This window comes from Salvelinus sp. IW2-2015, linkage group LG15 (assembly GCF_002910315.2).
Source record: "Salvelinus sp. IW2-2015 linkage group LG15, ASM291031v2, whole genome shotgun sequence".
NCBI lineage: Eukaryota > Metazoa > Chordata > Actinopteri > Salmoniformes > Salmonidae > Salvelinus > Salvelinus sp. IW2-2015.
The window spans coordinates 59,571,704-59,634,993 of NC_036855.1; the positions used below are offsets into that span (position 1 = coordinate 59,571,704).

The 63,290-nt window shown below is 41.9% G+C and overlaps 2 protein-coding genes and 1 pseudogene across 2 annotated transcripts in view; all 3 read left to right on the forward strand.

Moving 5' to 3' along the window:
* The first annotated feature begins 21,103 nt into the window (after positions 1-21,103).
* On the forward strand, positions 21,104-24,823 carry LOC111974430 (QRFP-like peptide receptor; annotated as a pseudogene).
* A 19,341-nt stretch (positions 24,824-44,164) lies between these two features.
* LOC111974491 (cytochrome b5) lies at positions 44,165-46,849 on the forward strand. The gene is made up of 5 exons (XM_024002199.2): positions 44,165-44,590; positions 45,891-46,019; positions 46,180-46,206; positions 46,322-46,356; positions 46,488-46,849. The coding sequence occupies exons 1-5, from the start codon at positions 44,387-44,389 to the stop codon at positions 46,576-46,578; spliced, it is 486 nt and encodes a 161-aa protein (XP_023857967.1). The 5' UTR covers positions 44,165-44,386; the 3' UTR covers positions 46,579-46,849.
* Positions 46,850-55,854: 9,005 nt separating this feature from the next.
* LOC111974431 (pre-mRNA-splicing factor ATP-dependent RNA helicase PRP16) overlaps positions 55,855-63,290 on the forward strand; it is a 24,785-nt gene continuing 17,349 nt past the window's right edge. Inside the window, exons 1-10 of the mRNA XM_070447387.1 lie at positions 55,855-56,140; positions 56,673-57,017; positions 57,157-57,359; positions 57,474-57,638; positions 57,752-57,920; positions 58,055-58,173; positions 58,283-58,356; positions 58,461-58,616; positions 58,755-58,916; positions 63,105-63,241. Coding sequence (XP_070303488.1) covers positions 56,689-57,017; positions 57,157-57,359; positions 57,474-57,638; positions 57,752-57,920; positions 58,055-58,173; positions 58,283-58,356; positions 58,461-58,616; positions 58,755-58,916; positions 63,105-63,241 — 1,514 coding nt within the window. The 5' untranslated portion in view covers positions 55,855-56,140; positions 56,673-56,688. The remainder of the gene's footprint in view (positions 56,141-56,672; positions 57,018-57,156; positions 57,360-57,473; positions 57,639-57,751; positions 57,921-58,054; positions 58,174-58,282; positions 58,357-58,460; positions 58,617-58,754; positions 58,917-63,104; positions 63,242-63,290) is intronic.

Consider the following 63,290-nt stretch of genomic DNA (forward strand, 5'->3'; position numbering starts at 1 on the left):
TGCTTACGAGCCTGCTGGTGCCCACCATCGCTCAGTCAGACTGCTCTATCAAATCATAGACTTAATTATAACATAATAACACACAGAAATACGAGCCTTAGGTCATTAATATGGTCGAATCCGGAAACTATCATCTCGAAAACAAAACATTTATTCTTTCAGTGAAATACGGAACCGTTCAGTATTTTATCTAACGAGTGGCATGCATCAGTCTAAATATTCCTGTTACATTGCACAACCTTCAATGTTACGTCATAATTACGTAAAATTCTGGCAAATTAGTTCGCAATGAGCCAGGCAGCCCAAACTGTTGCATATAACCTGACTCTGCGTGCAATGAACGCAAGAGAAGTGACACAATTTCACCTGGTTAATATTGCCTGCTAACCTGGATTTCTTTTAGCTAAATATGCAGGTTTAAAAATATATACTTCTGTGTATTGATTTTAAGAAAGGCATTGATGTTTATGGTTAGGTACACGTTGGAGCAACGACAGTCCTTTTTCACGAATGCGCACTGCATCGATTATATGCAACGCAGGACACGCTAGATAAACTTGTAATATCATCAACCATGTGTAGTTATAACTAGTGATTATTATCACTATTATAACTAGTGATTGATTGATTGTTTTTTATAAGATAAGTTTAATGCTAGCTAGCAACTTACCTTGGCTTCTTACTGCATTCGCGTAACAGGCGGGCTCCTCGTGAGGCAGGTGGTTAGAGCGTTGGACTAGTTAACCGTAAGGTTGCAAGATTGAATCCCTGACCTGACAAGGTAAGAATCAGATTTGAAACAGTAAGTGAATTGTAATGGTAGTACAGAGGCCAAACTCTGTTTCATATTAGTTAGTAAATGCAATTTCTTTGTAACATGGTACCAGTACAACTCAATGTAAAGTGGGTCTAGTTATTGGGTAACTTTTTTATGCAGCGTATGGTTTTAACAACGGCAATGGGAGTTATTGTAATTCACCAGCAGTTATTCATAAAATATAGTTAGAAAAGTCTGTAGACTAGACAGTGATGAAAGTTTTACTTTCGTCTTTATCTATTTCAATCACAAAGCAGACAGCTCCTTTTCAACATTCAAAGCATGATGATATCCAACCATTTGGTTTCCTCTATCTCTTCCTGAAATCCCTTCTGTTTGCCGCAGAGACCTTCATTATTTTTCAATAAGTTTTGCTCTCCACAGACAAATTGGTGAGGGAGGCTGTTTCAACATTTCCCAATAAAATTACATTAATGAGGTGCAAATGAGCTCTGTCATTATCCCATCACTGAAAATATAATAACTTCCATAAAGGGACTATATATACTGGAATAAATATTCAAGAGGCTGCTTTATATGCATTTTAAATGGCCTGACACTGCCGCAGTTAGTTCTGACAACCACAGGGGATGACATCAGGTAAATAAAATATCAGATGCTCAAGTTGTTTACTACTCTTTTGGTTGGGTTCAGTTGGGTTCAGTTGGGAGATGAATCGTTTTGAGTTTGTTTGGTTGCATTTTAACCTGTTGATTTGCAAAGAGATTTCATCAGTGGTTGTTGAAATCTAACTTCCTGTAAGCAGTGAGGACACAGCTTAATAGTACCTCATTATCGCCCTTGGCAGCATTCCCGAGCCCGGAGATTAAAAGTTGTGGCGTTGCGCATTATAGTGATTCTGTTTTTGATCTTTCCTAAGAACATGGGATAAACCACACTGTAACTGTGCCTCACTTTCAACTCTAAGCCCAGAGCTGACAGGGGACTGTAATGTTCAATCAGCCATCAACGGACACGTGTGTGTGTGTATTCAAAATGGGAATACATTCATTTAAGAATCCATCATAAAAATAACATTTCAAAGTCTCAAACATTTGCCTCAACAAATGTCAGATACAATATTGTCATGACGTTGCCCTCTTTGGGTACAGCGAGCACCATCCCCCTCTCTCTGTCTCCTACAACCAGGCTGCTGTGGTCTGAGAGGTCGTAAATTCCTGGAGGAGATTATCTCCTCATGGCCACAGTATAGAGAGAGAGTGAGTTTTCATAGAGAGAACAAAGGAATTTATTTCACCTCACAGAACTTGAGGTCCGAACAACATGTATGTTCTGGAGAATCTAATTGTTGTATAAGATGAATGAGTGAGGATGATACTGTTTGTGAAATTGTGTAATGTGATTTTGGACTGTTTAATGAAGGAAACTCCAATTCCCTTTGGAGTTTAACTAAATCAGAGGACCGCCATTGAGCACAGTTATGGTCTGGCGTCCTGGGACAGGCCCTTTTCTGCTCTTCCGAATAAAACCCCCACCCGGGTTTTCTATCGCCAGACCAGCTTACCTCGATAACGAGAGGGCCAAGGTTTGAGAGAAGACCGAGCTTACCTCAATTACGAGATGGCTAAAGGTTGCAGACCAGCTTACCACGAGTGGGCCAMGGTTTGAGTAGAGACCATAAACCTGAGTATAAGCTAAGGTTTGAGTAGATGGCTGAATCTTTTAACCATACCACGTGGTTAAACTCTTAGACTATCGATACCGACAGAATAAGAACAAGTCTTTGATATTAATTACTAGTCTGCAGCTAGGAATTCAGTATCAGTGAACGCGAAGACCGACAACCGCCGAAACATCTATCCTATAACGACATGAATGAATGTCACTCTGAACTATCCATTCTAACCACAACAGAGAGAGAGAGCGGACAAACTCTCCAACAGAAACAAACTTTTCAACAGAGATCCCGACGACACACTGAGCGTAAATATATATATTGATTGCAATTGTTCCCGAATGAGTAAGCGTTAATGTGCAAAGAATTAGCATTTCAATTGTTATAATTATCAACTCTGTAGTGACTTCTCAGCTGACCCCCACTCCCCTTTTGTCTAACAAGCCGCCATGCCGGTTTAGCCCACTAGGGCACATCTCCTATCATTTCCTTGTAACCATATCTACTGTTTGTTATGCATTTCTGTGAATTACTTAGTTAATAAATCAATGATTTTAAGACAATTGATGTATGACAATTCACTCATAGTGAAGACTGGGTTCGTGCAGATAACCAACAATTTACGTCGTTTGGAATGAGACTAACGTGAGGTAAATAATAATTCATTAATTCGAAGACTAATTATCTGAAAGTTATATTAGGAAAATTATAACTTTGTAATCTGAATATTTTCCTTGGTGCCCCGACTTCCAAGTTAATTACAATTACATGATTAATCAGTTTAATCGTGTAATAATAATTACAGAGAGTTATTTGATAAATAAGTCTTCAGTTTGAATAATGTCAAAGACACAACATATTTGGTGCCCCCTGTGAGGAAACAGACTGCTTTCTATACAAATTGGTTGTGTGTGTATTCCCATTGGAACAAGCTATTACGGAGCGCCTCCGGTCGTGTGTCGTTAGCGTCAGAGCAATGAGTGAAACATTCCAGATTTAGTCCGTTAGGCCAAACGGTACTATTTCTGTTGGTCAATATTAACTTCTAGAGCAAGGGCATAGAGCCAGTAAGGTTAGAAATTAGAAGATATCTGTTCGGTGACCGAGCCAAAGTATTCTGTCCGCCTACATACCTAAGCAAGTGTGGGCAGACCACAGGCATATCTGTATTTATGTACCGTGTCGCTCCGGTCAACATAACGCTATGCCGAATGGGTTAATGTGAGACGTCACTAGTAAACCCACCCTTTCCATGGTGAGAGGACCCTATTTTGTGCTTGGAAGTGATATTTCTGAACAACGTAGGATTAGCTTGCACGGGATGCTAAGCTAACAAAATGGAAACATTATTTCCTGTGTCCCGTTTAAATTTCTCCGCCTTGCGCGACGGATGTCCCGCCCTTTGTACTTCCGTTTGATTTCAGCATTCTGCATCACTGGTGGTGAAGAATCGCAAGTACATCTCTTAAAAGAAGTATGGGAAATCCAAACGTGGATCACGTTAAGATATCAAGCCAATCGCAATTGACTGGATATCGATGTCTCATTCAATTTAACTAACAAGTGAAATGGCCAGATTTACCTTTTAAATAATATCCAAATTGATTGGGCTTCTACAATCTAATGAGACAAGATGAACTTTTTCCACATTAACTTAGATGAAGCAAAGCTCTCAGGTTAATTTAAAGTTTAATTCCCAGATAGCCTATACAGGTTTGATTATTCATTAAATTTGATCAATCAGTAAAATCTGCTTTTGCAAAGCACAATCAATCAGTCCCGCCTCCAGCGGGAATCCCATATGGCTGTGGCCTGAGGGGAAAGTGTACCATAGTGGTGAATGTACCTAACATTACTTTATGATAATCCAGCAATCTCAATTGCTTGGGTATCATCGTCTCATTCAATTTATTTATTTAAATTGTCGAACATACCTTTCTAGGTTCTTCCAATTAAATGAGACACCTTAAACTTTGCAATAATAACCTAGATGAACCAACTTCCCAGGTTAATTTAAAGTTTAATTCCCAGATAGCCTATCCAGGTATGATTAATCATTATCATTGATTAATTCCATTTGCTTTTACAAATTCATTCACGTCCAACTTCCACAGTACTGATTGTTCATTAACGTCTATAAATAGATTAAAATTGTCTTTGCAGCTCCCAACATATTCCAAAACCAAACTTTGGAAAATTAGGAAAAACATTTTTTCCTTTCAAATGTTTTAATAATGTGCAAGCTATCAGAGGGGGTAGTCCCCACTCGCCCGCTAATTAGTGAACCTCCACCCATAAATTGATTGATCTCTGACCTCAGCAGCGATACCAACCCTAATTATGCCTTTAGCGGAAAAACAGTAGACAACAACGCTTTCCAAAATCAACCGTCGGGCGCAGGCCTCGTAAAGGTTCTCTCCAGTCTAGCCCTGATGTCTTGCCACCCGAGATTAGCATCCGTCCAATACCTTAGTGCACAGCTGAAGCACGAGCAGGTAACGTAGACATAAAGGGACAGGTGGAGAGAACCGGGAAACCAATGACAAATGCAGAAAAGGAAAAAATTCTGCTAGCTATGGAACTGCGCTTGAAAACTGAACAATTAAATGTAATTGCAAAAACCTATGACGATGAACAAGCACAAGCTCTTCAACAAAATCGTCTTCTACAGGAACAAAATCATATGCTACAGGAACAACTCGATTTAGCCAAAACTAAATACGATGATGTCCACGCCAAACTAAATAAATCTGAAGAGTTATCTACAAAAAGGATAACTGATAACATGCATGCTGTTTTGTTGAATGTTACTCCCAGTAACACGGTTCTCCTCAAAACGCTGCAGACCAAAGACGATCAGTTAATGTACACAATGACAAAGTTGGATGACAAATCAGCAGAACTCGCTGACCAAACGAATGATGAGAGAACTCAGGTGATGAGGATGGAAATATTAATTTCTAAGCAAGCGGAGGAAATCTCATCACTGAATCTCTCGCTCCGTACTCAAGATCTCTATCTGCAAACCATGACAGATAAGTTTGAGACCGAAAGGAGCAAGTGCGACACTCACGTGTCCAAAATCAGTACTCTAAGCGCTCAAGTGGACTCCGCAATGCAGCAGAATACCACCCTTAGGTACCATCTGGAGGAAATCCAGAATGGTCACGCTCTACAGCGCGACTACCCATCCAAGCAACCGGAGCCCTGTACTCACAGGAGTAAAGACGATAGGTTTCAGACCTTGCCTCCCTCATGTGTCCCTCAGTCTTCTCCTCTTGGCCATTCGGCACTGAGCAATATGGCGCCTCTTGGCCAACAACAACAAGGCTTGGCTTCTCGTCTTGGCCTTTTGGCCCCAATCTCTCCACAGGATGAAGCCAACCCTCTCTGCTCGCTTGGCGCGGAATACCTTGACAAACTCGTCAAGAATTTCCCCACCTTTGACCCCGTTCCAGGTCAGCCAAACGATATTGAGACGTTCCTAGCTGACATAGAGGACGCGTTGGATGGCTACCCGAACGTTACGGCTTCTGACAGGGTTTACCTGTTGAAGCGAACGTCGAATAGACACGTGACAAGGTTCATTCGTCTACAACAGCAACAAGTGCTAAATGACTACGCTAAACTTGCCGCAGCTTTGAAATTAGAATTCAGTGGTTCTGCGACTCGCAAACACGATAGCTCACTGGCTAACACCGTCAAACAACATCGGAACGAACACCCACAAGCTTACTATCATAAGCTTTGTTCAGCTTACTTTGGCCTACTCACTGAAACAGGAATGGAAGACCTGTTACCATTTAAACAAATGTTCCTGTCAAACATGTATCCCACCTTCATTACCTACTTGGGCCCTGCCGCCCACGTTGGCTTGCCTATCTTACAACTCAGAGAGCTTGCAAGCACAGCTTTTGAGGCATCAAAAGTTCACAACGCTAAGAGCCCTGACCACTCGGTTTTGAAGTTTGACCAAGAGCACTCACTCCAGTTAGAGGGTGCATTATCAGGTATTGGAGCGTTGAGAGATGACGCACAACAACAGTTTCTACCACGAAACCATTATTCCAATAACCTCCGCGGTCGAAATAACTGTAAAGTACGTCGCCATCAACATGACTACCGCTACAATCGACCTGTTCGCTACGTTCCTGCACCCAACCCACAAAAAGTGTCAGAGCACAAGGGTAACAAAGAGTTGAAGGACGATCAAAACGTAGACCAATGTTCTCCAGAAGTTCCACTACGGGAAGATCTAAAGCGAGAACAATTTGAGAAAAGTTAAAGCCAAGCCAACTCAAAATCGGAAAAGTCAATCTGCTTCCACCTTGAACAGAAATGGCACATCACGTCGTTGCGAACAACCACTCCACTTTGTGGGGAATATGTCCATTAAACACAAATCTGAACGGCCATACCTGRAAACAGTCCTGGAGGACTGCTTAACTTGTCATGCGCTAATTGATTCGGGTGCGACTATCACTCATCTCTCAAACATTGTTTGATGATCTCAAAAGGGCTTTGGTTAAAAGTGGAACGATGTGACACTACACTTCGAGGGATCACTCAGACTACCTCACCTCTCACATTGAGAGTCATGCTGAAACTACACTTCAAGGACGTATCGCTCGTTCACCCTGTGTATGTTACCAGCCTCGAAACGGTACCCCTGCTACTTGGAGCAGACTTGATGGATCGGTTACTCCCATTGATGGATTGGAAACCCAACCAGGTATGTTCACAGGCTACAGTGCCTTCTCCACTGACCACACTGTCTTCCGGTCATCCGGTCATCCCTGTAGACTGCCCAAAACTAGTGCCTTACAGCTGTAGACTTATCATATAGTTATCAACTTAGGATAGTGCCTAAGCAACACACCAAGTAGGAAAACCCTAGATATGGCATTAGAGACAATGCCATGATAGTCATTTTGACAGAACATTGGACGTATATAGAATACAGTCCAATTAGATGATTTTTGTGTGAGAACTATATTTTGTATATATTTTGTTTATGCTATCATTCCTACTCCATACAACCATCACTTAGTGCCACAACGCCGCTCATTGGGGAATAAATGTAATTATATATATTTCATGAGTGTGTGTGCATTATTAACATCTGCCTAAGTTACTACCCAGATCTTCCAGTCTGGACGACGACCAGACGACGGGTCCGGAACGGTGATCCCAAATCCGGACACCCACGGCCCATCCTTGTGGCGGCATGCTCCTCAGGTATAATGAATCTGGCAGGTACTGTATATTTCGTAGCTAGGACCGCCATCTTGTTAAAGCCACAAAATAGGACCATACCAATAAGAATTTGAGGGGCATGGATTTGAGGTGCTGCGCATTTGCAGGTTTCCCCTGGCCCATACCATACTGTGTGGTCCGATGAGAGACTCTTATCCACTCCCATATGTCCAATATTACCATTTGGGAGTTTAACCCTCATTCCTTATTAATGGTAATGACTAACACATATTTAAATACATTTTCCTCACCTAATTGTTCCCTGTTCAAATACTCCCATTAATCTACTTTGGGAAATGTAGGTTTAATTGACACTGCTGACCATGAGTAAAGCAAATAGCATCAGTTTGGACAGAGCCTRTCAAGGCCTCGTTCTTCACATCAGCACAGGGGTTTAAGGATCTGCTTTCAGAACTAACACACTCACGGAACCTTCACTTAACATTTCGTAACTAACTTGAAACATTTACTTTCAAACCATTTCAATAGAATCACAATAGCAATGCAGACACGACTAAATTGGTTGCGATCAGTGAACACAGATGATTTCGTTGCTTTCTGTGTTGACTGGAGTAGGTCCGTCCTCATCTCGGCTTTATCTTTGCTGAGATGGAATCATGGTGTTTATCGAATGTGTCAAGGTGGTAACAGGGAAAGGCAAACGACTGTCCAATTAAACTGAAGGAAAGGGCTGGGATATACACTACCATTCAAAAGTTTGGGGTTACTTAATAATGTCCTTGTTAACCATGAAAACATACATGAAATGAGTTGCAAAATGAATAGGAAATATAGTCAAGATGTTGACAAGGTTATAAATAATGATTTTTAATTGAAATAATAATTGTGTCCTTCAAACTTTGCTTTCGTCAGAGAATCCTCCATTTGCAGCAATTACAGCCTTGCAGACGTTCCTGAAGCACCTCCCACAAGTTGGATTGGCTTGATGGGCACTTCTTACGTATCATACGGTCAAGCTGCTCCCACAACAGCTCAATGGGGTTGAGATCCGGTGACTGTGCTGGCCACTCCATTATAGACAGAATACCAGCAGACTGCGCTTCCGTAATTAGTTATTGCATAGTTTGAAGCTGTGCTTTGGGTCATTGTCCTGTTGTAGGACGAAATTGTCTCCAATTAAGCACCGTCCACAGGGTATAGCATGGCGTTGCAAAATGGAGTGATAGCTTTCCTTCTTCAAGATCACCCTTACCCTGTACAAATCTCCCCCTTTACCACCACCAAAGCACCCCCAGAACTTCACATTGCCTCCACCATGCTTGACAGATGGCGTCAAGCAGTCCTCCAGCATCTTTCAATTTTTTCTGCGTCTCATGAATGTTCTTCTTTGTGACCCGAACACCTCAAACTTAGATTTGTCTGTCCATAACACTTTTTCCCAATCTTCCTCTATCTAGTGTCTTAACAGACCCATATGTCTCTTATATTGCATTTTGATGATGTTGCCCGTTTTTTCACCTAATGTAGCTGCATTTTTTGTGTGTTATGTATCATTAACTCAGTATCTGTTTTTTTCCCATACTGTCTGGAAATACAAATTACAGCTTCAACAATGTATGCAGCTGCAAGCACCTCTCCCTGAATCTATGTTCTCATTGTAATATAGCAGTCCCATTTGAGAGGACAAGACAAATACCACAGAGAAGGAAACAAGAAACAGCCCAGTGGCCCTTAAATTCAATTTTCCAGCTCTCAGTTTTGATCATCCTGTAGAAATACAACTTTTTGAGAGATTACTAGCTATGCTTTAAAAAGGAACATGACGTTTTTATCATTTCATTTTCTGTATGACGTGATAATTGTGTGGAGTCATAACTATGACAGKCTTTTAAAATTGCATTACACTGTAAAAAATTCAAGGTTTTGAACACCCTTTTGGAATTGTTTTGCATGTATTTAAGTCCAATCGAAACTATAGCATCAATTGCTAAGCTTGGGGTTGTATCACTCTAATGGTAAAGATTATATCCCCGGCCATAGTCCTCTCTTTGATCCTATAGTTTACAGCAGTGTTTCACTAAGGWGAGGCTTTTTTTGCCTAGACTTGAAACAACTTAAAGTTATTATACTGTCTGTGTGGTGTGCTGGATGTCTTTATGGCTCCTGTCTCCAGAGGAAAACAGGGTTAAGTAGACTCTGCAACGCACCTCCATGCTCCGTCAGTCATGCAGACTGCTAATGAATTAGTAGCCCTCGGGGAGAAGACATGCATTGCAAATTACACAGGAAAAGAAGTTACAGTATGAGGTCTCGGGTTGGATTACCTACCCTTGAAAACTCTCCATGATAGATTTCCTCCACACCATGTCAAAGGGGATACGGCGGAGCAGGCACCTCCATCTGTTAAAGAAAAAAAAAGAGTCTCTGTCCCTGTCGCTCTGTCATCACCACTGGTGGACAGGTCTGCTCTCCCTGATAGAAATAACAAGTGTCTGAAAGACCAATCAACAAACAAGTCTTGGGAGCTGCTCAGTAAGCTAGGCCACCAGAGGGATGTGCTGTTTTGATTGCTAAGTAAATACCTTGTCCATGAAGTAAGACCAGGCTTAGCCCTACAGTAGAGTAAGTTAGAGGTGAAGTTCATTGAGCAGTTCCACCTGCCGAATATTTCTGAGCCACATCATCTTCACATTTCATGATGAATGAATACATTTATACAAAACTTAGTTCCCTCGTGAAAAGGGGGTTGATCTGGTAAAGATGTGGGCTGGTTCTCTACCTCCTTGCCTGCATTTTAATGATTGGTTATGAAACTTTAATAAAGGGAACCTGCAGGCTCTCCAAGAGGCTGAGTACCATTGCCACACTTTCATTTATTCATTCATTCTTTATGCTTTATTTATTTATTCATAGCAAAGAGAGATCATGCTCTCGAAGGCAAGGTGCCAATAGACTGGAGATGCGGACGGTATCTACCACCGCATCTTCCTACTTTGTAGACAAACTGTGGAAGGCAGTGTTCTGGAAACCTGCCCGGGCCCTCTCCCCTCCGTTTCCTCCCCACACCGAGAGCTCAGTCTGTGGGGAGAGCAGAAAACAAGGCAGCCTAAACATTATGCAGTGCACAGCTTCCCTGCATCTAGCAACCAGCCTCTACACTCCCAAGAGCAGAGAGGAAAGGTTAAGGGTTAAAAATTAATGTTGTGGCACAGAAAAACAGCAGAAGAGGGAAGACATTTAATGAATGTCAATAGCTTATGCCATAGCAGAGCTCTTTTCAAGTGAGAGAGGAGGAGTGATTATGTAATGCTGAAATGCTCTAGCCTCAGGATTGGCATTCCTGTGTGAGGGTGGGAGGCAGAAACACAGTGACATAAGTATTGCATAACTCTGTCAATATATGAACCAGTGCAGCAGGCTTACCCAGGAGGAAAAACAGTTAATGGTCATCATTCATACCCACCACACAGATAATTGAAAAGGACCTTTTACCTGTATTTAAAAAATATACAGTATATATTTAACCTTTATTTAACTAGTCAAGTCAGTTAAGAACAAATTCTTATTTACAATGACGGCCTACCAAAAGGCAAAAGGCCTCCTGCGGGGACGGGCCTGGGATTAAAAATAAAAATGTATTAAATAAAAATATAGGACAAAACACACAWCACGTCAACAGAGACAGCACAACACTACATAAAGAGAGACCTAAGACAACAACATAGCATGGCAGCAACACATGACAACCCAGCATGGCAGCAGCACAACATGGCAGCAGAATAAAACAGGATACAAACATTATTGGGCACAGACAACAGCACAAAGGGCAAGAAGGTAGAGACAACAATACATCACGCAAGGCAGCCACAACTGTCAGTAAGGGTGTCCATGATTGAGTCTTTGAATGTAGAGATTGAGATAAAGCATTATTGTTTGGTCAAAATGTTGCAACAAAGAAAGTCCTTGCCTATGTATATTCCAATACCTATAAAGCTCTAACAGTATGTGTGTGTTGTTTTGTCCCGTGTAAATATTCWTTTTTTTTGGTATATATTTCATCTCTTTTTTCCATGTTCTAATTAAACATACCTTCTTTCTTTTTTTAGATCTTATAACTGGAACCTCCATCAGAAGCTAGCCAGCAAATTAGCTACTAGCTATTTAGTAATTGTTAGCCACTGCTAGCGGTCTTTACCTTTAGCTCAGACACCAGCCGCTTTAGCCCGGATAATACAGTGGGGAGAACAAGTATTTGATACACTGCCGATTTTGCAGGTTTTCCTACTTACAAAGCATGTAGAGGTCTGTAATTTTTATCATAGGTACACTTCAACTATTGGAGCGGAATCTAAAACAAAAATCCAGAAAATCACATTGTATGATTTAATTGTAATTTGCATTTTATTGCATGACATAAGTATTTGTTATCATAAAGCAGAACTTATATTTGGTAGAGAACCTTTGTTTGCAATTACAGAGATCATACGTTCCTGTAGTTCTTGACTAGGTTTGCACACACACTGCAGCAGGGATTTTGGCCCACTCCTCCCTACGAGTCATCTCCAGACCTTCAGGTTTCGGGGCTGTCGCTGGGCAATACGACTTTCAGCTCCTCCAAAGATTTTCTATTGGGTCATGGTCTAGGGCTAGGCCACTCCAGGACCTTGAGATGCTTCTTACGGAGCCACTCCTTAGTTGCCCTGGCTGTGGTGTTTTGGGTCGTTGTCATGCTGGAAGGCCAGCCATGACCCATCTTCAATGCTCTTACTGAGGGAAGGAGGTTGTTGGCCAAGATCTCGCGATCATGACCCATCCATCCTCTCTCAATACAGTGCAGTCGTGCCTGTCCCCTTTGCAGGAGCATCCCAAAGAATGATGTTTCCACTCCATGCTTCACGGGTTGGATGGTGTTCTTGGGGTTGTACTCTTTTCTTCTTCCTCCAAACACGTGGTGGTGGGTTTAGACCAAAAAGCTCTATTTTTGTCTCATCAGACCACTGACCTTCTCCCATTCCTCCTCTGGATCATCCAGATGGTCATTGGCAAACTTCAGACGGGCTGGACATGCGCTTGCTTGAGCAGGGGCTTGCGTGCGCTGCAGGATTTGTATCCATGACGGCGTAATGTGTTACTAATGGTTTTCTTTGAGACTGTGGCCAGCTCTTCTTCAGGTCATTGGCAGGTCTGCCGTGTAGTTCTGGGCTGATCCTCCCTTCTCATGATCATTGATGCCCCACGAGTGAGATCTTGCATGGAGCCCCAGAGCCGAGGGTGATTGACCGTCATCTTGAATTCTCCATTTTCTAATATTGCGCCAACAGTTGTTGCCTTCCACCAAGCTGTTGCCTATTGTCCTGTAGCCCATCCCAGCCTTGTGCAGTCTACAATTCTATCCCTGATGTCCTTACAGCTCTGTGGTCTGGCCATTTGAGAGGTTGGAGTCTGTTTGATTTAGTGTGTGAGCAGGTGCTTTTATACTGGTAACGAGTTCAACAGGTGCAGTTAATACAGGTAATGAGTGGAGAACAGGAGGGCTTCTTAAAGAAAACTAACAGGTCTGTGAGAGCCGGAATCTTACTGGTTGGTAGGTGATCCAATATTACGTCATGCATAAAATGCAAATGATTACTTTAAAAATCATCAATGTAATTTTCTGATGTTTTGTTTTAGATTCTCTCTACAGTTGAAGTGTACCTATTGATAAGAATTACAGACCTCTACATGCTTTGTAGTAGGAAACCTGCAAAATCGGCAGTGTATCAATACTTTTCCCCCACTGTACCTGCAGTCTGCATAGCGCGATATCAGCCCTGAGCATATCGACTGCTTTATTCCACTACATCACGATTCCTGCATGAAGTCTGGAACATTACCCGGATATCTCAGCCAGCTAGCTGCTACGAGTTGGCTATTGTGGCAAACCCTTGTCCAGAAGCAAGCGCTGTTAGCCTCGAGCTAGCATCGAGCTAGGCTCATTCCTGGCTCAGCCGATGCGAAGACCAACTACAATACCTCTCTTGCCAATTGGCCTGGACCCTTTGTCGACACAGAGCCCCGCCGATCCATCACGACTGGTCCGCTGACGTAATTCGGGCCGATGTGCTCTCAACCTGCCTCTGCGTCATGGATGTCGGTGAAGACCCATCTGCTATCCCCGGCCCGCTAGCTTTCTGAACGCCGTGTCTCCCACTCACCTAGCGTAGTAATGACTAGCGAATGGCTCCCTGTTTCATCTATTGCTGCTCATTGAACCCTATGATCACTCGGCTACACAGCTGATACCTGCTGGACTGTTCCTAAACTGGGATATGCTTAACACCCCGGCCGTTCTACAATCTAAGCTAGATGCCCTCAATCTCCCACAAATTATCAAGGAACCTACCAGGTACAACCCTAAATCTGTAAACATGGGCACCCTCATAGATATCATCCTGACCAACTTGCCCTCTAAATACACCTCTGATGTTTTTAACCAGGATCTCAGCGATCACTGCCTGCGTCCGCTATGGGTCCGCAGTCAAACAATCACCCYTCATCACTGTCAAAYGCTCCCTAAAACACTTCTGCGAGCAGGCCTTTCTAATCGACCTGGCCCGGGTATCCTGGAAGGATATTGACCTCGTCCCGTCAGTAGTGCTTTAAAAGTGATTTCCTCACCATCTTAAATAAGCATGCCCCTTTCAAAAAATGTAAAACTAACAACAGATATAGCCCTTGGTTCACTCCAGACTTGACTGCCCTTGACCAGCACAAAAACATCCTGTGACGTACTGCACTAATATTAAATAGTCCCCGCGATATGCAACTTTTCAGTTAAGTCAGGAACCAATATATACTCAGTCAGTTAGGAAAGCAAAGGCTAGCTTTTTCAAACAGAAATTTGCATCCTGCAGCACTAATTCCAAAAAGTTTTTGGACACTGTAAAGTCCATGGAGAATAAGAGCACCTCCTCCCAGCTGCCCACTGCACTGAGGATAGGAAACACTGTCACCACCGATAAATCCACGATAATCGAGAATTTCAATAAGCATTTCTCTACGGCTGGCCATGCTTTCCACCTGGCTACCCCAACCCCAGGTAACAGCTCTGCACCCCCCGCAGCAACTGGCCCAAGCCACCCCCGCTTCTCCTTCACCCAAATCCAGACAGCTGATGTTCTGAAAGATCTGCAAAATCTGGATCCCTACAAATCAGCTGGGCTAGACAACCTGGACCCTCTCTTCCTAAAATTATCTGCCGCCATTGTTGCAACTCCTATTACTAGTCTGTTCAACCTCTCTTTCGTATCGTCTGATATTCCTAAAGATTGGAAAGTGGCTGTGGTCATCCCCCTCTTCAAAGGGGGACACTCTAGACCCGAACTTTTACAGACCTATATCCATCCTGCCCTGCCTTTCTAAAGTCTTCGAAAGCCAAGTTAACAAACAGATTACCGACCGTTTAGAATCCTACCGTACTTTTTCCGCTATGCAATCCGGTTTCCGAGCTGGTCATGGGTGCACCTCAGCCACGCTCAAGGTCCTAAACGATATCATAACCGCCATCGATAAAAGACAGTACTGTGCAGCCGTCTTCATCGACCTGGCCAAGGCTTTCGACTCTGTCAATCACCATATTCTTATCGGCAGACTCAACAGTCTTGGTTTCTCTAATGACTGCCTCGCCTGGTTCACTAACTATTTCTCAGATAGAGTTCAGTGTGCCAAATCAGAGGGCCTGTTGTCCGGACCTCTGGCAGTCTCTATTGGGGTGCCACAGGGTTCAATTCTCGGGCCAACTCTTTTCTCTGTATATATCAACGATGTCACTCTTGCTGCGGGTGATTATTTGATCCACCTCTATGCAGACGACACCATTCTGTATACTTCTGACCCTTCTTTGGACACTGTGTTAACAAACCTCCAAACGAGCTTCAATGCCATACAACACTCCTTCCGTGGCCTCCAACTGCTCTTAAATGCTAGTAAAACTAAATGCATGCTCTTCAACCGATTGCTGCCCGCACCCGCCCGACTAGCATCACTACTCTGGACGGTTCTGACTTAGGTATTTATAGTTGTCCACATATTCTAGGTGTCTGGCTAGACTGTAAACTCTCCTTCCAGACTCACATTAAGCATCTCCAATCCAAAATTAAATCTAGAATCGGCTTCCTATTTCGCAACAAAGCCTCCTTCACTCATGCTGCCAAACATACCCTCGTAAAATTGGCTATCCTACCGATCCTTGACTTTGGCGATGTCATTAACAAAATAGCCTCCAACACTCTACTCAGCAAATTGGATGCAGTCTATCACAGTGCCATCTGTTTTGTCACCAAAGCCCCATATACTACCCACCACTGAGACCTGTATTCTCTCGTTGGCTGGTCCTCGCTACATATTCGTCACCAAACCCACTGGCTCCAGGTCATCTTTGCTAGGTAAAGCTCCGCCTTATCTCAGCTCACTGGTCACCCACCCGTAGCATACGCTCCAGCAGGTATATTTCACTGGTCATCCCCAAAGCCAACACCTACTTTGCCATCTTTCCTTCCAGTTCTCTGCTGCCAATGACTGGAACGAATTGCAAAAATCACTGAAGTTGGAGACTTATAACTCCCTCACTAACTTTAAGCATCAGCTGTCAGAGCAGCTTACCGATCGCTGCAGCTGTACACAGCCCATCTGTAAATAGCCCAACCAACCAACTACCTACCTACCTCATCCCCATATTTGTTTTTGTTTTCTGCTCTTTCGCACACCAGTCTTTCTCCTTGCACATCCTCATCTGCACATCTATCACTCCAGTGTTAATTGCTAAATTGTAATTACTTCGCCACTATGGCCTATTTATTGTCTTACCTCCTTACTTCATTTGCACACACTGTATACAGATTTTTATATTGTGTTAGTGACTGTACGTTTGTTTATCCCATGTGTAACTCTGTGTTGTTGTTTTTGTCGCACTGCTTTGCTTTATCTTGGCCAGGTCGCAGTTGTACATGAGAACTTGTTCTCAACTGGCCTACCTAGTTAAATAAAGGGGAAATCAAAAAATCAAAATATAAAATCTATAGGGCTCTAACACTCAAACTCTATCAGGCTACTATCTATAGGGCTCTAACACTCAAGCCCTATCAGGCTACTATCTATAGGGCTCTAACACTCAAGCCCTATCAGGCTACTATCTATAGGGCTCTAACCCTCAAGCCCTATCAGGCTACTATCTATAGGGCTCTAACACTCAAGCCCTATCAGGCTACTATGCATGATTCTGTGCTGTGGATTTCACAATGATAGTCTCTGGATGGTCAGATAACCGGACATCTATTAAATTACTGACTTTATGCCCTTATTGTTGCCTTGGTAGAGTAAAACGCTGCCTGTGCTTACTAATGGACTCACTTGTGCCTTGATCATTTTAAATCTCGATGAGATGTCAGATTGCTGTGGGGATTGTGCACATGGCTCACTATGGTGTCCTTTAATGTTCTAATGAATCATTATGACAAGGCAAAAGGGCAAATCTTCAAATAATGGAGTGTTGCATAGACCACTTCCCGTCAGTGTCAGTGAGAAACCTTTTCCCGATTTGGATCGTGTCTTGAAAGACAACCAGAATCATCTGCATAAGATTTAACTGCTCTAATGACAATGTCCAAGTAAAGAAAAATGAGAAAGGAAGTGAATTTCTCTGGGTGAATATAAGTGCCCTTGGGCCTTGATTTGGGATTTGGACTGATAAGAGCCAATGTAATTCTGTGAATAGCTTTCCTCAATTATAATATTCACATAAGAGAGGGGACACGTTATCAAGTGAGAGGTTGACATTATTCCTCTGGATACATTCTCACTGGGCACAGACATCAGTTCCATTGTCCAGTATTTATTGATAATTGATAGCTACCATTGTCAACTAATGTGAATTATATGAAATAAGCATTTAGGCATGTCATAGAAATTTGGTTTAAATTTGAACGATAACAACTGTTAAATTGTCAATATAAGTATACATATTKGGAATGCTTTCTTTCTTTATAAAGGGTACATATTTGAATATTGTACATGTAAATAACAATATATGGCATCTAATTTACATGAGAAAAAAATGGTTCTTATATCTTAATGAATCCTCTCCTACGAACGGCCATTTTTTTTTGTGTCTAATTTTAAAGAAACTATGCCCTCTTCAAATCACATGATAGCTTTAGAGTGCCTGTAAACTCATATTTATGCACTTAGTCCTATTACTAATCTATTATTTTAGCAAGCTTATCTGCATCATAAAGTAAAGGAAACTTCATGCATTATTCCTCCATTGTCACTACCTAGCACAAATCATACATTATGCTGTGTGGTTGGGGGAAATTCCCAAAATCGAATTTCAATTGAAAGCATATTGCTCAAGTACAAGTGAGCTGAGAGCAGTTGCGAATGACTAATTTCTGTTGTGGTTATGTTACTGCTATCATGCTGCACATTGTACCATTTACCACTTGACAGTGATGCAGCCCACGCAAAACAATCGAAGTCCACCCACTCACACAAAAAACACAACACATCTTTCCCTATCTTGCAGGTGCCAGATAGACATCCACAGAACAGAAACCTACATGTGTACACACACACACACACACACACACACACACACAGAAACCTACATGTGTACACGGACACACACACTTCTATCTTTCCCTGACAGCTACTCATTTAAAGTATTCACACCATCCATATTTGAGCTGTACATATAAAGACTCCCATAAAACAATGGGACATTCTATTTGTCAAATCCCTATTTCTTAATGGGAATTCAAAATATTATTGAAAAGAGACAGAAAATTAACCAAACTATAGCACATAAGAGATTAGGGAAAATTTAGAGAGGGGTTTAAGAAGATAACCCTTTTTGTTTTTCTTCGATGCCAGAACCCTTTGACCTTCTGCAGGGATGAGCCACCCTCTTTTCTGTGAACTTCCTGAAGATTCTAATCCTGTTAGTCCTGCTGTTCTGAGGAGGCACATGAGGTAATTCAGAGGTTCAGTTGTCCAATATGGGATGATTGCTGCCGTGCAACACATTACCTCTGCCTGGATCACACTATTACAATGTACATTAAAGTCAGATTTATCAAAGCATCCAATCATATGTCCCTGCACTATTTAAAAAAAAATCACATTTGAGATAATATTCTGACTAATTAGACTAATTATGTTTCCTGTGTCATTTTTGATTATATTAAAGAAAGGGTGCTTGAATTCTGATTGAATGTGTCACAAAAACCTAAAGCATCATTATCCTGCCCCATGTATTACTGACTCAACGTACAGTAGGCTAATGATCTCCTACCTGACTTGAACCCTGGTTTATGAGATATTMATCTTCACTGGGGTAGAAGTTTAGTTGTTGCAATGTAAAACCCACAGAGCAGCCTCTCTAACAGAGAGAAACGGTCATAAATCAGCACAGACAATCTAAAAAAGAATGAGGACACTTATCACCATGCTTCAGGTAACCAATGGCAACCCGAGATGTGCATCAGCCCCACTCTCCTGTGGCTCAAAATAGAAAATTAATGAATTGAGTGATTACAGAAAGGCCCAAATTGGCCCCATACTTTTAACTTCAGACTTGTACAATGCCCAGTCTCTGAAGCATAGCAGTGCCTATCTACATCACAACACATGCATTTCCTTTTCATCCTTTAATTTGCATAAAACATTTATGTAGCATGAGATCATGATGGTGCTTTTCAATGGCCAATATGTATTTGCATTGCTTTTAAAATCTCACGGCAGCTTGTGTCTTCATTTGTTCTTGATGATTCATGCTTATTCACTTCAACAGCATGATTCATTTTGCAGACATTAGAAAATAATGTAATATTATTTGGATTCCAACAAAACTTGTTACATCTTTTTCATACAATGTGAAGTGTATTCTGTAAAATCAAATGAAATAACCTTGTATTGGGGTGAGAAGTAATTAAAATATTATTGATCTCCGACTGATATTTCTCATGAAGGCCCTTGGATTGATAAAATATAATTTCTGCCTGAGCCACTAATGAGAATGTGAGCTATCTGTACAGTATCAATGTTTGAATAGTGAGGTCCAGCTGCTATGGAGGACCATCAGAGGGGCTGCTTCCCCAGCAGGTAGGCTAGTAGTGTCAGCTAGCCATGAACATGTCCCTCTGTGGAAGGAGGATGGCCTGGAATACGCCTTTGATATATGCGCTTGTCACTGTCCTAATGACGAATCCATCTGTGCGGAGTCCAGCGCAGGGATTGGAGGAGGAGATGGGCTCATATTTCAACTATTTAGGTTCATGTCCTCGCTCTCTTCCTCCCCCCCATGTAGCTCATCTCTGCCTGTGCTTATGTAACCGATGTGAAATGGCTAGCTAGTTAGCGGTGGTGCTCGCTAATAGCGTTTCAATCGGTGACGTCACTCGCTCTGAGACCTTGAAGTAGTTGTTCCCCTTGCTCAGCAAGGGCCGCAGCTTTTGTGTCGCAATGGGTAAYGATGCTTCGAGGGTGGCTGTTGACGAATGTGTGCAGAGGGTCCCTGGTTTGAGCCCAGGTAGGGGCGAGGAGAGGGACGGAAGCTATACTGCTACATTGGTGCCGAACCGGATCACTGGTTGCTGCGATGGAGCCATTGCTCATACAACTAGGCCAMAACAGAATAATCCTAGTGTAAATGAGTGTCTCAATACAATGTTGACTACATTATACAACAAAACAATGGCATAAATGGACACCAACTCCAAAATGTGATGAAAAGTCCTTTGAATGTCTATTTATCCTTATGGCCAAGGAAGAATAATGTGCCTCTTGGTTGATATATTTACCTGCTGTAACGACAGTCATATTCGTTCTCCTCCTCAGACGAGGAGGAGCATGGGTCGGACCAACACGCAGCGAGGTATGTAGACATAAATGATTTATTTAATGAAGACGAACACGAAAAAACACTTGCATAAACTACAAAACAACAAACGACGTTAAACAGACCTGAACTTGTGAACATAAAAAACAATGAACGCACGAACAGGAAGGAAAGAACGAAATGAATGAATGAATGAATGAATGAATGAATGAATGAATGAATGAATGAATGAATGAATAAATGAACAAACTAGACGAGACAGTACCGTGTGGTGCAATAAACACAGACACAGCGACAATCACCCACAAACAAACAGTGAGAACAGCCTACCTTAAATATGGTTCTCAATCAGAGGAACGTCAAACACCTGCCTCTAATTGAGAACCATATCAGGCACATTAAACCCAACATAGAAACACATAACATAGAAATGCCCACCCACACTCACGCCCTGACCGACTAACACATACAAAACAACAGAAAACAGGTCAGGAACGTGACACCTGCATTATATCCACGTATTTGATTGGGGCACGTGACTACCACCTACAGTGCCACGGGTGGTATTTATTGTTGTGCATACCACGGCTTGGTAAATCGACTTTATCATGTAAATTCACCTGAAAGAATTTTGAAGTGCTTGCCGTTGGGAGTTTTTTGGGGGGGGGTTACAGAGGATGTGACAAACTAATGCCAGAGTTGAGGACAATGTTTCCAACACTCAATTTGTCCGAGGACACCAATCTAACCAGCACAGATACGCAAATGCAAAATTGGCATAATGTCAGTTTTAGCAGCGATGATAACGTTGGGGAATATTGCAGTTATTATGGTGATTTCTTCATCGGTGTCCGGCTGGTCAAGGAACTCTCGATACTTTTTATTCTCACTCACCGGTGCTGATTCGGCGTTTGGACTGATCATCACGCCCTTGAATCTGTGCGTCAGTCTTGCGAAAGACTACAGTGAAGGCCCAGACTCCCTCTGTCACATTGTGGCTTTCTTCAACGCRACGATCTATTCAATTTGCATGTACACACTGAATACAATAAGTCTAGAAAGATACATTGCAGTGTTTTACCCGCTGAAATGCTAATCACTAATGACAAGGAGAAGAATTCTGCTTCTGATCGCCTTTGCATGGTGTTTTCCTCCATTTTTACTTACGTGCCCATATATTTTCCTAACGGGACAATTGAGGTCCACTTTTCTACAGCGTCACTGGTTTGCAATCCATCGTACATTAACGTTGACATGCCTCCTCTTCTTTCCTTGTTCAATCATCATGACTTGCGCAAACCTGCGCCTTTGGTTTGCTGCAATGAGACAGCGAGTAAAGATGCGCCCACAACACCTTCACAACACCTGGGTCGTCACAACAGACCCGTAGCATCCAGGGTACTTGTCCCTGTGATGACTGTGTACTACACATGTTGGACGCCGTGCATAGCGGTAATTATCTATAATGGTGAGTAGGCCTATAGAAATAACCAGTTGGTTTACAACTTGTTGATGGAACATCTCAAATTAAGACAGGTTGCATGTTTTTCCCAAAGTCATTCACCACCCTTCTAAACGAGCTCAGGAAAACGCCCGTAACAAATGTTGGCTACAAGGCTGTAAAGTTGAAATGTCAATGTGCTGGGTGTAAGATGACTGGGGTAGGCTACTGAATCAGACTGATACCGGCAGCTTCTGGTATACAGCCTGAAACTAAGCAGTGTAAAAAGCAATAATCTTGAATAAAATTACATTTACTATACTGGTTGTCAGTATAGTTGGTCATTCAGTGGGTGAACTTCTGAGACAAATTATACACAGGAAAGTGTTATTTACCGGACTTTTTAGACCTCTGCTGAAATATATATCACCTGGCACATGCGGAAAACCATGTAAACACGTGCAAGACGGGTTAGTATGCATGCATCGACGTGCATATCCTTATGCACGTGACTTGGGTCAGGAGCAAACACATCTTGATTGTCCCACAGTTTGAAGTCTGTAATAATACTTGTCTGTGGATAGTTTCGATAGTTCACATTTTATTCAACGTTCGTGATAGACAATGGATGTTTGGTTCTTTGTAAATGTGTTTGCCTAAAGGCCCCGCATCCTAGGTTCTGTTTGCTAACACTAACTCGGCTAGGAGATCTTAGTCGTGCAATTTCACATATAACTATGTTTGGTGCAGTATTTCTCAAGTGAATAAATGTGCATGAAAACTAATCGTCTCTCGTTGAATGACAACAAACTCTTGATTGAAGAATCCYGTCCATAGTTCCCACTCCTGCTACAAGTAGTACTGTTGACAATCACTGAAGGGGCGTATACTTCGACTGACTATGCTTGTGCAAAGTCGGTTTTATTTCATAGCCTATGCTGTCCCTTTCTATGTATTTTTCTCTGTTCTCTCTCCCACCAGCCATCTCGGGCAACATAGTTACGGAGTGGATTGAGTTTGTGGTGGTGTGGCTGCCAACCGTTTCCTCAACTGCATTTTCTACTTCTGGATCACCCACAGCTTCCATAGAAAKTTCTGCCTGCTCTYCCAGTGGCTGTGTCTGTGTGCCCAGATTTGGCCAAGGCCCTGGGCTGCACAGCCAGCTCACAGACTGTAGTCTGGGACAATAACAACACCCTCCAGGAGCGCTGCTCCAGTGTGTTGTCAACCTGCACCCTGGCCAGTGACACCCCCTTCTGARGGATTAGGCTTCTCATAGACATGGTACTCACTCACATTATTCAATGATACATCTGGTAAGTTTCAACGCCAAACACCTGAAGGACATTTAAGAGAGCTGCTTGTATTGAGATTGTGGTATCAGGTTATATTTAAAAACAAAGTGTGGCAAGGAGACATGGGAGTGCTGTCAGGCCATAGTTTGGTGTTTGACAGGGCTTTGAAACATCAATCTTCCTCACCATCACTATGCATTTCAAGTTATTTTGAATCTTATTTTTTGTTGAACTCAAACATAATTCTTTTAAATTTTATTCATCCCCAATTGACAGTATTTGGTCCTGTTTTTTTTTGTTTTGAGATTTATTTTTTGTTTTACATTTTACTGTCACACCGTGTTGTCAGAATTTCATGTACCACATTTTTAGTTTAGTTATTTTTTTAGTTGGTAAATCCACCAGAATGTAGCCCTCGTCCAGCCATGTCTCCTGCCACCTTGTTTGTATTTGCATTATTAGTATTTTACATGGTGCTACAATTTGATCTGCAGGTTGTCTACAGACCGTCAATATATTGCACTTAAATGTCCCCAAAAATTTTTTTGATTGAAATTGATATTTAGCCATCAAACAATAAAATGTGTTAGGTGAACTTCACAAGGAAATATTTACATTACAAGTGCTTTKATGGTCTTCAGGCCATCTACTCTGTACACCTATATCTTGTATATCAAAGGCCCGGTGTACAGTATACGTAGCAGCCTTGCAAGGTAAACCTTTAAGTCATTGAATTTCATCTCCTGAGAAAGGTAATTAAACGGCTCCAGTGTATAAAGGTCACCACCACACTCATGTCTGTCGGCGTTACCCTTTCCCTCTCTTTGACTTAGCTTCTCATATCACCAGGGTCACCTCCCAATTCATGGTCCCTTTAAAAAAAAAAAAAGTGGTTAAGACTATGCAAAACCATCACTGTCCTACTGTAATCTCTTGAGATTCGTGATGTGGAATGTATGGTGTTTGGCCAAAATCTGAAAATATAGTCCATATTTATTATGAAACTTGCTAAACTCTATTGGTGCTTTCAAATGTGAAAATAAGTACTTGRTCTTTGACTAATGATATGTTTAATTTGTATTTTGTGAATAGTTGAGTGACTTTGTCGTGTACATAAAATAATTTTATATTGTTTATAAATCAGTGAAAATCCCCCAAAATGTTAGTGACAGGGAAATAAAGCATAATGCCTTTGCGTTAATTAGTMATTTAGTGTGGCATGGAAAAGGAGAGGCAGATTTGAGAAGCTGCCTACATGGAAATTAAGCTCTGCAAGAGGCTTCACTGAATATCACTTATTTCCCACACCGTATTTATTCCAATTTGAGGCCAAGTCAGACACCCCATGGTTTCAGACAGGTTTCTGGGCCTTGGCTCAGGAGATCCAGTCGTAGGTGGTGGGCCGACACATTGTATCTGCTTTAATTTGAGATGATTCGTCTCTGCTGAGGGAGGAGCTGTTTTTTTACACAGTGTATATTTCTTTTTTCTGAACACATTTCTGTTTGTTGGCAATATCCTATTGAACGAATTGCAAAAATCTCTGAAGCTGGAGTCTTAAATGTCCCTCTCTAACTTTAAGCATCAGGTGTCTGAGCAGCTTACCGATCACTGTACCTGTACACAGCCAATCTGTAAATAACACATCCGACTACCTCATCCCCATATTATTACTTACCCTCTTGCTCTTTTGCACCCCAGTATCTCTACGTGCACATCATCATCTGCACATCTATCCCTCCAGTATTAATTCTAAATTGTAATTATTTTTGCCTCTAGGGCCTATTTATTGCCTACCTCCCTACTCTTCTACATTTGCACACACTGTACATAAATAGAAAATGTTTGTTTATGTGTAACTCTGTTGTTTTTGTTGCACTGCTTTGCTTTATCTTGGCCAGGTCACAGTTGTAAATGAGAACTTGTTCTCAACTGGCCTACCTGGTTAAATAAAGGTGAAATAAAAAATAATAATAAAAAAAGCATAAGCACAGCTGGTGACACCTCGAGAGAGGGATCTCAGTCTGACAAAAGGTAAAGTATTTATTTATTTATGGTATCTATTTAGTTATAGAAACGTGATACCATCAATGCAATCTGTAAAATAACTCCCAACTTTACTTAAAACGTAGGAACCTTAGAAATGTAGCAAGCTAGATACAGACCTTTTGCTAGCTGGCAGGAGCAGATGGCTTTATCACTAGCATGTCATTCTGGGACAGGGAGCTTTAGCTATAATTATTCCAAGTATTGTAAAGCTAATACAGTCATCGAGACAGAACTCACTAATTTCATTCATGCTGACAAATAAGAACTGCCATATTATCCCTGTCAATAGACCTAGTTGGAGTAGGATGCAGACTACCCTGCCTTTATTCTCGTAGCCTAGTTATTTWAATTTTAAGACTGTCAAGATGTTCATTTCTACAATCCTTTGCAGCTGTGATTTCTTTGATTCAATCTTGTATCACGTTTGTCTCCCACAATCTATTCAGCTCTCCTCTCCTGTGTCCTGCTCACAGAGATCAACTAAGTGCTGCTCAGCTGATTCACTCACCTGTGTGGAGAACCATTCTACTGCAGTTTGAACTATTCCTGTCTTCACTATTAAACATTGAGACCMCATATGCATTTGTCTGTGGATTTTGTTAAGGCTACACAGTCTAGTGTATTTTAGAGTTGACAAGCACCAACTACAGATACACATGCTTGTTAGAATAAATTCAATATAGAATCAGTTTTGTTGAGTTGAAAATAGATAACATATTTTACTATTGTAATATGCAGTGGGGAGAATTCTATTGTCCCTGTCAGGAGCCCAGGCTTTTGCCATAGATGGTTGAGTTCTCGTCTCTGAACCACACGATCTTAAGATTGCATTGTGCTAAGGCACTTCTCTACAGTGGTGACCGAGGTGTGATTCTTTTAGAACACCTATGGGGCCTTGGCACATGATTGCTCCTAGAGAGAGAGGGGAATACTGAAGCATGTGTTGAGTTCTACTGTCTCCATCAGAGGCTCAGGCATAGATTGTAAAAGCTCTAATTTCTGGACTGCAACATTGTAAGAGTGTATCCCCCCGTGACACCTCTCTCTATATATATGTAGGTTACATTTGATTTAGATACTTCAAATATTGCCTGWGACACCTTTGCTGTTTGTCTCCGTACTCAGTAATGGTGAAACACAATGTGATGTTTCAATGTATATGCGTGAAGTGTACGCCTCACTCAGTCATAGTTTAGTAGTAGAATAATGGTTTGGCAAGAATTTGACACCGTGAACTTTTAGAAGGTTAGTAGGAAAGTTAGGTTAATCATTTAAACCACCTACATCTATTTACATTCACTGAACGTTTAGTATTTGGAAACTCAAACATTCATATCCCAACTGCTTTTTCTATAGTTCTGCAGACTATCATTCGCCATACCTTATATTCTAATGCATCCAACATGACATTTGAGAACTCCTGGTTTAGGAATCAAACTGGTCATCTTATTACAGAGCACATTATATACATTTTGCTCAGCTGTTTTTAGAGATTGTATTGCAAGGTATATGTGTAGGATATACCGTGTTGGCTAATATGAATATGYAGCTGTATTATTTAAACCTCCATTTTTGCATACGGTGCCTATAGAAACTCTACATCCCTTTGGATTTTTTCWAATTGTATTGTTTTACAAAGTATGATTAAAATGGATTTCATTGTCGTTTTATTGTCAGCTATGTACACAAAATACTCTGCGGAAGAAAAATTCCATTCGATTTTTAAAAAAGATTAATGAAAAATAACACAGTAAGTCAATACAATACATGAGTCAATACAGGTTAAAAAAACTCTGGTAAGTATCAGATGAGCTTTGCACACCTGTATTGTGCAATATTTGCCAATTTTTGTTATTTTTCAAATTCTTTAATCTCTGTCAAGGTGTTGGGGATCATGGGTAGACAACAATTTTCTAGTCTTGTTGTGGATTTTCAAGCAGATTTTAAGTTAAAACTGTAACTTGGCCACTCAAGAGGTACAATCACTGTCTTTTTGGTAAGCAACTCCAGTGTAGATTTGGCTTTGTCCTGCTTAAAGGTGAATTCCTCACCCAGTGTCTGTGTAAAGCAGACTGAAGCAGGTTTTCCTCTAGGATTTAGCCTTTGCTTAGCTCCATTCCGTTTCTTTTCATCCTGAAAAACTCCCCAGTCTTTGCCAATGTCAAGCATTTCCATACCCTGATGCAGCCACCACGGTGCTTGAAAATAAGTAGGCAGTTACTCAGTGATGTGTTGTGCTGGATTTGCCACAAACATAAGGCTTTGCATTTAGGCCAAAAAGTGTATTCCTTTGCTGTGTTTTTTTTGCAGTATTACCTTAGTGCCTTGTTGCATACATATGCATGTTTTATATATTTTCTATTCTTCTTTTCACTCTGTCATTTATTGTGGAGTCACTACAATGTTGTTGGTCCATCCTCCATTTTCTCCCATCACAGCAATTGAACTCTGGAGCTGTTTTAAAATCACTAATGGGCTCATGTTGACATCCGTAAGCAGTTTCCTTCTTGTCACGCCGTCAGTTCAGAACGACGACTGCGTCTTTGATGTGTCTGGGTGGTTTAATACATCACCCACAGCATACTTATTAACTTGATCATGCTTAAAGATATATTCAATGTCATTTTTTATTGTTACCCATCTACCAATCACTGCCCTTTGTATGTAAAACCTATGCAACAATTATATTTTAGTTATTTAAATTTTGTGATAAAAAAAATAATCTTTGACATGATGGAATATTTTGTGTAGATCAATGACAAAGAAAATACAATTAAATATACAGTATTTCAATCCCACAAAATGTGAAAAAAAGTTCAAGGGGTGTAGACTTTCTATAGGGACAGTACATGAGACACACATTTTTCTATCAACATGCTTTTATTTTGGTTGATATGCAAATTATATGATTTAATGTTTCTTTAAGCCTGCAGCTACTTACTTGACATGAGACACCTAACCATGCCAACACATGATTAAACATTTGAATTCACTGACAGAGAGAGTGCTAATGAAGCAATAGCTTCCTGGAAATATGGAGATCTGTTTCCTTTCAGAGAAGCAGCACTGTGTCCTTCTAAGGACGACGAAGTTGTAGCCTATTTCTCAGAACTGTAATATGGAGTGATTTTTAATGGGAAGGATCGGATTGTTTGAACCAAAAATCTGGCGAGCTTTTTCTTGTCAATAATAAAGGTGGACTAGACCAAGTCAGAATAACTGTGCACTACCCACTGATGTATTCATTTATTGGCACTATTTCGGAATCAGAAATCTAGACGTTGAACTTCTGTAGTTGTGCTCTGCTGTGAAGTCCATACTCTTTATGTCACCCTTTCATATCTCTCCAATTATCTTGAATGAACAATTAAGACACATGAATAACATAATGGCAAATATGTGGATTAAAGGTTCTTTATCTATTCCTTTTCTTCTCCTGTTTTTCCGACATTATCATGTCTGCTAAGATCCTATTACAGCCTCACTCATCAATCAAGCATTCACATTTATTTATAAAGCCCTTCTTAAATCAGCTGATGTCACAAAGTGCTGTACAGAAACCCAGCCTAAAACCCCAAACAGCAAGGAATGCAGGTGTAGAAGCACGGTGGCTAGGAAAAACTCCCTAGAAAGACAATAACCTAGGAAGAAACCTAGAGAGGAAGCAGGCTATGAGGGGTGGCCAGTCCTCTTCTGGCTGTGCCGGTTGGAGATTATAACAGAACATGGCCAGAACATGTTCAAATGTTCATAGATGACCAGCAGGGTCAAATAATAATAATCACAGTGGTTGTAGTGGGTGCAACAGGTCAGCACCTCAGGCGTAAATGTCAGTTGGCTTTTCATAGCCGATCATTCAGAGTATCTCCGCTCCTGCTGTCTCTAGAGAGTTGAAAACAGCAGGTCTGGGACACGGCAGCATGTCCGCAGGCAGAACAGTTGAAACTGGAGCAGCAGCATGACCAGGTGTACTGGGGACAGCAAGGAGTCATCAGGCCAGGTAGTCCTGAGGCATGGGCCTAGGGCTCAGGTCCTCTGAGAGAAAGAGAGAGAGAATTAGAGAGAGCATACTTAAATTCACACAGGACACCGGATAAAACAGGAGAAATACTCCATATATAACAGACTGACCCCAGCCCCCCGACACAAACTATTGCTGGAAGCTGAGAAAGGAGGGGTCGGAAGACACTGTGGCCCCGTCCGACGATACCCCTGGACAGGGCCAAACAGGCAGGATATACAGTTGAAGTCGGAAGTTTACATACACTGAGGTTGGAGTCATTAAAATTTGTTTTTCAACCACTCCACAAATTTCTTGTTAACAAACTATAGTTTTGGCAAGTTGGTTAGGACATCTACTTTGTGCATGACAYAARTAATTTTTCCAACAATTGTTTATAGACAGATTATTTCACTTATAATTCACTGTATCACAATTCCAGTGGGTCAGAAGTTTACATACACTAAGTTGACTGTGTCTTTCAACAGCTTGGAAAATTCAAGAAAATGTCATGGCTTTAGAAGCTTCTGATTGACATCATTTGAGTCAATTGGAGGCAATTGAGGCTAATTGACATCATTTGAGTCAATTGGAGGTGTACTTGTGGATGTATTTCAAGGCCTACCTTCAAACTCAATGCCTCTTTTCTTGACATCATGGGAAAATCTAAAGAAATCAGCCAAGACCTCAGAAAAAAATTGTAGACCTCCACAAGCCTGGTTCATCCTTGGGAGCAATTTCCAAACACCTGAAGGTACCATGTTCATCTGTACAAACAATAGTACGCAAGTATAAACACCATGGGACCACGCAGCCGTCATACCACTCAGGAAGGAGACGCGTTCTGTCTCCTAGAGATGAATGTACTTTGGTGCGAAAAGTGCAAATCAATCCCAGAACAACATCAAAGGACCTTGTGAAGATGCTGGAGGAAACDGGTACAAAAGTATCTATATCCACAGTAAAACGAGTCCTATATCGACAAAACCTGAAAGGCTGCTCAGCAAGGAAGAAGCCACTGCTCCAAACCCGCTATAAAAAAGCCTATACTACAGTTTGCAACTGCACATTGGGACAAAGATTGTACTTTTCGGAAAAATTTCCTTTGGTCTGATGAAACAAAAATAGAACTGTTTGGCCATAATGACCATCATTATGTTTGGAGGAAAAAGGGGGAGGCTTGCAAGCCGAAGAACACCATCCCAACTGTGAAGCACGGGGGTGGCAGCATCATGTTGTGGGGGTGCTTTGCTGCAGGAGGGACTGGTGCACTTCACAAAGTAGATGGCATTATGAGGGAGGAAAATTATGTCGATATATTGAAGCAACATCTCAAGACATCAGTCAGGAAGTTAAAGCTTGGTTGCAAATGGGTTTTCCAAATGGACAATGACCACAAGCATACTTCCAAAGTTGTGGCAAAATGGCTTAAGGACAACAAAGTCAAGGTATTGGAGTGGCCATCACAAAGCCCTGACCTCAATCCTATAGAAATTCTGTGGTTAGAACTGAAAAAGTGTGTGCGAGCAAGGAGGCCTACAAACCTGACTCAGTTACACCAGCTCTGTCGGGAGGAATAGGACCTGTCTCTTATACACATCTAGATGTGTATAAGAGACAGGTTAAGGGGTGGCTCCAAATGTTGCTCACTCTGCAGTCGCTCCACTCCCACCAATGTTCCTTCTGTTATCGAGGTGTCTAACACGGGCCCCCTGGGATGTGGTGACAGCTCGAGAGATAACTCAGACCCCTCCCCAAAGATATTCCCTGGTTGTAGATGCAAACAGCCTATCTGCTGGAGATTAGGTGAACGTGTTATTTTGGAATAAGTGCATTTGAAGGACTAAAAGAATGTCCTCCTGTTTATGGGAGGTTTAATTTTACTCAACATTAGAGTAGATATTTTCAGGGGAGATCCTTCATATAAGAGGTTGATGAGACTACCATTCTTACATACTTCTTCATATCATGCCATACAGATGTAGGATCTTCATTTGTGGAAGGCTACCTGAAACGTTTGACCCAAGTTAAACAATTTAAAGGCAATGCTACCAAATACTAATTGAGTGTATGTAAACTTCTGACCCACTGGGAATGTGATGAAAGAAATAAAATATGAAATAAATCATTCTCTCTGCTATTATCCTGACATTTCACATTCTTAAAATAAAGTGGTGATCCTAAATGTGACAGTGAATTTTTACTAGGATTAAATATCAGGAATTGTGAAAAACTGAGTTTAAATGTATTTGGCTGAGGTGTATGTAAACTTCCAACTTCAACTGTAACCCCACCCACTTTGCCAAAGCACAGCCTCCATAGTAGAGGGATATCTTCAACCACCAACATGTAAGGCTAATTTCTACGCCAAACTTAGTGATGTAAAAAAACACATGACAACTCAAAAACATACTCAAAAGGCAAAGCCTTATAACAGTTCCACCCAAAACAAGCTGCCATTTATGGTTAAAAAAATTGTAAGTGTTTCTAAGTACCTGGGGGTTGTGATAAGATACTTTAGTGACACCAAGCAGACAATTGTATCAACATTTCTGGGGMTTGTTGAGTTGGAGGGTGGAGATGCCAAATCTATATAGCCCGTGCTGTTGTGGCTTTCCTCGAAGTGTTGTCTTAAAAAAGAGAAACTCCTGGGGATAGGGACTGACAATGCCTCTGTTATGACGGGGATTAACAATGGGGTCCATAAAGTGCTCAAGGCGGAGTATGGCCTCAAATATCTGGTTCTATTTCGTTGTGTGTGCCACTCTCTGCAGCTTGCTCATTTGTAGTTCTAAACATATTTAGGGTGTTTTTTTACTCACTTTTTGTCTCTCCTACGACATTATTCCTCTCTCCTACAGCGTCCGTCACAATTACATGCACATGGCCAATTATGCAAATTAGGGGGTGACGTCATTTAGCGACTTCTAGCGACTTTTAGGACAGCTAATAGCTACTTTCCTTACTGAGGAGTTGGCAACACTGGCGCTCTAGCCAACAGCTTGCAGATACAGTGCAGGTAGGCTCTGTGGGTAGGTTCGTCTATAGTACATGATGAGATTATTATGGATAAGTGTGAGAATAATCATCATGTCACCAGAATAAGACCATCAACATTTATTGCAAAGGAGCATCAAGCTCATACCGTGCACTTTCACCACCCTGTGAAGTTCATCATCATTTATTTAATCTGTAGCCTAATAAACTGCTGGGAAGAGCACACGCCATGTCGACATTTATAAAATGTACAGAAACTTCCTGTTTCCATCACAGCTGTTGGGATTTTTTTTTATACGGTATGACTACTTGCATAAAAACTGTGGATGGAAACATGGTTTGTGATATACACAAAATGATCGCTTCCCTCGACAAGGATTGATCAACTTCACGTTTTTCAGCTTCGACCCATCAGTCTAGACTCTAGTCCATTACCCTCTCAGTCTACAAAGGCTGCATTTAGACAGGCAGCCCAATTTTATATTTTTTTCCACTAATTGGTCTTTTGACCAATCACAATAGATCTTTTTGACATCAGATATTTTTCAGAGCTTTTTCAAAGACCAATTAGTGAAAAATATATCAGAAATGGGCTGCCTGTCTAAATGCAGCCAGACATCACCTCTGCCTGCACTTTTGTGATTATTCWAAATGTTCACAAAGAGAGGTGTCAGAAACATTGCAATTAAAAACATCAGTTTACTTAGCAGGGACAGCTCGTGCAAACACTATCCTCCCCCTCTAATTTCCTCTTTGATAAGCTTCACATGGCTGTGGCATGAGCCTGTTGTCTGTCAGAGCTGTGGAGGAGAGCACAGCTGCATGCTTATAGCGCCTTTTGTCGTAAAGACGTTCAGGCTGCTGACGGCAGGGTAGGAGGTGCCAGCTTGTCAGACAGTGTGGTTGGGTCTCTGTGATGTTATGGAATGACACACGGGCAGTCAGCCATACAGCGGGGGGCTATTTTGTCAGGGAAAGGTCTGATGTACTCAACAAACAACAACCATTTACAGATACATTTTTCCTCCAGCTAGTATCCATGGATATGAAGTGTGTCACCACTTCTGAATTCAACCTATTCAGTTTTATTGAACAGTGGCGTGCTAGTTTTGTCACAAAATTGGGCTAATGTTAATTAATTGCAAAATGTTGCATATGGTTGCATGCAGTACTGAGTAACATTGCACAGTGTTGAAAGATTAAATCAAGCCCTGGGTATACTGTAAGTAAGTAGAACATTTTGATTAAGCAGATAAGAAAGTAGCAGCTGCCAGTAACATGGATTTACTTTAGGAGTAATTCTTAAGCAACCCCACACATCCTGATGATGATCCCTCCCTGAGCACCTGCTGTGCTGTTCAGCACAGTGCAGCCTCCGCTTATTATGGGATGTGAAGGGGAGCACCATCAAAGCAGTGCAGAGGCTGGCAGATTAAAACTATAGCCATTTCACTGCTTCTGAAATGGGCAAAGGAGGAGCAGATAAAGCAGCAGGGCCTGAACATAATGCTCTTACTGTAGTGAGATTAGATCTATTTCACAGGACGGCTCCCACACCACTCAGGGTTACCCTCCGGTGATCATCCTTACAGGCCCTTCACACTGCTACTTTTTAATGGACTATACGTCAAGGTGGTCATATTGGGTTATATATAGATTGAAGACATTGATTTTCTTTATGGCTCAATGAAACTAAAGTGAAGTCCTCTTCAGGAGAACGATTATAGAGGACCTCTGGATGCAGTAAAGGCCCATCAAAGTGATATCCAGTAACTGTGGGACTATAGCAGCCCTATCAGGGGATTGGAACCATTATCAAGCATCATCATCATATCTACATCTCAGCATCAAATTAGTATTATCTAAATCTGATTATCAGTCCCTCCAGCAATTTTTGGGCAAGTTGTGTATAGTAGCTTAATGGATTCAGCAGATGATTTGATGCTAAAGCTGAGCTGGGTTTTGCTGAACTGACAGAGATAACGCTCATTAGCCGTGCTCTCACGTTGTAACAGTGATTGACTAGGTGAATGACTGGGTACAACATCAATCCCTCCAATCCCAATGAAAAGGTAAACAGTCACAGGCCTGTCTATGGCTCAGCTCATCCCCAGAGACTATGACTTTGCTAATTACTTAGGTGTTGTTCACACGCTGAATTAATCAGATCTTATGAAGGAATTCGTGATAGGAAGGAAGCACTTCAGGATAGTTCCGTTTCAGCTCTCGAAACAATTGGTTTCATCTCATGAGTGTTTGGAGGTTTGTTTTTGTTATTTTATCTCCTCCCTCTGTGTCTATGCTCCCATGGCAGAGTGCATTTTCATTGATATGCTGACATCAAGGTAGATCTGTCAAGCTTTAGAACAAGGAACACTTTACTTGGCCTACCAGCAGACCCTGAGGACATGGCAACACACCACTGAGGTAGACTGGTAAGATTGTACTTTGTATTATTAGAACACCGCATATTGCATTTCTGAAACCTCTCCATGAATCTGCTCACTGAAATATTGACATCCCAATATTGTGTGCCCTTCTGGAGGATTTTAGTTCAATATGACTGAATCCATGAAATTGAAAATGAAGTTTTGAAAAAAGTTTGACACCTGTAATTAAAAATTATTTTTCACAATGCAATTACATTGGTAGTTCTAGCTTACACTGTAGTGGGTGATATGCAGTTATTCAGCCATGGTTCTGACTTGGTGRAAATAGCTCTGGGCTACCTCTTAAATAAGTAAGTTCAGGAATTGATCTAATTTATCCAGTGAAAAGTAGAGCAGGATCCTCATTATCCCACAAAAGTTATACAATACATCTTTTCAGCTGCAGTCATAGCCAGACTACAAAAGTTTTCAGTCATTTGAGAATAGAATAGAATAATAGTTCTTAGGAAACTTCCTTTCCAATCTGACAATTCACCAAGTATCAGCATCATATGAGACAAAGACTGGCAAATTGACACTGTACAATTACCTATTTTAAATTCACCACGTCTGATATGGGYTCAGGCTTGGGTTTGGGCAAAATATTGGGCTAGAGAGCAGTGGCGGATGCTGGAAGGGGCTATAATAGGATGGGCTCATTGTAATGGCTGGAATTGAATAATTGGAACGGTATCAAACACATTGAAACCACATGCTTGACTCCGTACCATTGATTCCATTCCAGTCATTACAATGAGCCCATCCTCCTAAAGCTCCTCCCACCAGTCTCCATTGCTAGAGAGTATGTATGCTGTGTTTTCATCCTTTTACTCAGTTTGATTAAATGTTCGCTCCATGTACAGTATAGAAATGTGTTGGTGGACCTTTCATACAAGGGCTGCTATTTGAGTTCCTCTCCTTGAAATATCTTGTGTGCATCTGACATGAGTGTAAAGCTTGATTTTCCCCTGAAGGTCCTTTGGCCACTCAAATGAAGTGGGATGAATCGCTCATTCATTCTGCTCTGAATGGAAGTATTGGAAAAAGCAGTAGTTCTAAGTCTGTATCTCTATGATATAGAAGGAATAGCATCACATAACACTGGAATGTTTTTATTGATAAATTACAGTTTTTTGCTCTTCGGTATTATAGTCTGAAGAGAATTGATTCAGAGCGAAAGCAACAGAAGGCCTTGATAAAGGTGTGTAATTTACCAGGAAGAGTTGATTGTCTCTAACCACTGCCTGTCATGGTCGATAACACTGATGTGGAAATACTAAAAGGACTGAACTGTCAGTGTTACTAATACCAACATATGCATCAGGTGTTTGTTTGACAGGCACATGTATAGACATGCTTTGGTCCAATCTGTTGATCATAGTCCCAAAATTCATTTTCATCTGGATCTGGGTATTGAATACAGCTAGATTCAGTACAGATTCAGTACAGCTAGACATATTATTAATATATTGAATACTCCATTTATAGCCAAAAAGGTCATTCCAAGCCGGTGAGGATTTGACATAGTACGGAGACTGTCAGTCACTGTGGTCATTGTGATGTTGTGCATTGGCAGCCCAGGCTCTCCTTGAGGAGTGGCTGTGATGGATCTGACAGCTGCCTCAGCCATGGGGACTGATGTCTTCATCTGCTCCCAACAGGGCCGCAGATATATAGTACTACAGTCTACACTGCGATCTCCAATAACATTACTGCCTGCCCATTGCCTTTGCCACAACCCAGAGAATAAATGTAGCTGACAAAATGTGCGCCTTACATAGTTGAGTCAGTAAGAAAGTTTAATGCTGGTATACAAAAATCAAGTATTTAGATTTTAATATTAGAGCTGCTTCTGCGACTTTCCTATTGCTTTTTCCACATAAATGTTTATTCAGACCAATCTATTGACTTACCATACAATTAATATCAGGCTGACAGACACTCCCTTAATGCAGCATGTGGCTATTGAACATGTCTCATAGCTAGGGGAATACTTTTTTTGTTCTTCTTTGCAATGTTGACTTTGAAAACCTGTCACAAAAATATAGTATGTCTGTCTCAGGGGCACTATATGGGGCATCAGCGCTCCAGTCTAGATACTGTATATTGTTCCTCTATAAACACACACATTGATTACAGTACTATACTGCAAATAAGTTGTTGTTATACAACAGGTTGGGTTGAGATATAGTGCAATGATTGACAGTGTCGACAGCTGTGTAACCAAATGGAAGATTATGCAAGGGCCGTGGATGCAACTGTTGTTGCTCTTAAGTCCCAGTCAGTCTGACCAGAGTAAATGATCTAAATGCCCACTCCACATGGCAGATAGACACAGAGAGAAACAGAGCAGGGAAATCGCTGTCCAATTTTCTGTGTATAAACACCACCATCTGTCTGGTCCAAAGAATCTGCTATGTGCATAGTGTAAATCCATGGAAAGACAAGATAAAGGAGGTAACAGATAGAATGTTGTCATCAAATGACCTGCTTTAAGGAATAGGCTACTGTCAATGGGGCACATAGCAATTTTGTCATTAGATGGCAAAGAGGATTTCTAGTGGCATCGAAAACCTTTTCATGCGAATGTTTCCGCCAATTATCCATCATGATAGTCCTTGTTGGTTGTTATTTGTTATTGCTGTTTTGGTTTGGTGTTTAATGTCTCTCCCATCATGTGTGACACCACCCACTGTGTTCACTTACCGTGCCCCCTGGACATGCTGAGTGGTGTTCCTTTGATTAATATATTATAAATAGGAATAATGAATCTGGATGCGTGAATCAAATCAACCATGTGAATTTTGTGTTTTATTCCTTTTCAGTTCTTCCTCTTCACAGAAAATGGAACAATTGATGCGACTGAGGAGTAAGTTGGCAGCATCAGCTTGACCTTGTAGTGCCATCTAGTGTTCATGCGTATTGGCCTACCGATATATACAGTAGGATCCACAATGTGTGATGTGATCATATGGCTCTCTCTCTCAAAACCTTTATGGTGACAGTCGGTTGTAAGAACTGAAGGTAAACTGAGACAACAATGTACAGATTTATGCACGGAAAAATGACTAATCTGATATCCAGCCTTCCAGTTAACAGGTAAACTCCATGTAGCTGGAGTTATGTCCATGTCCACCTGCTCTTTTGTCATCGTTTCTCTTTGTCTACTTGTCACATTCTGTGGAGTGGTCATCATGTTTTATGTTTGTGCCACACCTGATTATGATTGATGAATCAGTGACTGTTGATCTGTGCCATCTGTGGTTTGCCGGGCATGGGCACACTCTACATGAGTGCTCTTGTTGGGGACTGTAGGCGGCAAAACTTTTATTTCAATAACCATCCGTTCCTCATCAGGGAAGTGCCTGGAGGGAGGAAGACATTATCCAGTGTTTCTTTGTATTGTGCCATGGAATGACTGTTTAAAAGAACAATGAATATGAGTGGGTGGCCAGTGACCACATTACTTCTTTTGTTTATGTGCCACCCTCCTCCCCCAAAGTCATTCAGTATTGGATGTGAAAACAGCTACTTGACGTAAGATTGTCTCCTAAAAGTTATGTAAAGGTGAAAGTAATATTGTTAATTCATTTGTAAGAACAGAGAAGTAGTTACTTGAGTTGTCACGCTAATGCCTTTCTAAATCAGGCTTACTTAACCCATTACTTTCATTCTCAATGGCAATTCATGGGAGTTACATGAACAACTGTCCTTGGTTCAACATGATATTAAACAACCTATCTGMTGGAGATTAGGTGAATGTGTTATTTAGACATAGGTGCACCATGACTGAGACTGTGTGTATGTGTAGAATGGAGTTTGCTGACCTGTCTGTGACAGGCTGAAAATAAGGAGAACGTGGTCTGTGCCCTGTGACCCCTCTGAATATGAGCAGCAAAATCCTAGCTTCATACAATTGATCTGTGGTGCTGTTGCTCATACAATAGGGTCACTAAGAATAAAAGCCTGCCAGCAGAAGTCCAATAACACAGATATCACAGGTCTCATCTGCACTCTGCTCACCAATGTGAAGATCACAGTGGAAATACCAGATGTCAGAGGTTCATATCATCATCTAGTTTGTTGAACTTAGTAAAAAGGTGGTGGTTGACTAGGGGTGGACTGAATTTGAACCAGTACATTTACAGTTGAAGTCAGAAGTTGTGCCACACCTGATTACATACACTGAGGTTGGAGTCATTAAAACTCGTTTTTCAACCACGCCATAAATTTCTTGTTAACAAACTATAGTTTTGGCAAGTCGGTTAGGACATCTACCTTGTTCATGACACAAGTAATTTTTCCAACAATTGTTAACAGACAGATTATTTCACTTATAATTCACTGTATCACAATTCCAGTGGGTCAGAAGTTTACATACACTAAGTTGACTGTGCCTTTCAACAGCTTGGAAAATTACAGAAAATGATGTCATGGCTTTAGAAGCTTCTGACAGACTAATTGACATAATTTGAGTCAATTGGAGGTGTACCTGTGGATTTCTTTCAAGGCCTACCTTCAAACTCAGTGCCTCTTTGCTTGACATCGTGGGAAAATCAAAAGAAATCAGCCAGGACCTCAGAGAAAAAATTGTAGACCTCCACAAGTCTGATTCATCCTTGGGAGCAATTTCCAAACACTTGAAGGTACCACGTTCATCTGTACAAACAATAGTACGCAAGTATAAACACCATGGGACCTCGCAGCTGTCATACCGCTCAGGAAGGAGATGCGTTCTGTCTCCTAGAGATGAACGTATTTTGGTGCGAAAAGTGCAAATCAATCCCAGAACAACAGCAAAGGACCTTGTGAAGATGCTGGAGGAAACAGGTACAAAAGTATCTATATCCACAGTAAAACGAGTCCTATATCGACATAACCTGAAAGGCCGCTCAGAAAGGAAGAAGCCACTGCTTCAAAACTGCCATAAAAAAAGCCAGACTACGGTTTGCAACTGCACATGGGGACAAAAATCGTACTTTTTGGAAAAATGTCTTCTGGTCTGATGAAACAAAAATTGAACTGTTTGGCCATAATGACCATCGTTATGTTTGGAGGAAAAAGGGGAGGCTTGCAAGCGAAGAACACCATCCAACCGTGAAGCATGGGGGTGGCAGCATCATGTTGTGGGGTGCTTTGCTGCAGGAGGGACTGGTGCACTTCACAAAATAGATGGCAACATGAGGCAGGAAATTATGTGGATATATTGAAGCAACATCTCAAGATATCAGTCAGGAAGTTAATGCTTGGTCGCAAATGGGTCTTCCAAATGGACAATGACACCAAGCATACTTCCAAAGTGACAAAATGGCTTAAGGACAACAAAGTCAAGGAATTGGATGGCCATCCAAAAGCCCTGACCTCAATTCTATAGAAAATTTGTGGGCAGAACTGAAAAAGCGTGTGCGAGCAAGGAGGCCTACACACCTGACTCAGTTACACCAACTCTGTCAGGAGGAATGGGCCAAAATGCACCCAACTTATTGTGGAAGCTTGTGGAAGGCTCCCGAAATGTTTGAACCAAGTTAAGCAATTTAAGGCAATGTTACCAAATACTAATTGAATGTATGTAAACTTCTTCTGACCATTCTCTCTACTATTATTCTGACATTTCACATTCTTAAAATAAGTTATGCTAAATGACCTAAGACAGTGGATTTTTACGAGGATTAAATGTCAGAGATTGTGAAAAACTGAGTTTTAAATGTATTTGGCTAAAGTGTATGTAAACTTCCGACTTCAACTGTATGTACTGTATAGTCATAACACAGGGATTTTTAAGCATGAAAATATACTGAGGAAAGATAGGTTAGATGAAGTGCGGTCTCCCATACTCAAATCCCAAGAGGAGCAGGACCTTGTGACGACCCTCCCACTCTGTCTGCCGAATTCTTCTCTTTGCTCTGTTTTCCTTAATAGGATGTCGGGGGGCGAGCCGGGAGAGTCGTCAGCGAAATGGGACACACCTGGGCTTGGGTGTGTCCCAGGAGAAATGCACCTCTTCCCCATTCATTGAGGAGACTCTCTCCATGCAGACACTGATAGATTTTTGGTTGTGGCATTTTTGTTGTTTGTTTGTTTGTTTGTTTGGTTTGCTTGCTTGCTTTGGCACTTTTCACACACCCCTATTATCACATTTATGCATGCAAACACTCCCTAACACTACTGATTACACACACCATTGTTAATTGTATTTAGTTTACTTTTTTAAATAAATATATTTTGTTATTCCTTGGCTCCACGTTGTCTCCCTTTTGTTGCGAACTTCGAGCTGGTTCGTGACAAACTCTAGAAGAATATGAAATGTCTTATGATTCCGTGCAAGCCAGTCAACCTCTAGACCAGTATCTACCTGCCTGAGGGCAGGCCTAATTGCACAGATTATGTCACAGGGAGTGTGGCCTTTGGTGACACCGGAATGCCTTGTTTCCCCYTAGTGAGAGCAATTAGTCTGTGAGGGCTAGGACAAGACAGGGATATTAATGACACACTGCTCCGCTGCTGGCTGGCTCCAAATGTTGCTCACTCTGCWGTCGCTCCACTCCCACCAATGTTCCTTCTGTTATCGAGGTGTCTAACACGGGGCCCCCTGGGATGTGGCTACAGCTCGAGAGATAACTCAGACCCCTCCCCAAAGATATTCCCTGGTTGTAGATGCAAACAGCCTATCTGCTGGAGATTAGGTGAACGTGTTATTTTGGAATAAGTGCATTTGAAGGATTGAAAGAATGTCCTCCAGTTTATGGGAGGTTTAATTTTACTCAACATTAGAGTAGATATTTTCAGGGGAGATCTTTCATACAAGAGGTTGACGAGACTGACCCATGTTTCTGTTATTGGTTGATATTCTGTATGTATGGTTTGGCACTGCCATGCACTGCCATTCTTACACACTTCTTCATATCATTCCATACAGATGTAGGATCTTAATTTGATCACTTTTGTTGGTGAGAATTTTCCTGTACAGCAGGAAATGCAAACTTGTGGTGTATTCAAGGTTTAAAAAGGTTTCTAAAGTTTGTAATTCCCACTTTAAAATGTCAGACTTGATTTGCCCTAATTGAAAATGTATCAACCCCTACAAAAAATACAATTAATTGTAAACCACATAATTCACATTTCCTTTTGCTGCAGGATTATTTTTCAGGATTATTTTCCTTTAGCTAAAATTAAGATCCTACATCTGTACACATATTGAACAGTGCAATGATGACCCAAGAAGGACCTCTGTGAACAAAGCAAAATAAATCCAAAAGTTCAAGGTGTTTGGTCTTTAGTTTAGACACAGGTGCCAAAGGGTATTAACTTACTGCCATCTTGTGTAGCATGTGAAGATCATGATTTTTTTAGCATTGAAGCAGGGAAGCAAACCAGGGTCACTGGCGTGGAAGGCAAACACCCTACACATTGTGCCAATAGGGTTAACACACTTGATGGGAATTGTAACTTGGCTCAAATAACATGGATTGCTACACTGCCTCCTTTTGAACAGGAAGACACTACCCGGTGCTTCAACTTTCTTTCAAACCCCTTCGCACGTCTGCCCGTGCGTTCCGATGGCCTCATGACGCCATCCCACTTCTGACACCAATGTAGTGAATGGCAGGGAAGCGAGCCTGGGTCACTGGCGTGAAAGGCAAACATTTTACACATCACGCAAATAGGTTTAACCAACTAGGTGGGAATTGTAACATGGCTCATATAGCAAGTATTGCTACAATATATTTATAGGATGAAATGCATGATATAAGTGGAAGTATTTAGTGTTTTCTTGAAAATTACATTACGTTTTATGAATTCCTATTCAGGTTACTACATTATCAGGTGTTATTAGTTCAAACTCAGAGCAATGTTTGCCTGGTGTTGTCTACATTGGTGATGAGATGACAGTAATGCATGACATCCCTGTGTATGCTATCAGGCAGGCCTGATAAAAACTCTGCTACACTCCTGTCAGTGTCCCCCTTAACCAGCATGTCAATGTTGTACATGTAGCCTCCCACTGCCTCCTTATCACTGAATGCAGAGAAACAGACTACACTGAACAAAAATATAAACACATGTAAAGTGTTGTTCCCATAGGCCGTCATTGTAAATAAGAATTTGTTCTTAACTGACTTGCCTARTTAAATAAAGATTCAATAAAAAAAATAGTTGTTGGGCACAAATTTGTTTACATCCCTGTTATTTCATCCCTGCATTTCTCCTTTGCCAAGGTAATCCATGTGCAGTTTTGTCATACAACACAATGCCACAGATTTGAGTTAGCTTGCAATTAGCATGCTGACTACAGGAACGTCCACCAGAGCTGTTGCTAGAGAATATTAATGTTCATTTATCTAACATAAGCCTCCAATGTCGTTTTAGAGAATTTGGCAATACGTCCAATCGGCCTCACAACCGAAGACCACATGTAACCACGCCAGCCCAGGACCTCCACATCCGGCTTCTTCACCTGCAGGATTGTCTGAGATCAGCCACCCGGACAGCTGATGAAACTGTGAGTTTGCACAGAATTTCTGCACAAACTGTCAGAAACCGTATCAGGGAAGTTCATCTGCGTGGTTGTCGTCCTTACCATTGCCGTGCCATTCATCCGCAGCAATCACCTCATGTTTCAGCATAATAATGGAAAGCCCAATTTCACAAGGATCTATACACAATTCCTGGAAACTGAAAATGTCCCTGTTCTTCCATGGCCTGTATACTCACCAGACATGTCACCCATTGAGCCTGTTTGGGTTGCTCTGGGTCGATGTATACGACAGCTGGTTCCAGTKTCCGGCAATATCCAGCAACTTCGCACAGCCATTGAAGAGGAGTGGGACAACATTCCACAGGCCACAATCAACAGCCTGATTAAGTGTATGCAAAGGATTTCTGAACAACACCCCTACCTTTATTTTTGTAAATTTTTAAAGGTATCTGTGACCAACAGATGCATACTGTATGTATTCCCAGTCATGTGAAATCCATGGATTGGGGACTAATGAATGTATTTCCATTGACTGATTTCCTCATATGAACTGTAACTCAGTAAAATCTTAGAAATTGTTGCATGTTGTGTTTATATTTTTGTTCAGTGTACATAGACATCACTTCAGTGGTCGAGGTTGGAAGTGGAACCTACTCAAAAACAACACTACTGACAAAGGCAGTATGCAGGATGGAATTGCATTGATCATTAGCCAAATCCAATGACATTTCAAAGGAGCAATAAAACTGATTTGATATGTGAGTAATGTAAAATACTTGATCTAACTCTTCCATGGACATGCTAAATGACGAGGTCTCATGATCATCTAAAGGTCACCTGTGATTGGTTACAATTCTACAATGTTGCCTTTCATTGGTTACTTGTCTAAAAGTCAATACATGTTCATTGGAAGGTGACACCGGGATGTAATCATTGGTTCTTTCCGCATGTCTGCTGATGTAACGATATGCCGGTTGCAAAGGGGAAACTGGCTTGTCCTACGAAATTTAGGCTTATGCATTGCTAAGGCAGTCCACATTGGATACACGAACCTTCATTCTGTTTTATAAACTCTACAGCATACGATTCAACGTTGGATAATCAAAGTGTAACTTAGGGACTTAGCTAGCTAGGCAAATAGTGTTAAAACAGATAATGGGCGAGGAAATGAACGATAACATGATCAACACAAATGGTGCTGCTAACAGCATGGGGGATGTGAATCACACCGCAGAAAAGACAGCAGATAGCGATGTGAAATACTACACATTGGAAGAAATAAAAGCTCATAATATGAGCAAGGACGCATGGCTTATCATCCACGATAAAGTGTATAACATCACCAGTTTCTTGGAGGAGGTAAGATCAAAATACCACCCGTGCTAACGTTAGCTGACTAGCATTAGCTACGCCTGGTTTCAAATTAATTTAGGTTCTGCGCCAACCAAACGTCTAGCTAGATAGACAACTAACTATCTACGTAACAATGCACATATGTGAAGGTCTGGGTCTTTCTAGCTAGCTACCATATCCGAACGTTATTTATCTAATGCTCAGTCAACACAGGCTGAGGGAGGCAGCTTGCCAGCATTAGCATTTGCTATTTTGGCTAGTGTGTGYTTTGCCAGTTTAACTAGCTAGTTAATGTGGCTAACTTAACTGTGTATACTATCTGTGTCTACCTGCATATTCCCAATAATATTAACAGAGATGGTGTAATGTTGCACCTGGACTGGAGATGCATTATTATGGAACGTACCTAGCGTAACGTTAGCTAGCTAACGTAACTAGTTTGCTAGCCTAATTGGCCAAAAATAGGGCGGGTTACWAGAGGTCAGTCGCCTAAAGTTGCGCAACCCACCATCTATTAAAGGTGTAATGGGAAAATAAATCGAAATACAATGCCAATGGCACAGCATGACCACAATGAAAGTAGCATGGTCCCGTGTGGCTCAGTTGGTAGAGCATGGCGCTTGCAACGCCAGGGTTGTGGGTTCATTGACTATGTATGAACTTTCCAATGTGTAAGTCGCTCTGGATAAGAGCGTCTGCTAAATGACTTAAATGTAAATGTAGCATGGGGTACCAGTCTGTTTAGCTATCGTTCCACACACATGTCATGCTAAACCATTTTTGCTAATGGTACAGGTTCTGGATTTCAGGTTAAGATTAAAAGGGTTAGTTACAAGTATCTTTGGCATGACCTCTTTCATGTGTTATTATCAAGGCTGTATTTGTGAAGTAACACCACACGGTAATATTTGTTTACCTTCAAAGAGTGAGCCTGCCAACAAAAAAGTTGACATTGGAGCTTTAACCATTTTTAATGAAGCAATCTATCCCTATAATATGCCAATCCATAATAATTTCAGGATATCAGATAATTAAGAGTTCAGAGCTTTATTTAACACATTTATCATATTGACATTTAGGTCGACATAAGCCAGCCATCCATGTCATGTAGGACATCATATTGTAATTGTGTAGTCTGTGATTACATTCAAATCAAATCTACATTTATTTGTCAAATACACATGGTTAGCAGATGTTAATGCGAGTGTAGCGAAATGCTTGTGCTTCTAGTTCCGACCATGCAGTAACTGTCGGTAGTGACAGATCATAATGAAATTAAGTCTACCACTTGTTTCTGTGTTTTCAGCATCCAGGAGGAGAGGAGGTTCTGGTGGAGCAGGCAGGTGCAGATGCCACAGAGAGCTTTGAGGATGTTGGTCACTCTACAGATGCCAGAGAGATGCTTATCCAGTACTACATTGGGGAGCTCCATATGGTACAGAGATTGCTTTCTCTCAACTGTTGAACTCTCAATCATTGCAAATTCATTAATTGAAACATCATTTTCGTTTAATGATGGAACAAAAAAATTATCTGTGGCATGATTTATTCTGATCGTACAAGTGTGTAAATGATTATTTCACCCTGTCTTTTAGGATGACCGGAAGAAGGATGGCGCAAAGGTAAAGTATTCAAGTAAATGTTCTGTAAAAATGTTTTATAATAATGTAACACCTATTTTACTAATGCTAACTCTTGAACTTTGTTTTATCAACAACAACAAAAATTCTCCCACAGGAAGAATTCATTACAACTTCAGGAGATGGCTCGAGGTCAGTCATAAGCGATAAGGATTTGATTATTCCATTTGCATTGACTAAGTATTCTGTCTCCTAATCATTCTTCACTGAGCTGTTTTTGTTCCCTGGCTGAATGTCTAAGTGCTCTTTCCTTCTTTCTCTAGCTCGTGGACCACATGGTTGATACCTGCCATAGCTGCAGTTGTTGTGGGTATCATGTATCGATACTACATGCTGGAGCGCAAGTCTTCCTGAGCCCTGACGCTGTCGTCGCATCTCATTCTTTCTGTCTGGAGGCCTTGACATGTTTGACCAAACCCCCCCTTGCATTGAACGTACACAACTTTTCAGAGGTGCGTCCCACTCAACTCACACAGTGCCCTCACCTTGAAGGAAAGGGAGGGAAAGGATAAAACAATCCCCTTGCTCCTCGGCTTTCTTTTCTAGACCTCATCCAACAGGCTGTGGGGCGAGATGCATCTGGAAACTTTCTGCCCTCAGTCTCTTTAAATTGTTTTCTAATCTATTCATATTGTTTACTCACTCTGCCTTTTGATACTTATTGTATGGTGTCTTTTTAAGTTAGTTATTCATATGCAAGTGATCTCAACTGTAATGTATATCTGCAAACTCTTGTCGCTATCTGCTTTGTGGGACTTTTACAGTGTGCTCCAAAAGTATTGGGACAGTGATTTTTTTGTTGTTGTTTTGGCTCTACTCCAGCACTTTAAATGATACAATGAGTATGTGGTTAAAGTGCAGACTGTCAGGGTATTTTCATCCATATCGGGTGAACCGTTTAGGAAATTACAGCACTTTTGTACATAGTCCCCCCATTTTAGGAGACCAAATGGGACAAATTCACTTATGTGTATTAAAGTTGTAAAAAGTGAAGTATTTGGTCCCATATTCATAGCACGCAATGACTACATTAAGGTTGTGATTCTACACATTTGTTGGATGCATTTGTTTGTTTTGGTTGTGTATCAGATTGTTTTGTACCCAATAGGGATGAATGGTATATAGTGTATTATTGTGCAATTTTGGAGTCACTTTTATTGTGAATATAATATGTTTCYAAACACTTCTACATTAATGTGAATGCTACCATGATTACGGATAATTCTCATTGAATCGTGAATGAGTGAGAAATACATATTTTACCCCCAAGACATGCTAACCTCTCACCATTACAATAACGGGAGGTTAGCATTTTGGGGGGCGATATATTTGTGCATATAACTTTCTCATCGTTCACAATTCATTCAGGATTGTCCGTAGTCATGATAGCATCCACATTAATGGATGCTACCATGGGCACAAAATGATCTGAAGCACAACCAAAACAAACAGCAAATGCATCCAACACATTTGTCCCAATACTTTTAGTCCCCTAAAATGGGGGGGGGGGGGGCTATGTATAAAAAGTCTACACTTTAACCTCATAGTCCTTAGCATTTCAAAAGAACAGAACAATTGTGACTTCGCTGTCCCAATACTTTTAGAGCTCTCTGTATTTCTCTGTTTGTTCAGACATGTTTAGTGGCTAACACCACCATCTCTATGCTCTAGGTCTAGGAAGGTGAAATATATTTGTGTGTAGTAGAGCATAGCAACACAGGTTATGGGGTCATATCTATAAGAAATAATGCTGTTTTCTTACACTGAGAAATCTGATTAGCATGTTTTTTAGTTTAGGTTAAGTTGCGTACTCCTCGTGAGTCTTAATTCTCCTCAGACTGCTGCCTAGTATTTCATATCTGGTGAATGAATAACATAGGAAAAGCTAGAAACAAAGCATTCTTACGTATCTGTTTGCTTGAGAATAGATTGTCATGCAATTTGTCATTTCAAACTTAAAAATCATCATTGATTTGAACCAATGACTTGATTGAACAGTATGCCTCATAGTTAAAGTACATAATTTATGTTCAGCTATTCATTGCGTTGCATGCATGCATCGACTGATTGAGTAGGCCTCGTTCTCGGAATCTCTCTTTTGCCTKACAAAGGCTCCACGCCATGTAAATTCTCTTGATGTATTGATAAGTTAAATTGATATTATTTGAAAGTGAAATTTACTTATCCCCAACTCCCCCTTTTCTAGTTACTTTTACGCTAAGCATTTATTTGGTGATACTATGCTTTAAAAAACATTAAGTATGAGATGATTGGTGTGTATTATATATATTATAACCTGGATTAATTCTATTGCATTACACACATTGTGCAGGATATATGTTTGTCTCTTCCTATGCACATCCATTAGCAATTTAAAAATGCTGCCCTATGTAGTGAGTGTTGTTGAATTCTAATGATTGGACTAAAATTGTACTCTTGAAGGCATAAAACACTTTTACATTCGTATTGTGTTAGCTGTCTGTTAGTGTTGGTGCCACTGTGACATTTTTAAGTGTAAATCTGTATCTGGGAATTGTGGATAAACAGCAGTACTTGAAAGCATATATGTGGATATTCAATTGCACTACCAATTTTAATTGGTATATGTCAACAATATATTTCATATTTCAGTTGTATGTTTCCTATAAATGTTGCTATTCACAACTTGTGGAGCACCTGAAAACAACCTGCCCAAGACATAATACTGATTTGTACATATGATAACCAACATATTCCATTTGGACACTTTCAAATTCATTATACTTCAAAGACATGTCCCATTGAAACGAAAATTCCCGTTGAGTCTGACATTACCCTTGTCATGCTAAGTAAAAGGCTCATGTGCTATCTTCATAAAATTATTTGAGTGACATGTTGCTATTTTATAAGCTAATTTAATTTATAAGGTTGTGAAAGCATAAGAATGGCGCTGTTAAGATCAGAGATTCATCTCCTTAGTATACACTTTCGTTCGAGGTGTACATACCTACATCTCCAAATTACAAACCAAGTAGTCTTACTTCAAATCAAATCAAATTTTATTAGTCACATACACATGGTTAGCAGATGTTAATGCGAGTGTAGCGAAATGCTTGTGCTTCTAGTTCCGACAATGCAGTAATAACCAACAGTAATCTAACCTAACAATTCCACACTACTACCTTACACACACACACAAGTGTAAAGGGATAAAGAATATGTACATAAAGATATATGAATGAGTTGTGGTACAGAACGGCATGGCAGATGCAGTAGATGGTATAGAGTACGGTATATACGTATGAGATGAGTACTGTAGGGTATGTAAACATAAAGTGGCATAGTTTAAAGTGGCTAGTGGTACATGTATTGCATAAAGATGGCAAGATGCAGTAGATGATATAGAGTACAGTATATACATATGAGATGGGTAATGTAGGGTAATGTACATTTGTATTAAGTGGCATTGCTTAAGTGGCTAGTGGACATTTTTACATAATTTCCATCAATTCCCATTTTTAAGTGGCTGGAGTTGAGTCAGTATGTTGGCAGCGGCCGCTAAATGTTAGTGGTGGCTGTTTAACAGTCTGATGGCCTTGAGATAGAAGCTGTTTTTCAGTCTCGGTCCCTGCTTTGATGCACCTGTACTGACCTCGCCTTCTGGATGATAGCGGGGTGAACAGGCAGTGGCTTGGGTGGTTGTTGTCCTTGATGATCTTTATGGCCTTCCTGTGACACCGGGTGGTGTAGGTGTCCTGGAGGGCAGGTAGTTTGCCCCTGGTGATGCGTTCTGCAGACCTCACTACCCTCTGGAGAGCCTTACGGTTGTGGGCGGAGCAGTTGCCGTACCAGGCGGTGATACAGCCCGACAGGATGCTCTCGATTGTGCATCTGTAGAAGTTTGTGAGTGCTTTTGGTGACAAGCCGAATTTCTTCAGCCCTGAGGTTGAAGAGGCGCTGCTGCGCCTTCTTCACAACGCTGTCTGTGTGGGTGGACCAATTCAGTTTGTCCGTGATGTGTACACCGAGGAACTTAAAACTTTCCACCTTCTCCACTACTGACCCGTCGATGTGGATAGGGGGTGCTCCCTCTGCTGTTTCCTGAAGTCCACAATCATCTCCTTTGTTTTGTTGACGTTGAGTGTGAGGTTATTTTCCTGACACCACACTCCGAGGGCCCTCACCTCCTCCCTGTAGGCCGTCTCGTCGTTGTTGGTAATCAAGCCTACCACTGTAGTGTCATCCGCAAACTTGATGATTGAGTTGGAGGCGTGCATGGCCACGCAGTCGTGGGTGAACAGGGAGTACAGGAGAGGGCTCAGAACGCACCCTTGTGGGGCCCCAGTGTTGAGGATCAGCGGGGTGGAGATGTTGTTACCTACCCTCACCACCTGGGGGCGGCCCGTCAGGAAGTCCAGGACCCAGTTGCACAGGGCGGGGTCGAGACCCAGGGTCTCGAGCTTGATGACGAGTTTGGAGGGTACTATGGTGTTAAATGCTGAGCTGTAATCGATGAACAGCATTCTCACATGGGTATTCCTCTTGTCCAGATGGGTTAGGGCAGTGTGCAGTGTGGTTGCGATTGCGTCGTCTGTGGACCTATTGGGTCGGTAAGCAAATTGGAGTGGGTCTAGGGTGTCCGGTAGGGTGGAGGTGATATGGTCCTTGACTAGTCCTCAAAGCACTTCATGATGACGGAAGTGAGTGCTACGGGCGGTAGTCGTTTAGCTCAGTTACCTTAGCTTTTCTTGGGAACAGGAACAATGGTGGCCCTCTTGAAGCATGTGGGAACAGCAACTGGATAAGGATTGATTGAATATGTCCGTAAACACACCAGCCAGCTGGTTCTGCGCATGCTCTGAGGACGCGGCTGGGAATGCCGTCTGGGCCTGCAGCCTTGCGAGGGTTAACACGTTTAAATGTTTTACTCACCTCGGCTGCAGTGAAGGAGAGCCCGCAGGTTTTGGTAGGGGCGTGTCAGTGGCACTGTATTGTCCTCAAAGCGGGCAAAAAAGTTGTTTAGCCTGTCTGGGAGCAAGACATCCTGGTCCTCGACGGGGCTGGTTTTCTTTTTGTAATCCGTGATTGACTGTAGACCCTGCCACATACCTCTTGTGTCTGAGCTGTTGAATTGCGACTCGATTTTGTCTCTGTACTGAGACTTAGCCTGTTTGATTGCCTTGCGGAGAGAATAGCTACACTGTTTGTATTCGGTCATGCTTCCGGTCACCTTGCCCTGGTTAAAAGCAGTGGTTCGCGCTTTCAGTTTCACGCGAATGCTGCCGTCAATCCACGGTTTCTGGTTTGGGAATGTTTTTATCGTTGCTGTGGGTACGACATCGTCAATGCACTTCCTAATGAACTCGCTCACCGAATCAGCATATTCGTCAATTTTGTTGTTGGACGCGATGCGGAACATATTCCAATCCGCGTGATCGAAGCAGTCTTGAAGCGTGGATTCAGATTGGTCGGACCAGCGTTGAACAGACCTTGAGCGCGGGAGCTTGTTGTTTGAGTTTCTGTTTGTAGGCTGGAATCAACAAAATGGAGTCGTGGTCAGCTTTTCCGAAAGGGGGCGGGGGAGGGCCTTATAAGCGTCGCGGAAATTAGTATACAATGGTCTAGTGTTTTTCCAGCCCTGGTAGCACAATCGATATGCTGATAGAATTTAGGGAGTTTTGTTTTAGATTAGCCTTGTTAAAATCCCCAGCTACGATGAATGCAGCCTCAGGGTGTGTGGTTTCCAGTTTACAAAGAGTCAGATAAAGTTCGTTCAGGGCCATCGATGTGTCTGCTTGGGGGGGAATGTATACGGCTGTGATTATGATTGACGAGAATTCCCTTGGTAGATAATGCGGTCGACATTTGATTGTGAGAGTTCTAGACAGGTGAACAGAACGACTTGAGTTCTTGTGTGTTGTATGATGATCACACCACTTCTCGTTAATCATAAGGCATACCCCCCGCCCTCTTCTTTACCGGAAAGATGTTTGTTTCTGTCGGCGCGATGCATGAAGAAACCAGCTGGCTGCACCGACTCCGTTAGCGTCCCTTGAGTTAGCCATGTTTCCGTGAAGCGAGCACGTTGCAATCCCTGATGTCTCTCTGGAATGCTACCCGTGCTCGGATTTCATCAACCTTATTGTCAAGAGACTGGACATTGGCGAGTAGTATGCTAGGGAGTGGAGCGCGATGTGCCGTCTCCGAAGCCTGACCACGAGACCGCCTCGTTTTCCCCTTTTTCGGCGTCGCACAGGGTCGCCGGCTGGGATCAGATCCGTTGTATTGGGTGGAAGGCAAAACACTGGATCCGTTTCGGGAAAGTCATATTCCTGGTAGGAACGTGATGAGTTGAGCGTTAATCGTATATTCAGTAGTTCCTCCCGACTGTATGTAATGAAACCTAAGATTACCCGGGGTACCGATGTAAGAAATAACACGTAAAAAAACAAAATACTGCATATTTTCCAAGGAACACGAAGCGAGGCGGCCATCTCTTTTCGGCGCCGGAAGAGTTCATACTTATAGGTCTTCATGCTTTCTTGAGAACCTTGATGATCTCGAAATGGAGTCAGTAAGCAGAGGTGAGCTCTGATGTTGAGCCAGTCCAGCACAGGAGGTTGGTGGCACCTTAACTGGGGGGAACAGGCTCGTAATGGCTGGAGCAGAATAAGTGCTATGGTTTCCATGTGTTTGATGCCATTCCATTTGCCCCATCCGGCCAATATTAGGAGCAGCCTTCTGTGCAGTCCGGGATGTAGTGGGCCTACCTGCGGCGACAGATGTGGTAGAGTCTTCCAACGTTCACCTTGAGAATTCTACCCGAGATGATTTTGGACCGGTAGGAGTGAGATTTTTGGAAAGTGGATTCCTCCCAGAGGAAGCGGGCGCTTCGAGTCATGCAGTTTGGGCTCAACCTGTGTGTGCTTTGCTCTCCGGAGCAGAGCGCAGCTAAAAGGGGTGATCAATGGGGTAGCATTGAGTGTAGAGGTCAATAAAATTGAAAGGAATATTCCTTGTGTTTGTGACGCCTGCCGTTATGCTGAGGCAGTGAAGAGAGTAGAGGATAGGCCAAGGGGCAGTGTGTTGACTGGGAGGCCCCCAGTGAGTTAGCCCGAAGAAAGAACCAGAAAGGAATAGTTTTTTAGTATGGTTGAATTTCTTGCGTTTATAGCCAATTGCACTGCAATGATGGAGCAGAAATCTCAGAAGATAGATGTGGTAGTTGCAGCAGAATATTTGGGTGTGAGAGATTTTAGTGCAGAAGAGTTACAGGAAGTTATGAGAGAAGGGGTTCCATCCTCCCATACCGACGGCCTGGTGTAGGATCATTTAGGGCCAAAGTAGTGGGATGGGGTGGGGGATAAAATAAAATTGTATTTGTCACATGCGCCGAATTCAACAGGTGTAGACCTTACAGTGAAATGCTTCCTTACAAGCCATTAACCAACAGTGTGTTAAGAAGTTTTAAGAAAAATAAGTGTTAAGTAAAAAATAGAAGTAACAAATAATTAAACAGCAGCAGTAAAATAACACTAGCGTGGTTAAGGAAGAGTGTTTTCAATACTGATGTTAACCTTTCTGGTTATAACCTTTTTCGGGCAAGACAGATCTTTCAAAGGTGGGGGAGTGGCAATCTTTACCAAGGATCACATTCAGTGCTCGGTTGTCTCCATCAAGTCTGTCCCCAAACAATTTGATTTGCTGGTTTTAAGCATTACACTTTCAAATGGCTCTTTGTTGACTGTTGCTGGGTGCTATCGTCCTCCATCAGCACCGCAATGTACCCTACCTGCCCTAAGATCTCTCCTGGCTCCTCTGAATTTGAGTGCAGTGTATAAAGTCAGAAAATCTGCTGTCTCAGCCACTACCTGTCACAAAGGGAGAAAGGCTCAATCGTAGGCCCCACGCTCTTCTCAATTTACATCAACAACATAGCTCAGGCAGTAGGAATCTCTCATCCATTTATATGCAGATGATACAGTCTTATACTCAGCTGGCCCCTCCCCGGATATTGTGTTAAATGCTCTACAACAAAGCTTTCTTAGTGTCGAACAAGTTTTCTCTACCCTTAACCTTGTTCTGAACACCTCCAAAACAAAGGTAATTTGGTTTGGTAAAAAGAATGCCCCTCTCCCCACAGGTGTGATTACTACCTCTGAGGGTTTAGAGCTTGAGGTAGTCACCTCATACAAGTACTTGGGAGTATGGCTAGACGGTACACTGTCCTTCTCTCAGCGCATATCAACGCTGCAGGCTAAAGCTACATGTAGGCTTGGTTTCCTCTATTGTAATYGCTCCTCTTTCACCAAAGCTGCCAAACTAACCTTGATTCAGATGACCATCCTACCCATGCTAGATTACGAAGACATAATTTATAGATCAGCAGGTAAGGGTGCTCTTGAGCGGCTAGATGTGCTTTACAATTCGGCCATCAGATTTGCCACCAATGCTCCTTATGGGACACATCCCTGCACTCTATACTCCTCCGTAAACTAGTCATCTCTGTATACCCGTCGCAATACCCACTGGTTGGTGCTTATTTATAAAACCCTCTTAGGCTTCACTCCGCCCTATCTGAGATATCTACTACAGCCCTCATCCTCCACATACAACATTCTGCCATTCTGCAAGTCACATTCTTGTAAAGGTCCCCAAAGCACACACAACCCTGGGTTGCTCCTCTTTTCAGTTTGCTGCAGCTAGCGACTGAAACGAACTGCAACAAACACTCAAACTGGACAGTTTTATCTCAATCTCTTCATTCAAAGACTCAATCATGGAGACTCTGACAGTTGTGGCTGCTTTGCGTGATGTATTGTTGTCTCTACTTTCTTGCCCTTTGTCTGTGCCCAATAATGTTTGTACCATGTTTTGTGCTGCTACCATGTTGTATTGTTACATGTTGCTGCCTTGATATGTTGTTGTCTTAGGTCTCTCTTTATGTAGTGTTGTGTCTCTTGTCGTGATGTGTGTTTTGTCTGTCCCCGCAGGAGGCATTTTTGCCTTTTGGTCAACCGTAATTGTAAATAAGAATTTGTTCTTAACTGACTTGCATAGTTAAATAAAGGTTAAATACATCAAATAAAGCCTTCGTGTTCTTGGGCACAGGGACTATGGTGGTCTGCTTGAAACATGTTGGTATTACAGACTCAGTCAGGGACAGGTTGAAAATGTCAGTGAAGACACTTGCCAGTTGGTCAGCGCATGCTCGGAGTACACGTCCAGTTAATCCGTCTGGCCTTGTGAATGTTGACCTGTTTAAAGATCTTACTCACATCGGCTACGGAGAGCGTGATCACACAGCCGTCCGGATCAGCTGATGCTCTCAGTGTTACTTGCCTCGAAGCGTATGGTAGGCTCGCGTCACTGGGCAGCTCGCGGCTGAGCTTCCCTTTATAGTCTGTAATAGTTTGCAAGCCTTGCCACATCCGACAAGCGTCAAAGCCAGTGTAGTGCGATTCAAGTGTATAGGTGCAGGGTTAGATGGTGGTCCTATTCTCCTTTCCCCTTTTTTTGGTGACCAAAATGTGCAATTCGCACTCCAACCTGCGAAACGCAGCAATATGCAACTAGTCTACCGGAAAAAGTCACACAAAGAAGAAACTTGATTGTCCAGTGTTCTGGTACATCATTTTAATAAAGTTTTTTTTAGGAATATCCCGTGGAATTGTGGGATAGCAATGGCGGCTTCTGTCTTTGTAAACAAAAAACGCATAATTTACAAAAGATAATAGCTAATGGTTTGAATCATTTCAAGTGGGTGGCACAGTTTTCGTACTTACATGAATGTTATTTTCCTAATAACTCCAGTTGTTAATGTTATTGAAGATCGTTTTTTGATTTACAATAAATACATGTGGCAGGTTTAGCTAGCTCGCTAAAAAAATACTAGCTAGTGTAAGCGTCTTGATAGACTCACCACCTATTGTTAAAGGTAAGCAAGCCCGTGTTTTATTAAATGGGATTTTACAACTGTACTGTAATATCGGGTGTATAGTCATACCTATTAGTTTAATTCCCTTTTTGTAACGTAATAGCTAACGTTAGCTCGCTATTTAATTCATTGGCTGAGCGATATCCAGTTATCTAGCTAGGTAACGTTATCTACTTTAACGTGTTTTATTTGAAGTCACGTCTGTCACTAAATTATAATCGTTTCTGCCGGTCGTTTATTGGCGTTAGATGTAGTAGTAACAAATATAATGTAAGTAGCTAGTGTAGCTACAGCACTGACTAAATAGCTACGTAGCTAGCTACTGTAGCAATTTAAAATACATTCCGTGAATTATTCAAGCGATTTTATACTTTTGATCGATTAGTTTAATGTATTAATCTCTCAATTCGTTCAAATTTCCGTATGCAAAGTGCCTTTGGTTAAGTGTTTCGGTCTTAATTATCTGACACATCCTTAACGTTACAGAATTAGTAGTTGGCTAATCTCCCCAAAAATGTGGTATCCAATCCAGACAGTTGTTTGAGACCATGGAGGATGATGCGTCACTGCATCGACTGGAGGGCAGTGACCCCACTGCGCAGGTTGGCGGGCTGATTGTGAAGAAGAAGAGTGCAGCAGTAGAGCCTCATGTCTTTCGTGCACCCACTCCACGCACCTCTCTCCTGGGCCTGGATCTGCTGGCAGCTCAAAAGAGAAAAGAGCGTGAGGGCAAGGAGCAGGCTGAGGCTGACAGTGATGACAGGAATAACAAGAAATCCAAGGTATCCTCCTACAAGGATTGGGAGGAAGGGAAAAGTGATTCTGGATCTGATGAAGAAGACAAAGACGAGGAGGATCAAGGTGGTAAAAAAGAGAGGTATGTTATGTGATTTGGTTTGAGTAACTGTAGCCTCTTTTTGTACTGGCATAGAATACAAACTCTCCCTATCAAGAGATCTAAACTGATGCATGCAATGTTGTCTTATTGACACTTTATTCTATGTTTCATAAAGTAGCAGGAAGTACCGTGTAACTGGCTCAGAGACACCCTCTAACCCTGGAGGTGTCAGTGAAGAGTTCCGGCGCAAACACCAGCAGAGGGAGAAAGACCGGCGTGAGCATGGAATGTACGCCTCCTCCAAAGAGGACAAGAACAGAGAGAGGGAGAAGGACAGAGAGAGGATCAGAGATACGGACAGAGATCGAAGGGGTGAAAGAGGTGAGCAAAAAATGTATACATCTGCATGCACGTTGTTAATATTCTGGCAATAGCAATCTTTTCTATCTATTGTGTATTTCTGACTGAAGTAATTACTAACTGTTTTGATGGCAGATGAGCGGGAGCGCAGTAACAGCCGCGGCGGTGGCAGCAGCCGGTCGGAGCGTGGAGACCGCAGTGAGAGGAGTGAGCGCTCACAGAGAGAAGGCTGGTCCTCCGAACGCATCAGCCGGGGGAGCAAGAGAGAGGAGCCTCCAACGCCTCAGACACGCCCCAAAGGTCAGTAACCCTGCCACACCCCCGGACAGGCAGTTCTTTAAGGTCCTTAGGTCACGCTTACAATACACAAACCACTCTCTCTCTCCCTCCATTCCTCATACCCTTTGAATCAGATGGCACTCCCTCGCGCACCAGCTGGGATGAGGATGACAGCGGCTATGCCAGCTCACGCCGTTCCCACTGGGAATCTCCCTCTCCTGCCCCTTCACACAAGGATTCTGACAAGTCTGAACGGTCGGAGCGCAGCCCCCGCTCTGGACGGGAGAGTGAGAGGAAGGACAAGTAAGCAACTGCAGCTCAACACTTGTATGTTAATTTAACTGGGTTTAATAGTACTATTGAAAGACTCCTTTTCAGTGGCTATTAGAAATGTTATTTTCAGCTTTTAAATGAACTTTTGTTGTTTCTGTTCCCAGGTCAGTCAGAGGCCGGTATCCTGATGACACGCCCCTTCCCACCCCATCATACAAGTACAACGAATGGGCCAATGACAGGAAGCACTTGGGCTCCACTCCTCGTCTGTCCCGTGGGAAAGGTAAGCCCCTCCTCCTTCCCCTCTCCCTCTTCCCCCAGTCACGTTTGAGCTCTTATTAATGCTCTGATAAGGCTTGCTGATGTTTATGGATTGTGTCTCTGTGCCCCAGGTAAGAATGAAGGAGAGGATGGCATCGCCTTTGATAATGATGATGAGAAGCAGCAGTGGGAGGAGGACCAGAAGGTGAGTGGWCATSYGGAGTCTTRGCAGTAACACAAATKRATAGCTTTCYCAACRTTMATAAATGCACATTTCTWTGTATTGACTATTGCCCTGTGGTGTTGCAGCAAGCGGACAGAGACTGGTACATGATGGACGAAGGCTATGACGAGTTCCACAACCCACTGACCTCCACCTCTGAAGATTATGTGAAGAAGAGAGAGCAGATCCTGCAGAAGCAGACACAGAAACGCATCTCTGCCCAGAGACGACAGATCAATGAGGTATGGCACTGTGTTGCTACTCTATGACCACCTCCAGCCCTGGGTGCATGTAGCCCGTTTAGATATCGTTAATACCATCCATGGATTTAAATTTTGTGTGTTTGTGTTTAACGATGCGTGTTGTGTTCCTCCTGYCAGGATAATGAGCGCTGGGAGACTAACCGCATGCTGACCAGTGGAGTGGTCCAGAGGCTGGAGGTGGATGATGACTTTGAGGAGGACAACGCTGCCAAGGTCCACCTGCTGGTTCACAACCTGGTCCCTCCCTTCCTGGACGGGAGGATAGTCTTCACCAAGCAGGTAATACATCATTACAGCACGTTATGGGCCAATGAAATTACCAACACACCTGTTTATTTGGACAGGGAAGCTAAAACTTTTAATTTGGCTCTATACTGCAGCATTTTGGATTTGAGATCAAATGTTTTGTGAGGCGACACTAGGGCTCTGACGATACCAGTGTCGCAATGTTTTTTTCCATGGCAAAAATGAAAACGCTAAGCAGACCACTCTCTTTAAGAACCTGCTGTATGTAAAATATTCTGTACTATAGCTTGGAAGAAAAAGAAATGTGACTAGGTGACAGCATAATGATGTTTGTTTCCAACATTAGGGCAGTTTTCCTAAATAATTTAAATGTGCTTTGGGTTTTGTTTCCTTTACCAATAACAGGAGAGGGTAGCATTTTTGGGGGGTATGATATTTATGCCTCTAACTTTCTCACTTATCATTATTCACAATTCATTCATGATTATTTGTAATCATGCTAGGATCCACATTAAAGTAGAAGTGTTCAGAAACATATTCTATTCTTATTTACAATGAAAGTGAGTCCAAAATGACACAATTTACCATTCCTTTCTATTGGGCACAACATAATCCGAAACACAACCAAAACAAACTGCACATGCATCCAACACGTTTCTAGGCTCAAAAGCTTAATGTAGTCATTGCATGCTAGGAATATGGGACCAAATACTAAACTTTCACAGAATTTAATACATTATTAGTGAATTTGTCCAAATACAGTGTCTTCAGAAAGTATTCACACCCCTTTACTTTTCCACATTTTGTTGTTGCACCTTGAATTAAAAATGTATTAATCTGAGATTTTAGGTCACTGGCCTATACACAATAATACCCCTTAATGTAAAAGTGGAATTATCTTTTTAGAAAGGTTTATAAATTAATTAAAAATACAAATCTGAAATGTCTTGAGTCAATAAGTATTCAACCCCTTTGTTATGGCAAGCCTAAATAAGTTCAGGAGTAAAAATGTGCCTAATAAGTTGCATGGACTCACTCACTGTGTGCAATAGTAGTGTTCTACAGGATCTTTTTATGAATACCTCTGTACCTCACACATACAATTATCTCGGTAAGGTCCCTCAGTCGAGCAGTGAAATTCAAACACAGATTCAACCACAAAGACCAGGGAGGTATTCCAATGCCTTGTAAAGTAGGGCACGTATTGGTAGACTGGTAATTTTTTTTCAAAAGAAGACATTGGATATCCCTTTGAGCAAGGTGAAGCTATTAATTACACTTTGGATGGCATATCAATACACCCAGTAACTACCAAGGTACAGGCGTCCTTCCTAACTCAGTTGCCGGTGAGGAAGGAAACAACTCAGGGATTTCACGATGAGGCCAATGGTAACTTTAAAACAGTTACAGAGTTCAATGGCTATTATAGGAGAATACTGAGTATGGATCAACAACATTGTCAATTAAGTTAGTATTGTGGAGTAACTACAGAGTGAAAAGCAGGAAGTCTGTGCACAATAAAAAAAAAATATTCCAAAACAAAACATCCTGTTTGCAGTAAGGCACAAAAGTAAAACTGCAAAAAATGTGGCAAAGAAATGTTTGGGGAAAATTCAACACAACACATCACGGAGTACCACTCTTCATATTTTCAAGCATGGTGGTGGCTGCATCATGTTATGGGTCATGGCGAGGAATAGGGAGTTTTTTTTTTAGGATAAAAAAAAAAGGAATTGAGCTAAGTGCAGACAAAATCCTAGAGCAAAACCTGGTTGTCTGCTTTCCACCAGACACTGGGAGATAAATTCACCTTTCAGCAGCACAACACAAGGCCAAATATACAGTGCATTTGGAAAGTATTCAGACCCCTTGACTTTCTCCACATTTTGTTATAGCCTTATTCTAAAATTGATTCAATCTCCCCCCCCCCCCCCACAATCTACACACAATACCCCATAATGACAAAGCAAAAACAGGTTTTTAGAAATGTTTGCAAATTTATTCCAAATAAAAAATGAAATCACATTTACATAAATATTTAGACCCTTTACTCAGTACTTTTGTTGAAGCACCTTTGGCAGCGAATACAGCCTCGAGTCTTCTTGGGTATGACGCTACAAGCTTTGCACACCTGTATTTGGGGAGTTTCTCCCATTCTTCTCTGCAGATCCTCTCAAGCTCTGTCAGGTTGGATGGGGTGTGTCGCTGCACAGCTTTTTTCAGGTCTCCCCAGAGATGTTCGATTGGGTTCAACTCCGGGCTCTGGCTGGGCCACTCAAGGACATTCGGAAACTTGTCCCGAAGCCACCCCTGCGTTGTCTTGGCTGTGTGCTTACGGTCGTTGTCCTGTTGGAAGGTGAACCTTCGCCACAGTCTCAGGTCCTGAGCGTTCTGGAGCAAGTTTTCATCAATGATCCCTCTGTACTTTGCTCTGATCATCTTTCCCTTGATCCTGACTAGTCTCCCAGTCCCTGCTGCTGAAAAACATCCCTACAGAATGATGCTGCCACCACCATGCTTCACTGTAGTGATGGTGCCAGGTTTCCTCCATACGTGACGCTTGGCAGTCAGGCCAAAGAGGATCCATCTTGTTTCATCAAACCAAAGAATCTTGTTTTTCATGGTCTGAGAGTCCTGTCATGTGCCTTTTACTGAGGAGTGGCTTCTGTCTGGCCATTCTACAATGGCCTGATTTGGTGGAGCGCTTCAGAGATGGTTGTCCTTCTGGAAGGTTATCCCGTCTCCACAGTGGAACTCTGGAGCTCTGTCAGAGTGACCATCGGGTTCTTAGTCACCTCCCTGACCAAGGCCCTTCTCCCCCGATTGTTCAGTTTGGCCGGGTAGCCAGCTCCTGGAAGAGTCTTGGTGGTTCCAAACTTCTTCCATTTAAGAATGATGTAGGCCACTGTGTTCTTGGGGACCTTCAATGCTGCAGACATTTTGTGGACCCTTCTCCAAATCTTTTTGCTCTGATGTGCACTGTCAACTGTGGGAAGTCGGAAGTTTACATACACCTTAGCCAAATACATTTAAACTCAGTTTTTCACAATTTCTGACATTTAATCCTAGTAAAAATGTCCTGTCTTAGGTCAGTTACTATCACCACTTTATTTTAAGAATGTGAAATGTCAGAATAATAGGAGAGAATTATTTATTTCAGCTTTTATTTCTTTCATCACATTCCCAGTGGGTCAGAAGTTTACATACACTCAATTAGTATTTGGTAGCATTGACTTTAAATTGTTTAATTTGGGTCAAACGTTTCGGGTAGCCTTCCACAAGCTTCCCACAATAAGTTGGGTGAATTTTGGCCCATTCCTCCTGACAGAGCTGGTGTAACTGAGTCAGGTATGTTGGCCTCCTTGCTCGCACACAAGAACTTTCAGTTCTGCCCACAAAATGTCTATGGGATTGAGGGCAGGGCTTTGTGATGGCCACTCCAATTCCTTGACTTTGTTGTCCTTAAGCCATTTTGCCACAACTTTGGAAGTATGCTTGGGGTCATTGTCCATTTAAAAGACTGTTAATTTGCTATAATGACTTTTTAATGACTAACCCCTGAACTAGACCGGCCACATTTCTCGTGCGCACGAAGGGTTGCCCAAATAAATGTACACATGCATGTTTTTCCCGGTCATTTAGTACACACTACTTGGCTCTACTTTCAGAATGCCTCGATGCCAATGCAAAGAGTCTACCCGCCTCTTCCATCCCTTATTGGTCTTTCACGCAAGATTACAAACCCATGTGCGTGCTTTAAAACTAAGAGATTTAATCCAAGATTAACTAAGCAAACTAACTTGTTTTCACTTTTGTCTGTGGGTTAATCGTTCCATCAGTAGAGAAACACACAACACACATTTGCCAAATTACAAAGAACCAGCTTAAACAGAGGACAATTTGACATTCGGCGTAAAATAAAATCCCTGGCAGAAACTGAGCAACAGCTATCTAGCTTAAATGTCCATGAACCGTTTTATGTGTTTTGACCTTTCCTGAAATGAAATAGAATTGACTTACAGTTGTTTTAGTAATTTTAACCTGCGTGTAATGATCGCTCCTCGGTGCGGGATGTGAGAAAAATGATTCAACCGTGCACAATGGACGCATCCCGCCTGGCCGTTTAGTCATGGGAAGTAAGACTACTGTTATTGTACCAACGGTAGTGTGTCGGTATGCTGTCCTGTATCTCTAACATTTTGTGTATTATCTGACGTGCAGTACTCCCCAGGACAGATATGTGGAAAGGCAGCAGTGAAGGCAGGCCACAGATCCACCTTAGTGGTATGGGGGACGACATGCCTCATCTTCATGCCCTGGCCAGTGAGGACCATCCGACGGGACGTCAGACCAGCATCGTTGGAGCGTCCTAGAGGATCTGGAAAGCGCCCCTCCTCTGACTTACTG

Excerpts from the sequence above, each read along its gene's own strand:
- LOC111974491 (XM_024002199.2), top strand. The coding sequence starts at position 44,387 with ATGGGCGAGGAAATGAACGATAACATGATCAACACAAATGGTGCTGCT. Across the intron at positions 46,207-46,321 it reads GGAAGAAGGATGGCGCAAAG|GAAGAATTCATTACAACTTC; the intron begins GTAAAGTATTCA and ends ATTCTCCCACAG. Across the intron at positions 46,357-46,487 it reads ACTTCAGGAGATGGCTCGAG|CTCGTGGACCACATGGTTGA; the intron begins GTCAGTCATAAG and ends TTCTTTCTCTAG.